At 44.0% G+C, this 72089-nt stretch overlaps 1 long non-coding RNA gene across 2 annotated transcripts; it reads left to right on the forward strand.

Annotated features, from left to right (window-relative positions):
* The first annotated feature begins 13652 nt into the window (after positions 1-13652).
* Positions 13653-50269, forward strand: LOC117364144. 2 transcript variants are annotated; one of them, XR_004540186.1, is made up of 5 exons: positions 13653-13774; positions 33926-34103; positions 35854-35925; positions 48718-48840; positions 50140-50269. It is a non-coding gene; the product is annotated as an uncharacterized LOC117364144 (long non-coding RNA). The 2 variants fall into 2 exon arrangements; XR_004540187.1 differs by lacking the exon at positions 33926-34103 and having other exon boundaries at positions 13658-13774.
* The last annotated feature ends 21820 nt before the right edge of the window (positions 50270-72089 follow it).

The raw sequence follows: 72089 nt of genomic DNA on the forward strand, positions 1-72089 counted from the left end.
ATAGTGTGCTCAGAGAGGAAGGATCGGATTTTGGTAATATTATAGAAGAAAAAGCGGCTGGTTTTAGTAATATGCTGTATGTGGCGGAGAACGAGAGGAGTCAAAGATAGCCCCAAGATTGCGAGCAGACAAAACAGGGAGGGTGAGAGTGTTGTCCCTAAAGACAGAGAATGGGGGGAATGGGGAGATGGGTTCAGGCAGAAAGATGATCAGCTCCGTTTTAGCCATATTCAGTTTTTGATGGTGGTGAGACATCCAGATGGCGATGTCAGACAGGCAGGCTGAGATTCGGGTCTAGGTTTCAGTAGAGATATCTAGTGCAGAGAAGTAGAATCTGGGAGTCCTCAGCATAGAGGGGATACTGGAAGTCATGGGAGGCCTTTATCTGTGAAATGTTTCTCTGTTTCTATAACCATAAAGCTCTCTGACCTCACAATGCAGGTGTAAAGAGCCTTAGCCTATAGGAAGAGGATATGCAAATGTTAAGAGCCTTAGCCAATAGGGAGAGGAGGAGATAATGGTTACTGCGGATGGGCAGACTGGATGGGCCATTTGGCCTTTATCTGCCATCATGTTTCTCTGTTTCTATAACCATAAAGCTCTCTGACCTCACAATGCAGATGTAAAGAGCCTTAGTCTATATGAAGAGGATATGCAAATGTTAAGAGCCTTAGCTAATAGGGAGAGGAGGAGATAATGGTTACTGCAGATGGGCAGACTGAATGGGCCATTTGGCCTTTATCTGCCATCATGTTTCTATGAGATCAGTGCTTCAAGTGATCATGTGTAGATTGAGAAAAGAAGTGGTCCCAGGACAGAGTCTTGAGGTACACCAATGGATAGTGGGATCGCTGTGGAGGAGGAACTACCACTGCATACTGTAAAGGTGAGACGGGAGAGAAAGGAAGAGAACCAGGAGAGAGCAGAACATTGGAATCCCAGCGAGGACAGCGTATCAAGGAGTAAGTGGAGATCAACAGTATCAAAGGCGGCAGATAGATCGAGAAGGATGAGGATAGAGTAGAGGCCTTTGGATCTGGCCAGGAACAGGTCATCGGAAACTTTAGTAAGGGCAGTTTCTGTGAGCGAAAGCCTGACTAAAGCAGATCAAGAACAGCATGGGAGGAGAGGAAGTCCATGCAATGGCGGTGAACAGCACATTCAAGGAACTTGGATAAGAAGGGGAGGAGGGAGATGGGGGTGATAGCTGGAGGGGCATGTGGTGTCCAGTGATGGTTTGTTAAGAAGGGGATATGACAGTGGCATGTTTGAAGGCATCGGGGACAGTTGCAGTGGAGAGCAATAGGTTGAGAATGTGACAGATAGAAAAGATGGCACTGAGTAGGTAGATGAGTGGGGGGTGGAGGTTGAGAGAATATGTGCAGTTTCCTCCTTGGTGATTACAGAGAAGGAGGAGAGTGTGGCAGGTGTTGAGGGGAGGTCAGCCGAAGGGACAGGCGGAGGCAGGGGAGGAGGAGGCAGCCTGGTGGAGAGCTCAAAGTGAATCTTCTGGATCTTAAAGAACTCTGCCATAGTCTGGGGAGAAACTGAAGGGGGATGCTTTGAGTAAGGAGCTTAGTGTGGTGAAGAGACGGTGAGGGTTGGAGCTAAGAGAGGTGGTTAAGTGGCTATAGAATTCTTGTTTTCCCAGTGAGAGGGCAGACTCGAGTGATGCCAGCATGAATGTGAAGGGTACGAAATCATCACGCGCTTGGGATGGTCAGCAGAACGGACACAGGAGCACAGGTAGCAGACGCGAGGGAGTCAGCCAGGGCTGGGATGTAGTATGCCTAACAGGGTGTGAAATTGGAGGAGCAAGGGTATCTAGAGCAGAGGAGAGAATGGCATTTTAGGAGAGGATGGCTTTGTTGATAGTCTTGTGTGATATAGTAGTGTCCGATAGGACTGTCCTATTTATGCAGCCAACCCAGTTCTAAATATCTGCATTGATCTGGCCAAGTGACGATTCTGCACCCAGAACAGCCCCCCAAATAGTTTTCGGTCAGAGCTAACCAGTCATTTTCAATAGGATTAATTGGTTAAACACAGCTGAAAATGAGTGGTTAACCCCAAACAGGAGATTTCATTGGATCAACCTGCTGTAGTGCAATTAGTTGATGTGGCAATCAGTAATTGATTCTTACATTTTTCTGTCTGAATTACTCTATTAAAAGGTGCTGCAAAGGTAAATCCTTGAAAAGTAACATTTTTATAACCATCATCAATAGCAGAATTACAAAAGCTTCCTTTTGCAAAACTGTGGTAGTGATTCCCAAGCAGCAAATTGCAATTCCTATGGTCTGCATCACATTTGATTCACAGAGGCTCGCCACTGGGTTTGTAAAAGGGACCCTAAATTAGCTCATGATTTTCTCGAAAAATTAAGTTAATAAAATCTATCAGAGAAGTGTTAATTGTTTTAATTTGGTCTAGATAAATATAAGAGTCGTCTATTTATGATCCTAACAGGTATAGCCATTCAATTGATTACAAGTAATTGGAAGAACCATGATAGAATAAATTATACTTTTTGGTGGGTGAATGTGTGTACCACATACAGATACGAACGAATTAACGCAGAATGTAGGGGTTCTAGTGAGGTATTTAATAAAATTTGGAGCCCATTGACTAAATTTGTAAAAACATAATACTGTATTTTCATCATATCTTTCCTTTGGTTTATTTATCTTTACACATCCGGAGGGGGGAGGGGGGTTGAAGGGAGAGGAGTAAATATTGATTGTGAATATTTGGGTAACTTTATTTTTCATTTGTATTACATATTAGGTTATATTGTGCTATTATTATTTGCAAGAAAATGAAATTATTGAATTATATTTATGTTACCTGTACAGATATTAGTGTAATATTTACTGTTCTTTTATTTGTTTGGCACTGTTTTTAGATTAAAAATCAATAAAGATTTTTTTTTTAAAAACCCAAACTGGTTAACAGATAGAAAACTGAAAGTACAGTTAAATAATCAATATTTTCAATGGAGAAGGGTAGATAGTGGGGTTCGCAAAAGGTCTGTGCTTTTTAACATGTTTATAAATGATCAGCTGCAGAGATGGGCCCTAGCTAGCAAGGTAATTTGCTGATGACACAAAGTTGTTCAAAGTTGTTAAATCACAAGAGGACTGTGAAAAATTGCAAGAGGACCTTACAAGACAGGGAGACGGAGCATCCAAATGGCAGGTGACATTTAATGTTAAGTGCCAAATGAAGCAGGTAGGCAAGGGGAGCCCAAACTAGGTCTCACATGGGGAGTTATCACACAGATAAAAGGATCTAGGTGTCATCGTTGATAATATGTTGAAACCCTCTGCTCAGTGTGCGGCAGTAGGCGGAAGAGCAATTGGGATGCAAGGAAAGAAATACAAACCAAAACTGAAGATATGCCTTTGTATCACTGCATGGTGAAACTGCACCTTGAATATTGTGGTTCATAGACAACCCCGCGAAAGACAAAGGCACGCGCCGACAACTGAGAGCAAGACGGAGGCGTGCGCTGAAGAAAATTACGGTTTTTAGGGGCTCCGACAGGGGTTTTTGTTGGGGAGCCCCCCCCCCAATTTACTTAATAGAGTTCGCGCCGGCGTTGTGGGGGGTTTGGGGGGTTGTAACCCTCCACATTTTCATGTAAACTTAACTTTTTTCCTAAAAACAGGGAAAAAGTGAAGTTTTCAGTAAAATGTGGGGGGTTACAACCCCCCACACCCCTCCACAACGCAGCGCGATCTCTATTAAGTAATGTGGGTGGGTTCCCCCAACCCCCCATGCCCCCCCACCCCCCAATGCCCCCCCGTCAGAGCCATAAAAACAGTAATTTTCTGCGGCGCGCACCTCTACACTGTGCTCAATTGTCTGCGCGCGCCTTTGTCCCGGCGCGCTTTTGACCTGACACCGAATATTGTGTGCAATTCAGGTCACTGATCTCCAAAAAAAAGATAGAAAAGGTACAGAGAAGTGTGATGAAAAAGGTAAAGGAGATGGGACAACTTCTGTATTAGGAAAGGTTAAAGAGGTCAGGGCTCTTCAGCTTAGAGGAGAGATGGCTGAGGGGAGATATGATAGACCTCTATAATAATAATAATAATAACTTAATTTTTCTATACCACCACAATCTTGCGACTTCTAGGCGGTTTACATTCAATAGAGCTGGACATTCAGCGAATTACAATATGCAGATAGTCAGAGGAAATACAGAGTACATCCACTTTAAGAATGCGAAAATATAAAATGTACAGTACGCTAAGACATTTCCGAGAGGACCTTTTAGGAAAAGGTCACGAATTACAAAAAAAACATCGAAAATTACAATATACAGTTTAAGAATTTTTCAGGGGGGGACATATTAGAAGACATGTCCCGAATTGCAAAATACGGTTTGATTAGGATTTCAGAGGGGGCATATTGGGAACGAGAAAAGAGAGAAGTGTTCGGTGAAGATTCTGTTTAGGTGATATATTTGTCGAATAAGGCAGTTTTTATGAGTTTTCTAAAAGCGTTGTAGATCAGTCTAGCTTTATTAATGTAGTTGTCTAGCCGGTGTCAGGTCAAAAGCGCGCCGGGACAAAGGCGCGCCCAGACAATTGAGCGCAGCGCGGAGGTGCGCGCCGCTCAAAATTAATGTTTATAGGGCTCCGACGGGGGGGCGTGGGGGGGAACCCCCCCACTTTACTTAATAGACATTGCGCCGCGTTGTGGGGGCGTTGTTGGGGATGTGGGGGGTTGTAACCCCCCACATTTTACTGAAAACTTCACTTTTTCCCTGTTTTTAGGGAAAAAGTTAAGTTTACAGTAAAATGTGGAGGGTTACAACCCCCCAAACCCCCCATAACGCCGGCGTGATGTCTATTAAGTAAAGTGGGGGGGTTCCCCAACAAACCCCCCCCCCGTCGGAGCCCCTAAAAACAGTAATTTTGAGCGGTGCGCGCCTCCGCGCTGCGCTCAATTGTCTGGGCACGCCTTTGTCTTTCGCGCCGTTGTCTATGAACCGTCTAGCCAGTGTTGTTGTTTGTTTGCTTGGTATGCGAAAGTTCTATCCAGAAAGATTTTGTATTTACAACTGGTAATGCTTGGGTGTGCGAAAAGATAGCGGTTTCTGGTTTGTCTTATAGGGCTGTAGAATGTGAAGTGAGATAGCAAGTACGTAGGAGCTAGTCCCCAAACTAGTTTGAAACATATGCAGGAGAACTTGAAAATTATTCGTGCCTCGACTGACAGCCAGTGCAGTAATTTGTAGTAGGGGGTGACATGGTCGCTCTTTTTTAATCCAAATATCAAGCGGACCGCTGTGTTCTGAATAATTCTGAGTTTCCTCAATGTTTTTTTTGGGTATAACCCATATAAACGATATTGCAATAGTCCAGAGTAGAAAGCACTAGTGATTGCACTAGTAATCTGAATGATAATGGGTCAAAGTATTTTTTGATGGTCTTTAATTTCCACAGTATCAGGAAGGAGTGGAAAGAGAAGACACAAATTGCTTGTTTATTCTTTCCAAAAATACAAGAACTAGGGGGTATGAAATGAAGCTACTAAGAAGCAAATCTAGGACAAAGGGCTAGATTCACTAACCCCGATTCCGTGTCCGATCCGTGCCCAATTGCATGCAGGCCAATGAATTCGCAAAAGGCCTGCATGCAAATGGAGACGATTGTTGACGCGCCCCCCCCTCCCCCCAACCCACCGCATGGATTGCTAGAGAGCGATCCCGACACATGCGCAGATCATGTAGATGATCTGTGCATGCGTCTAGAGCAGCAATATTTTTAAAAAACTTGCTGGCCCAGCGAGCCGGTGGTTATAACCCGCTTTAAACCCGTGTGTTAAAACCACGGGCTCGCAGTGCGGGGAAGGGCAAGAGATCAGGCTGAGACGGGGCAGAGAAGCAGGGTAGCAGAAGGCAGGGCAGTCGCAAAGGACCTGAGCTTCTTTATTTTTTAAAAAAATATAGTTTTATTAACAATGGCAAATGGTCCAGACATGGGAGCAGAGGCATCAAAAGAACAATACAGGAACAACAAAAATAACAAGGCAGTAACTAGCAGAGTCAAACGTCCCCAAATGGCGAGTCCAACAAGGGGACGTCCAGCAGAAATACAAACAGCAAACTAATCCAAAGCCCCACCATTCAGAACCAGCATAGACCAACAGCCATAGTGGTTATTATTAAAACCCTACAACCCCCAATCGAACCAGCAGTGGTCCAGACACCCCAATCCACACAACAGTCATACCTCATGCATACAACATCCAGCCCAAACACGCTATGCAAACAAACCCCTCCAAGGAGTGCCCCCCCCCCCGAGTACAGATAAGGAAATAACAGCGCCCCAAACGGGCACACCAGGAAAGCTAAGAACATAAGCATTGCCTCTGCCGGGTCAGACCAGGGGTACATCGTACCCAGCAGTCCGCTCCCGCGGTGGCCCCCCAGGTCCATGACCTGTAAGTGATCCTTTACCTAAATCGTGTATTCCCTATTCATTTAGTGTCTTGTATAGTTACCCTCTATCTGTATCCTTCAATCCCCTTCACCTTCAGGAAGTCATCCAATTCCTTTTTGAAACCCAATATTGTTCTCTGTCCTATCACCTCTTCTGGGAGCGCATTCCAGGTGTCCACCACTCTCTGAGTGAAGAAGAACTTCCTAGCATTCGTTTTGAAACTGTCTCCTTTCAATTTTTCTGAATGCCTTCTTGTTTTTGTTGTCCCTGCTAGTCTGAAGAATCTATCCTTCTCCACCTTCTCTATGCCTTTCATGATTTTATAAGTCTCTATCATTTCCCTCTAAGTCTCCGCTTTTCCAGGTTAAAGAGCCCCAGCTTCTCCAGCCTTTCAGCATACAAAAGGTTTTCCATGCCCTTTACCATCCTAGTCACTCTTCTCTGAACCCTCTCGAGTATCGCCATATCCTTCTTAAGGTATGGCGATCAGTATTGGACGCAGTACTCCAGATGTGGGTGCACCATCGCTCGATACAGTGGTAGGATAACTTCCTTCGTTCTGGTAGTGATACCCTTTTTGATAATGCCCAACATTCTGTTCGCCTTCTTTGAGGCCGCTGCACATTGCGCCGCCAGCTTCATTGTTTTGTCCACCAATACACCCAAGTCTTTTTCTAAGTTGCTTTTCCCCAGTACCCTCCCTCCCATCGTATAGCTGTACATCGGGTTCCCTTTCCCTATATGCAAGACTTTACATTTCTCAACATTGAAGCTCATCTGCCATCTTTCTGCCCACTTGCTCAGGTCTCTTTATAGATCTTTGCATTCCTCAACTGTTCTGATCCTACTGGAGAGTTTTGTGTAGTTCGCAAATTTTATAACTTCGCGCTTCATCCCTGTTTCCAGGTCATTTATGAATATATTGAACAGCAGCGGTCCCAACACTGGACCCCTGTGGGACACCACTTGTGACCCCTTTCCAGTCAGAGTAGTGTCCCTTTACTCCAACCCTCTGTTTTCTGTCCGCCAGCCAATTCCTGTTCCATCTGTGCACGTCCCCTACCACCCCATGGCTCCACAGTTTTCTTAGTAGGCGCTCATGAGGTACCTTGTCGAAGGCTTTTTGGAAATCCTGATATACGATGTCTATGGGGTCACCCTTGTCCAATTGTTCGCTTATCCCCTCAAAGAAATGAAGTAGGATCGTTTGGCATGATCTTCCTTTACAGAAACCATGCTGGCTTGTTCTCATCAGATTATTTCTTTCTAAATGCTCATTGATACTTTCCTTGATCAATGATTTGGCCATCTTCCCCGGAACTGAGGTTAAGCTCATCGGCCTGTAATTCCCTGGGTCGCCTCTCTATCCTTTTTTGAAGATAGGTGTAACATTCACTATCCTCCAGTCCTCCGGGATTACCCCTGTTCTCAAGGATAGGTTACAAATCTGCCGTAGCAACTCCGCTGTTTCGTCTCTGAGCTCTTTCAGTATTCTAGGGTGGATTCCGTCTGGGCCCGGAGATTTGTCAGTTTTTAATCTATCTATCTGCTTGAGTACGTCTTCGAAGCTTACCTCCATGCATGACAATTTTCCCTCTTGATCCCCCTTGAAGATTTTTTCCGGTTCCGGCACATTGGATGTGTCTTCTCTTATAAAGACCGACGAGAAGAACATGTTTAGTCTGTCAGCCACCTCTTTTTCCTCCTTCACCACCCCCTTCCTGTCTCCCTCATCCAGAGGTCCCACCTCCTCCCTCGCCGGCTGCTTTCCTTCCACATATTGGAAGAATGGTTTAAAATTTCATGCTTCCTTGGCTACTCTCTCTTCGTATTCTTTCTTTGCTTTTCTGACCACTTGGTGACATTCTTTTTGTTGCTTCCTGTGCTCTTTCCAATTTTCTTCGATTTTGTCCTTTTGCCACTTCCGAAATGATCTCTTCTTGTCTCCTATCACTTTTTTTACTTCATTGGTCATCCATGCTGGGTCTTTCGTTTGATTCTTTTTGCATCCTTTTCTAAATCTGGGTATAAATACAGGTTTTGTGCCTCGTTTACCGTGTCTTTGAATAAGGACCAGGCTTGCTCCACAGTCTATGTTTTCTTGGAGCTGTTTTTGAGGGGTTTTTTTCTCACCATTTGTCTCATGGCATCATAGTTCCCTTTCTTGAAGTTAAACGCTGTTGCATTTGTTCTCTTACCCTTTTGTAATCCTACTTCCACTTTGAACTGGATCATGTTGTGGTCACTGTTACCTAATGGTCCCACTACTTCCACTCCCTTTGCATGTCCCTTCAGCCCGTTGAGGATTAGATCCAGAATCGCTGACCCTCTCATTGATTCCTTGACAAGTTGTTCCATGAAACAGTCTCGTACAGCCTCCAGGAACTCCGTTTCCTTTGTACATTTTGAAATTCCAAGACTCCAATCTATCCCGGGATAGTTGAAATCTCCCACAACTATGGTGTTAGTGTTCTTGCATTCCCGCCTCAACTCGGCTTCCATTTCCATATCATTTGCTTCAGGCAGAGAGCAATCTTTTTGGATCAGCCAGCCCTGTCCGTGTTCCCTGAAAAGTTTTGTGAATCGAGTCCCTGCCTACTTTGCATGCCGTTTCCCCTCATTTGCATGCTGGATCGGAGTCAGATCGGAGTAGAGGTTAGTAAATCGGGTCAGGGTCACAAACCGATTGGTTTGCTTTGTGACTCGAGTCCAAAGTGATGAAAATATTTCTTCACTCAACATGTAGTTAAAGTCTAGAATTTGTTGACATAGAATGTGATAAAAACAGCTTAGCAGGGTTTTTAAAAGAGTATGGATAATTTCCTAAAAGAAACGTACATAAGCCATTATTAATATGGACTTGGGAAAATACACAGCTTTTTTCCTTAGATAATCAGGATACAATCTGTTGTACCTTTTGGGATCTTGCCAGATACTTGTGATCTGGATTTGCCATTGTTGGAAACAGGATACTGGGCTTGATGGACCTTCAGTTTGTCCCAGCATGGCAAGGCTAAAAAATAAAAGTAAAAATTCTATACCATATGGCTCACATTTTCAGAGACTCAGAGTCACAAGGGGGATGCTGGAGCTTTGTGGTTTTGTTGCAGCTAAAACCAATCACATGAGGGAAAAGGTACAAAAAAGAGAAAGAGGGAGACTGAGTGAATGCTAGGAAAATAACAGGGAGACTTGGTGGAGGCTGGGGGTAGTTCATAATAGAGACAGGGTGAAAACTGAGGCTACATAAGACAGACAGAGAGAAAGAGAAAGAGAGAGATAGAAAGAGGGAGAAAGAGAGAGAGAGAGAAAGAGAAAGAGGGAGAAAGAGAGAGAGAGAAAGAGAGCGGGAGAGAGAAAGAAAGAGGGAGAAAGAGAGAGAGAAAGAGGGAGAAAGAGAAAGAGGGAGAGAAAGAGAGCGAGAGAGAGAGAGAGAGAGAAAGAAAGAGAGAGAGATAGAGAGAGAGAAAGAGAGAGGGAAGAGAGAAAGAAAGAAAGAGGGAGAAAGAGAGAGAGAAAGAGGGAGAAAGAGAAAGAGGGAAAGAAAGAGAGAGAGAGAGAGAAAGAAAGAGAGAGAAAGAGAAAGAGAGAGATAGGGAGAAAGAGATAGAGAAAGAGAAAGAGGGAGAAGGAGAAGGAGAAGGAGAGAGAGAAAGAAAGAGAGAGAGAAAGAGGGAGAAAGAGAGAGAGAGAAAAAAAGAGAAAGAGAGAGAGAAAGAGAAAGAGGGAGAAGGAGAATGAGAGAGAGAAAGAAAGAGAGAGAGAGAAAGAGAGGGAGAAAGACAGAGAGAGAAAGAGAGAGAGAAAAAAAAAGAGAAAGAGAGGGAGAAAGAGAGAGAGAGAGAGAGAGAAAGAAAGAGAAAGAGAGAGAGAAAGAGAGAGAGAGAGAGAGAAAGAGAAAAAGAGAGACAGAAAGAGAGAGACTAGGTGAAGACTGGAGAAGGAACAATGCACAGTCATATTTTGCCACTATTTAACAAAACATGTTGCAAAATACAATGGTGTATATATATTTAGCCCTTTGAATGTTGCAAAATAACAAAATCTGGTCCCAATAGAAATAGGCTGGACAAGGCTGCTTTGTAAAATACTAGTGCAAATGTAGCAGCAATAGTGCCTGGAATGGAAGGAATTAAATATATGCAGTATTGGCTGCCAGCAAACAATTCTTCTTCAGTCTGGTTAGGGGTTCCTGTGGATTAGAAATGCACACAAGCAAACCCTCCCCCCCCCCCCCCCCCCGTTCAGTTCACTTTTGGTTTGCTTGGCTTAATTTCATGCTCTTCCAGTTTTTGGGTTTGTTTCACACATTTGTTTTAAGCACATTTTAAATGCATATTAGAACTTTTTAACACATACAAATGGATTGCACATGTATTAATTTGTAGGTTAACGAGTGTTAAATCAATTTTGTGCACTTTAATGGGCGCACTGATGAGCTGAACATGTGCTAACGAATGCAGTTCTTCCTGGGGATATGTTTCGGTTGGGGTGGAAAAAAAGCATGCATTGCGGACGGTATTTTCAAATCTTCACCACAAACTTCCACCTCCAGAAAAAAAAAATGCAGCTGCGACCTTGCAAGTCAACTCCCATTCTCCGTATCCCTGGCAATTTTCCAAGTGAAGGTCTGAATGACAGAACCCTAAACCCATCGGCTCAATGCGCGGCGGCAGCAAAGAAATCAAACAGGATGTTGGGCATGATTAAAAAGGGGATCACGAGTAGGTCGGAGGACGTCATAATGCCACTTTACAGAGTAATGGTTAGACCACACTTGGAATACTGTGTCCAACACTGGTCTCCATATCTCAAGAAGGATATAACTCTGCTGGAGAGGGTGCAGAGGCGAGCCACGAAACTAGTCAAAGGTATGGAGAATTTGAGCTACCAGGAACGCCTCAGAAAACTGGGACTGTTTACCCTAGAAAAGAGAAGATTGAGAGGGGATTTGATAGAGACTTTTAAAATATTAAAAGGATTTGACATAATAGACCAGGAAGAAGCATTACTGACATTTTCAGATGTGACACGGACAAGAGGTCATAGCCTGAAACTGTGTGGCAGCAGGTTCAGGACAAATGTCGGGAAGTTCTGCTTCACACAGCGAGTGGTGAGCGCTTGGAATGCTCTCTCAGAGGAGCTGGCGGCAGAGACTAGTGTTCAGGGTTTCAAGCGCAAGTTGGATGCACACCTTCTTGCAAATCATATCGGGGGATACGGGAAATCCGGGTCTCCAACAGGGAGCACCTAACTGGGCCTCCGCGTGTGCGGATCGCCGGACAAGATGGACCTAGGTCTGATCCGGTGAAGGCGTTTCTTATGTTCTTATGAATGTACTAACTAACACTGTCAGATCTTGTTTTTATAGGCTGCGCATGATCCGTTCAATTGCTAAATTTTTAGAACCAAAATCACTTAACATACTGATCCATTCGTTCATTATTTCGAAACTTGACTACTGTAACTCTCTATTAATAAATGTCACCCAAAAAGAAAAGAGGCGTTTTCAGATAGTTCAAAATACCGCCATCAAATTAATACACAACCGCAAAAAAATTTGATCACGTTGCTCCATTTCTGATCGAATCACACTGGCTTCCTGTCGCTCGCCGCATTACCTTTAAAACCCTACTTTTAGTCCTTAAAACTCTGTCCTCGAACGAACCCCAATTCATTAACAAACTACTTATTCCCCATAGCACATCACGTTCTTTAAGGTCCAATAATCAAAAATTCTTGACAGTCCCATCACTGAAAGTTATCGGAACTCGTCGTCATGATATCTTCTCTGTAATGGCCCCACAATTATGGAACACCTTACCTCGGCATTTAAGAGAAGAAAATGGCCTAAAACATTTTAAAGGCAATCTGAAGAGCTTCCTTTTTAAAGACGCCTTTAATTTATAATTATATCTAATGATTACTTTCTTTTTTATATTTTATTTCCCCTTCCTGTTGTTTTCACCACTCATGTCTTCCCTATGCTCTTTTAAATACGATTGTAGTTCTGACCTTTCTCCCTTATGTATCTGTTAGTTTGTATGTCAATCTGTCAAACTCATGTAATTTATTATAAATAAGCTTAATGTTTACACCTTTTGTTTTTTTAAATAATTTTTATTATTTTATTAAATTACAATAGTGTAATTCAGTAAATTGTCAACATGAAAATATTATAAGAAAACACTATTACAAGCAGAAAGTATAGAATCATAACTATAACCGCCCCCCTTCCATCTGTTATTGATATTAACAATATTAAACATCTTAATAAGAAGATTCAATATCTATGTTAATCAGTATCTATCCCTACCCAACCCTCCTTCCCATTCCAACCCAGATGTGTAATGAAAAAAAACCAAAAAACTTAGAAGGCAATAGATTATCTATTAATTTGCATTCGCAAATAATGCCAATGGATTCCAAATTTTGTTAAATAAAACACTACTTCCTGAACGTTCTGCGTTTACTCTTTCAAATCTATATGTAGTACATACATTAGTCCACCAAAATGTGTAATTTAACCTGTCATGGTTTTTCCAATTTCTTTGTGATCATTTGAACCCCAATACCAGTCAAAATCAAGAAAAGACGGCTTTTACATTTGTCAAAGGGAGGTTTAATATGTAAAATAGTACCACAAATTATTGCTTCATATGTTAATAAGATATGTGAATCTAAAACTAAATTTATTTGTCCCCAAATTGATTTCCAAAATCTAAATATCAGCGGACAAAAAAATAAAAGAAAAATAAATAAGCTTATGTGTACATCTTTTGTTTTAATTTGTAAATCGTTTAGCAAATTAAATAGGTGATTCAATAAGTTAAAAATGTTTCGACTTTATATTTTATTCTGTATGTCTTATGCTTATTGTTAAATCTTCAATAAAAATATTGACAAAAAAAAAATAAAATAAAATAAACTTGAAACTTGAATGTACTTTCACTTTGAAAACTGGTACAAAACGTGTGGATACAAAGTATCCAGGGGTATTCTCTATAAAGCACTGGTAGGGTTACCAGATTTTAGTTAAATAAAATCTGGACCCATAGCCCCGCCCCCAGTTCTGCCTCTTTCTAGCCACACCCCACCCCAGTTCCGCCCCCAACCCGCCCCCTCAACCTGTTCTCGTCGGCCGGGCGTCCATGCTGCGCAGATGCAACGCGATGATGTCAAGTGTGTGTGCGCACATGCGCGTGACATCATCCCGACACGGTCCCAAAGAAGAAGTTTTTAAAATCCTGATCAAGTGCCGGGTTTTGAAAAGCCATCCAGATGCCAGTATATGCCTTCTAAAAAGAGGACGTGTTTGGGTAAATTCAGACATTTGGTAACCCTAGGTTGCTCTCTGCCCTGCTCTCTGATGCCCCAAATTTTTCCTGCCTGCCGCCCCGATGTTCTTTCCCAGATCTCTCCTGCCTGCCGTCCTAAATCTCTCCTGCCTTTCCCCGCATAGTGAGCCCATGGTTTTAACCCGCAGGTTTAAAGCGAGTTAAAACCACGGGCTCACTGGGCTACAAGGTCGCTGGGCTACAAGGTCGCTGGGCTACAAAAGTCAATTCTGCCGGTACTGTGTTTGAGAAGGGACGCAGGGTTTCAAGGGCCGGCTTGAGAGCAGGAGAGTCGGAGCCCGAGGAAAAAATAAAAATAATTTTTAAAAAACGGACACAAAAAAGCATGCGCAGACCACCTGCAGGGAAAGCAGATGGTCTGCGTATGCTTCAGGATCGCACAGTAGCGACCCATGAGGGCAGAGGGGGGCGTTCCTCCCATCGCCCTCATTACAATATTGGGCTGTTGTGAATTGGTTGGGCCTGCTCGAATTGGCCCCGGATTGGACCCGGAAGTCAAGGTTAGTGAATCTAGCCCTTAGTATAACTGCTCCATTTCTCTAAGTAAACAAGCGATGAGTTCACTAGAAAATCAATAAAAGCATTCCCCCCCCCCCCCCCCAGAGTGGTGCAGTCAGATGATTACAAAACTTGATTTCTGCATTGCTTTTAGGCATTGTAAAATACAGAGTGAAAGCTCTGCAGGGTGTGCAAAAATACTACAGCACGATTGATTTCTGGGGTACCTAGATATGAGCACATTTCGCCAGTGTTAAAACAACTACACTGGTTACTGATGGGAGTTTAGGATTGACTATAAAGTTTTGACAATTGGGCATCAAACAATCTACAGCACAGCACCTTCATATTTAACACATGCGCTGAGGAAGTACCTGCCGACACATTCTCTAAGATCTGAAACAGCGACACGATTGTCCAACCGAACCTAGCCACGTCTTCTTCCGAAGAAAACTGTTCGACACCTAACCTCCTGTATCATCTCCTCCTTTCTCCCCTCTTACCTATCTACCTCCCTACTCTCTACTTTTCTTCCTTTCCCCTCTCTTTAAGTCACCTTGAGCCTGTATAGGTATGAGCGACGCACAAATAGAAGATTAGGGTGTGATGGGGCGGTCTGCCCCGGGCACCATGTTGGTGGGGTGCCACCATTCCTCCTCCTCTCTGCCACCCCCTGCCTCTTCCCATTCCTCCCCTCCATGTGCGCGGCCCCCCCTTCCCTTCCCCCACCCCTCTAGTTAAAGTTGTTGTTCGCAGAGGTCAACACTCTCTTTGCAACCCCATCGGCTCTCCCGCTGACGTCACTTCTGGGCGCCATGCATAGGAAGTGACAGAGGGAGAGCCGACGGGGTCTCGAAGAGCATGTGGTTGACCGCCGCGAGCAATTTCTTCAGCTAGACGTACAGGAGGAAGAGAAGGAGGTGTGTGTGCTTGCTGGGATCAGGGAAGTAGCGGGGGGGGGGGGGCAGACCTGAGGGTGGGGGAGGGGCACCCCCACGGGCACCTCTCACAGCCTAGGTTGTAAGCAGAAAAGAAATTTTTTAAATAAATGAATAACAGTGGTAGTGCAATAGCATAATATGACAGCACAATTAGGTCCTTTATTCGAGCTCCTATAATTAAACATGGGCATAAACATTCTCCAGAGCGAACAAGTAGGAATAATGATATGCGGACTTAAAAAAAAAGAAAAAAAAAAAAGAAATAGTCATCTATTGTTCTAGTTTACTAAATGTTCACACTCATTTTACACAAACGTAAAGTGCCATTTACGATGTCACCTTATTAAACCCAAACTGAATATGCATTATCCGCATTTTGCAGTGAACGAGAGCACATCTTTGATATCGCTGGGGCTGTTGATATTGGACAAGTTTCTTTGGGTTATGAGTGTCTGAGTCTTTACATCTTTAACCCTCCCCTTTTACAAAGTCTTGCTAACTGCCCGAAAGCCCTGAGATTTAAAGGGCTTCGGGGTTCTTTTGCCACGTGGCAGCTGCTAATGTGGCTTCGTAGAAAGTGGAGGGGGGGGTAAGTGGCCAGTGCAAAGTAATCATTATAAAAATTTAACTTACAGACAAGGCTGTTTCCAGCAGACAAGGAGGGTGCAATGATCTTTCCTTGCACAATAGGTTTGCAAGCTGATTTTTAATGGAGCCCCATGCCCCATGTCATCAACCCTGCAACCCATATTAAATTCTGACCCAAGTTGAACCTTTTTTGCACACACACACGCTTCCATGAATACTCAAGAATAAGAACATAGCACTTCCGAACTCATGCTACAGAAATATACCCCCCCTTTTACAAAACTGTGAAAGCGGTTTTTGTAGCGCAGGCTGGCGCACTGAATGCTCTGCGCTGTTCCTGACACTCAGAGTTCCTATGAGCTTTTGGGAGCAGCGCAGAGCAATTGTCGCGCCAGTCTGCGCTAAAAACCACGTCTGCAGTTCTCTAAAATGGGGGATAGTTAATAATGATGAGTGAGGTGATTAAATTTGTGAAGATCTGCAACGTGACATGATTAGGCTCGAGGAATGGGCATCGACATGGCAGATGAGGTTCAACGTGGATAAGTGTAAAGTGATGCATGTCAGTAAAAAAAAAATCTCATGCACGAATACAGGATGTCCGGGGCGGTACTTGGAGAGACCTCCCAGGAAAGGGACTTGGGAGTTCTGATCGACAAGTCGATGAAGCCATCCACACAATGTGTGGCAGCAGCGAAAAGGGAGAACAGAATGCTAGGAATGATAAAGAAGGGGATCACGAACAGTTCGAGAAGGTTATCATGCCGCTGTACCAGGCCATGGTGCGCCCTCACCTGGAGTACTGTGTACAGCACAGGTTGCCATACATGAAGAAGGACACGGTACTACTCGAAAGGGTCCAGAGAAGAGCGACTAAGATGGTTAAGGGGCTGGAGAAGCTGCCGTACAGCAAAAGATTAGAGAAACTGGGTCTCTTCTCCCTCGAACAGAGGAGATTGAGAGGGGACATGATCGAAACATTCAAGGTACTGAAGGGGATAGAATTATTAGATAAGGACAGGTTGTTCACCCTCTCCAAGCTAGGGAGAACAAGAGGGCACTCTCTAAAGTTGAAAGTGGATAGATTCCGGACAAACGTAAGGAAGTTCTTCTATACCCAGAGAAAACTGGGTAGAAAACTGGGTAGAAAACTGGGTAGAAAGCTGGAACGCTCTTCCAGAGGCTGTTATAGGGGAAAACACCCTCCAGGGATTCAAGACAAAGTTAGACAAGTTCCTGCTGAACAAGGATGTATGCTGGTAGGGCTAGTCTCATTAGGACGCTGGTCTTTGACCAAAGGTCTGCCTCGTGAGCGGACTGCTGGGCATGATGGACCACTGGTCTGACCCAGCAGTGGCAATTCTTATGTTCTCATGTTCTTATAAAAGCTGAGAATTTCTAAATTGTGGGTACAATCTTCCAAATTCTATATAGGTCATCTAAAGTTAGCCACCTGCACCGGCAGAAATACTTTTAAAACTAATTGGAGGAAATATTTTTTCACTCAGAGAATAGTTAAGCTCTGGAACGTGTTTGTCAGAGGTTGTGGTAAGAGCGGACAGCTTAGCTGGTTTTAAGAAAGGTTTGGACAAGTTCCTGGAAGAAAAGTCCATAGTCTGTTATTGAGAAAGACATAGGGGAAGCCACTGCTTGCCCTGGATCAGTAGCATGGAATGTTGATACTCTCTGGGATTCTAGAATCTTGCTAATCATTGGGGATTCTACATGGAATGTTGCTACTCTTTGGGATTCTAGAATCTTGCTACTCATTGGGGATTCTACATGGAATGTTGCTACTCTTTGGGATTCTAGAATCTTGCTACTCATTGGGGATTCTACATGGAATGTTGCTACTCTTTGGGATTCTAGAATCTTGCTACTCATTGGGGATTCTACATGGAATGTTGCTACTCTTTGGGATTCTAGAATCTTGCTACTCATTGGGGATTCTACATGGAATGTTGCTACTCTTTGGGATTCTAGAATCTTGCTACTCATTGGGGATTCTACATGGAATGTTGCTACTCTTTGGGATTCTAGAATCTTGCTACTTTTTGGGGATTCTGCATGGAATGTTGCTAGTATTTGGAGTTCTGGAATCTTGCTTACTCTGAGATGCTGGAATGTTGCTACTCCTTGGGTTTTGGCCAGGTACTAGGGACCTGGATTGGCCACCGTGAGAACGGGCTACTGGGCTTGATCCAGCAAGGCAATTCTTCTGTTCTTAGCCAATGTTGGTGCCCAACTTCATTGGTTAATAGGCTAAATCAGCACTGATAATTGATATATAATACCTCATAATTGCCGTTAATTAGACTTAATTGAAAGTTAGATGCCTAACTCAAAAAACGTGATTCTATACAAAGGTGCCTATTGCTTCTTAGTTAGCCAAACATCACCTAAAGTTGAATCAAGTAGGTTCCTACCTAAAAGTGGGCATGGTTAGGAGTGGATCATGGGTGTGTTTTTAAGTTAGGCACCTCTTTTTGAATTAGGTGGCGTTGGGTGCCTAACTTGGCGCAGGTATTTAGACAAAGAAAATCCTGCCAGAGGGATAGGACGCCTTGCGATCCCTAAGGCCACTTGGGTGGGGTTACCAGACGTCCGAATTTTCCCAGACATGTCCTCCTTTGGCGGACATGTCCTTGGGTCCGGCTGGCTTTTCAAACCCCCGGCACTTTGCCCAGGTTTTGAAAAGCTTCCCCCGAAACTGTGTCGGGCAAGAAGGGCATCCGTGCATGCGTGGATACCACGTGAAGATGACATCGTCGCACCGCATCCACACACGTGCAGATGCCCCCTTGTCCAACCAGAGCAAGCAGCGGAGGCGGGGCTAGGGTTGGATTAGGGGCAGGACTGGGGCGTAACAGGGAGGAGATGGGCGGGCCTGGGGGGCGGGTCTAGGGGGTCCAGATTTTAGGAATGTAAAATCTGGCAACCCTACGCTTAGGCAGTGTTAAGTATGATTCTATATAGTGCACCTCACTTTTATAGAATCACACTTAGTGCCACACTGGTTTGCGCTGATTTTTATAGGTGACCTATATGGAATCAAGCTCAATGATTTTCGTCCCTTTTCTTATTCGGTCCCTTTTTGGGGGTTCACAACAAGGGCCGTGGCTAGCTTGGGGGGGGGGGTTCTTTTTTTAACTAATCTGCACCAAGCACTAACCTGTGCTTACGACGACAAAAAAAAAAAAAGGCACGCAAAATGAAATATTTTTCTTAGCGCTGCGGGTAGATCTGGAGGCAGAACATGGCCATGCTCTGCACTCATCGGTTACAGAAGATGCATCGCCACAAGCTAACCAGCTAACACATGATTAGCGTGTGAGCCCTTGGGCCCAGATTCTGCAAACGGCGCCTAAGACAGCCAGCGTCTACAAAAAATGGCACAGGTTGAGCGCCAATTAGGCTTGGGTGCCATTAACAAAATCTCGGCTACTGGAGCCTAACCCTCTCTTTTATTAAGGTGCGCTAACCGGTTAACGCGCGCTAATCGATTTAGCGCACTCTAAACACTAACGCGTGCATATTAGCCTGCGGACGCGTTAGCGTTTAGCGTGTGCTAATTCAATTAGTGCGTGCTAATCGGTTAACGCAGCTTAGTAAAAGAGGGCCTATGAAGAAACGTAGGCACGTGTAATGTAGGCGAGGGCTTTAACCGCCTACATTTCTGGCACCTAGTTTTTACGGAGAATCACTCATAGCGTCACCTAAGGTCATCTCCGTTACCCCCTAACCACGCCTACTTTGATCTTAGGTGCTGTTAAGATGCCATGCCGTAAGCGCGATTCTGACATCCACTTTTTTTTTTTTTTTTTAAATTGGTTTTAAATAGCGTGATCAATTACCACGCTGATTAACACCAATTAAAGCAATTCAGTTCGTCATTTGTAAGTGCGATCAGAACCGGGCCTTGCTGCCTACAAAATAGCTTCCTTCTACCAGAAACTCCCCAACCCTGTCTGTGCGGTCTGTCTGCCCAAATTAGACAGTAAGCTCTTTTGAGAAGGGACCATCTATAGAATATAAAATGCACTGTACAGTGTTGCGTACACCTTTCAATGCTATGGAGATGATAAATAGTAGTAGTAGGTGGCAATAGGGACTCCTATACTAATGTCTGCGTGTTAATAGGAAAATTCAGGGGCAGCCATTAATTTAAATAAAGATAAAGCAGCCCTTTTGCCCATGTGAAAAAAAGTGCCCTTAGTGCATGGGAATGACTCCTGTAAACATACGCTAAGGCCCTTTTTTTTTGTGTGTTTTTAACCACAGTTTGGTAAAAGAGCCTCTTTATAGGGCTGGTACAGTCACACTAGAGTGCTAAACTTGTGCCCTGTCCATTGGCTTCCTTTGCTGGTTGGGCCACAGCACTGGGGGAGCGTACCACACAGGGACATGTTTCAAGCTTGCAATGCTCCTGGTTACCACAAGAAGCAGAATTTCTCTTGCCTTTTTCAAAGAGGGGTGATGTGGCAACTATAATTTTTATTGCTGTGTTTGGAATACAGTACTTTGAATCCTCTTGATTTCTTTTTGTGTAATTCCCTAGTAGAAAGAATTACAGTAGTCTAAGTTGGAAATGACCAATAAGTGAATGAGAATATTAAGAGATTTTAAATCCAGAAGCGATGAGAGAGAACGAATCATTGTAAGTTTGAAGAAACATTTCTGAACTACTGAACAAATCTGTGTGTTGAAGAAAAGTTTATTGTCCAGGACTATCCTTAAAAGTTTAATAGTGGATACTAACTGAATTAGTGTTGACGAAATGCATATTGGGAATATGATGATGTTTAGGGAAAGTAAATTCTTGGAAAGCCAGTTACTGGTAAGGTTCAGTTTTTGGTTTATTTCCTGAATCTCCAACAAATATTGCTGGTTTCTGTGGGCCATACAAAGGCATTGGTTGGCAGGTTGAGTTCCAAGGGCCATAGAGTAATCCAAAGCACAAACTCTTTACGTTAGATTGCTACAGTCTAGATTTAATGGGTAAGACAGGCAGGTAGGATTTCTGATAGTCTCTGCAACTTTATAAAGTCTTACCTCATGGCCCTGGATCCCTGAGAGATTCATTTTGGGCAGCTTTGCCCATTTTCATGTATTGTTAAAAAAGGGGGAAGGGGCATTTAGAGAAAGGCCTAAATCATTTGGTCCACAATTCAGAGTTTTCAGGCAATCAGAGTTTCAGATCATGAACACAAGATATCACCAGACCTAAGAAAAAGGACATCAACTTAGATCTGATTATGGCCATTCAAAGTGTTTCAACCTGAAAAGAAACTGCCCGCAAAGAAACTCTGCAAGGGGGGAGAACACATGAAGTGAAAATCTTGAGATAAAGTGAGAAGAAATATGTTGCACATTGAGAGAAGGAGGAAGATGGAAAGAAGGTAAAGCATGGAAGTTCTGGGAGATCCCTGTAAGTCCTGACATTATTAAACCAGGTGAAGCGGGATGGGAAAAAACCATAAGCTTACAGAAACTGTTCTCTCTGCAGAAAACCTTTCTCTCCCCCTACAACTAAGTATCTTATCTCTGCAGCTGATGAAAACAGTAGATTAGCTGTGAAAAGATATTTCATACCATTTACCAGAGAGTATGCAAAGATGGGGAAATTGCCCTATTTCTAAGTTCAGTTAACTACTGTATCAGTGAAACTAGAGAGAAAAAGCAACAGGTCCTGAGGCTGTGGGTTTGCTGTGGTTTTGCAGCAAGGCCCACCCAGCCAGATACCATGAAGAGATAAACACAGACCATGGTCCGAAGATAGAATTCTCAGAAGATAGAATTCTCAAGAAATATCATCTAATGGCAGGTGTCAGAAATATTTACAGTTGGGAGGGGGTTTGATGCTCGGAAATGCTTATATGGTATAGAAACAGGCATTTCGGGGAAAAGGTTAGGTCTTACGAAAAACAGGGCAAACATATAACATGACGTAGGTCAACCAGCCAATAAATGAATGTAGTTAGGCAATAGTGCATAGGAAAATAGCCAATAAGGATGTATCATGTGGTGTTGGTCACTAAGAAATGTATAAAAACCAGGCCTTTAGAAGGGAGAGGGCAGAACAGAACATCCGAGGATCTTCAGGCCTGGAGATCACCTTCTGTTACGCTATATGCTAAATGATTTATTCCTGTAAGCTGTTACTGATTGAATAAATAAATATATACTTATTGAAACCAGTATATAGCATGCGAGGTCTCATTACCGAGGTAGGCCTGGACAGCTGCCTACAACAATTCACCTTTTGCAATGCTGTTTTTCATGCCTTTTGTGTGTGTCTGTGTTTTGTCTATGGATGCTGTGTCACAGTGTAAGTATGTGTATTGTTTCACTGTGTGTGTATTATGTTACTTTGCATGTTTGTGAGTGTATGTTGTGTTGCTGAGTACATATGTGCGTGCATGCTGTATGTGTGCTGTGTATGTTAGTGTGTTGCGTCACTATTAGAACATAAGAACATAAGAAGTGGCCTCCGCTGGGTCAGACCAGGGGTCCATCGTGCCCAGCAGTCCGCTTCCGCAGCGGCCCATTTGTTGTTTTTTTTAAATAAATCTTTATTGATTTTTTAGACCAACAAAAGTGCATAACCGTATATTTACATTAATCAGCAAGTTAAACACTTATAATCATAATCAATAACACTGCATAAAGAATAAATCCCACCCTTTCCTTCCATAACATTTCATCAAGGATTAAGGCAAAGCAAAGAAAGAAAGAAACCCACCTCCGCCACCCTTTCACCCTTCCCTGGATTTGTGTGGAAATAAACAAAAATTAAAGACAACTGTGACATCTTTTATTACTTCATTATAGAGTTAGTTATCTTTAAGGCGAGTGAGTGAATACCCTACTACTGTTCTACTACTATGAATATAGTACTAGTTCAGTGGTCTCAAACCCGTGGCCCAGGGGCCACATGTGGCCCACCAGGTACTATTTTGAGGCCCTCAGCATGTTTATCATAATCACAAAAGTAAAATAAAACCTCCGTGAAGACGGGATAATCAACTAGATCGACCACTAGGCTGACCCAGTAAGGCTATTCTTATATTCTTATAATACCTGTAGTTGTGAATCCCTGGAGGTAAAATAATATAAAAAGAATGATCTGGCAAAAAATAATTAATCCAGTGAGAGACAACTCCCCTTGCCCAATTATGTGTGCTGCCTAAGGTCTTGATTTGTTTTTTGGTCCTTTTTTTCCTCTGGAACATTCTTTGTCATTTGACTTTTCACCTGCTTCTGCCCCACCTTGAAAATGCCAGTCCTGCAATGCAATGGCCAACTACAGTAGCAGCTGACGCCAAGAGAAGGTTTCTTATCGCTCTCTAGAATGCAAGATGAACTTGTCACACTGCTGAAAGGAATAATCTAAAAAGAAAATTAACATTTCTTCCTAACCAGTTCTTTGGAATAAAATGCATCATTCGGTGTAAACATTGTACGCAGCATCATTTATTGTAGATAAAAGTTATAGGTGAGGCAGGCGGGGGAATGAATAATGGTACGGGTTCAGGAGTACGGCATGTTTGGAAGTGTACAGTGTGAGCGGAGATGTGAAAGCAGCATGAGACTGTATGATCAACGAGGGCTAGACTGGTTATAAAGAATTTAAAGTCTAGCTAAGCACATGAATAAGGGTGAATGCTACGATCCCCTGCGGAGACAGCGGGTACCTTCACCTGGGAAATTCACAGAGCTTGGGATGTGGGTGAAGCTAACTAGATATCTTCAGTTAACCTAGGATAGATATTTGCTCCAACCGGACTTTATGCTGTCATTTCCGAGTGAGGGGCAGCGCTATCCCCCCAAATTCTTTTAAATGGCGCTCAAAGTTGTGTGCGCAAATTTGGGTGTGTGCACAATGTTATTGAACAGCCAACCAATTAGAACCAATAACTGACTGCTAATCAATTAGCTAGAAGGATGCTAGGGAGAGGTACGGCCAGAAGGAAAAAAGAGGTATTGATGCCCCCCTGTATAAGACGCTGGTGAGACCTCGTTTAGAATATTATGTACAATTCTGGAGGCCGCACCTTCAAAAAGGTATAAGAATTGCCGCTGTTGGGTCAGACCGGTGGTCCATCGTGCCCAGCAGTCTGCTCACGCAGCGGCCCTCTGGTCAAAGACCTGTGCCCTAACTGAGACTAGCCCTATCTGAGCACGTTCTGGTTCAGCAGGAACTTGTCTAACTTTGTCTTGAATCCCTGGAGGGTGTTTTCCCCTATGACAGCTTCCGGGAGAGCGTTCCAGTTTTCCACCACTCCACCTACTACGTCGCGACAGAGAGGGCAAGTTAGGGGGAGGGGTAGCACTATACACTAAGGATAACATCAAAACTACCAGAATTACGGATATTAGATACACTGGGGAATCCCTCTGGGTGAATCTGGCCAGAGGAAATGAAAAATGCCTATATCTTGGTGTGATATACAGACCTCCGAAACAACAAGAAGACAAAGACTTAGAACTGATAGAGGACATAGAGAACATCACTCTACGGGGAGACACAGTGTTGTTAGGGGACTTCAACATGCCCGATGCAGATTGGAACACACTCTCCGCGACTACGAGTGGCAGTAAAAGAATTCTGAACTCCATAAAGGGTGCACGACTCAAGCAAATGGTGTTGGAGCCCACCAGGGACCAAACGATACTGGACCTGGTACTCACCAACGGAGATAGCGTCTCAGATGTCTCAGTTGGAGACACACTGGCCTCCAGCGACCATAATATGGTATGGCTTAACCTTAAGAAAGGTTTCTCAAGGTCAAACACAGCAACGAGGGTTCTCAACTTTAGAGGCACAGACTTCGACCGCATGGGAATTTTTGTCGATCAGGAGATGCAAAAACAAGCACAACCTAACAATGTAGAGGATATGTGGTTGACTCTGAAGTCCACCCTACACGAAGCAACAAACCGCTACATAAGAACAGTAAGTAAGCGCAGGAGGAACAAAAGACCCCAATGGTTCAGCGCAGAAATTTCGGACCTCGTTAAAAAGAAAAAAGAAGCATTTATCACCTACAAACATTTAGGAAAACAAGAGGCGGAAAAAGACTATCTGGACAGGTCAAAAGCTGTCAAAATAGCAGTCAGGGAGGCCAAACTCAAAATGGAAGAAGATCTAGCACGGAACATTAAGAAAGGGGATAAATCCTTCTTCAGCTATATTAGTCACAGGAAAAGAAACAAAGATGGGATAGAACGCCTGAAGAAATCGGACGGTAACCTTGTAGAATCAGATTCTGCCAAGGCAGAATTACTAAACGAATACTTCTGCTCAGTCTTCACCTGTGAAGCGCCGGGAGCTGGTCCACAGCTTCAGATGGGAGACAGCCAGAATGACCCGTTTCTGGACTTCGAGTTTACGCCCAGTAGCGTCTACTACGAACTATCAAGACTCAAGGTGAACAAAGCCATGGGACCGGACAACCTACATCCCAGAGTGCTCAGGGAATTGAGAGAAGTCCTGGCAGAACCACTATCTGTTCTTTTCAATCTTTCCCTACGCACAGGAAGAGTCCCCTTGGACTGGAAAACCGCCAACGTTATCCCACTCCACAAGAAGGGCTGCAGAACAGAGACGGCAAACTACAGACCGGTGAGTCTCACATCTATAGTGTGCAAGCTCATGGAAACACTGATTAAACAAAATATTGATACAATCCTAGACGAGGAAAACCTACGTGATCCCCACCAGCACGGATTCACCCAGGGCAGATCCTGCCAATCTAACCTAATCAGCTTTTTTCGACTGGGTTACTAGACAATTGGATGCCGGAGAGTCATTGGATGTGGTATATCTAGACTTCAGTAAAGCTTTTGATAGCGTCCCACACAGAAGGTTATTGAACAAGCTGAAGTCGATAGGATTAGGGGACACTCTAACTACATGGATTGAGGATTGGCTGAGTGGTAGACTTCAGAGGGTGGTGGTAAACGGTACCCCGTCCAAAATGTCAGGCGTGATCAGTGGAGTGCCGCAGGGGTCGGTCTTGGGCCCGATTCTATTCAACCTATTCATAAGAGATATGACCCAAGGACTTAGAGGAAGGGTATCACTGTTCGCCGACGACGCCAAACTTTGCAACATAGTAGGTAAAAACACCATGCCTGATAATATGACACAGGATCTACTGCTGCTGGAACGGTGGTCAGCAACATGGCAGCTAGGCTTCAATGCTAAAAAGTGTAAGGTAATGCACCTGGGAAAGAAAAACCCGCACAGAACTTACATACTAAATGGTGAGACCTTGGCCAGGACCACGACGGAACGAGATCTAGGGGTGATCATTAGTGATAACATGAAGGTTGCAAATCAAGTGGAGAAAGCTACCTCCAAGGCAAGGCAAATGATGGGTTGTATTCGTAGAGGTTTTGTCAGCAGGAGACCTGAAGTTATGATGCCGCTGTACAGGACCATGGTGAGGCCTCACTTGGAGTACTGCGTTCAATTCTGGAGACCTCACTACCGGAAGGATGTGCAGAGAATCGAGTCAGTTCAGCGAATGGCCACAAAGATGGTCTGGGGGCTCAAAGATCTCACGTATGAAGAAAGACTGAATAAACTGAGGCTGTACTCACTTGAGGAACGAAGAGAGAGGGGTGATATGATTGAAACGTTTAAGTACATCACGGGCCGTATCGAGTCGGAAGAAGATATCTTCTACCTCATGGGACCCTCGAACACCAGGGGGCATCCGCTAAAAATCAGGGGAGGGAAGTTCCATAGCGACTCCAGAAAATACTTCTTCACTGAAAGAGTGGTGGATCATTGGAACAAACTCCCACTGCAGGTGATTGAGGCCAACAGCGTGTCGGACTTTAAGAGAAGGTGGGATATTCACAGGGGATCCCTAGGGGAGTGAAATCAGAGGGCGGGTATTTGGAGTGGGCAGACTTGGTGGGCTATAGCCCTTTTCTGCCGTCTTTTTCTATGTTTCTATGTTTCTATGAACTTCCATACTTTCGTACAGAATCTATCCCCTTTCAATTTTAGAGAGTGGCCTCTCGTTCTCCCTACCTTGGAGAGGGTGAACAACTTGTCCTTATCTACTAAGTCTATTCCCTTCAGTACCTTGAATGATGGAATTGGTCGAGGAAGGTTGCTAAAATGGTGTGTGGTCTTCGTCATAAGGCATATGGGGACAGACTTATTGATCTCAAAATGTATACATTGGACGAAATGCGGGAGAGGGGAGATATGATAGAGACATTTAAATACCTACGTGGCGTAAATGCACATGAGGTGACTCTCTTTCATTTGAAATGAAGCTCTGGAATGAGAGGGCATAGGATGAAATTAAGAGGTGACAGGCTCAGAAGTAATCTAAGGAAATACTTTTTACAGAAAGGGTGGTAGATACATGGAATAGTCTCACAGTAGAGGTGGTAGAGACAAAGGTTGTGTCTGAATTCAAGAAAGCATGGGACAGGGACATGAGATCTCTTAGGGAGAGAAGGAGATAGAGGATGCTGCAGATGGGCAGACTGGATGGGCCATTTGGTCTTTATCTGCCATCATGTTACAATGTTTCTATAATCATAAAGTTCTATGACATCACAATGCAGGTGTAAAGAGCCTTAGCCTATAGGAAGAGAAGATGCAAATGTTGAGCCTTAGCCAATAGGGAGAGGAGGAGATAGTGGATGTTGCAGATGGGCTGACTGGATGGGCCATTTGGCCTTTATCTGCCATCATATTTCTATAACCATAAAGCTCTATGCAGTGGCGTAGTAAGAGGGGGCGGACTATCCTATGCACAGTCTTCTAGAGGTCTGCACGGGAATGGGGATCGAAGGAATCCCACGGTTCCTGCGGGGGTCTCGCGGGAATCCCCCCCAACCCACGGGACTCCCACGGGGAACCCCTCTAGCCAACGGGACTCCCACGGGGATGGAAGGCTTTGGAAGCAGGGTTCGTCCATATAATATAATGGGCACGTCAATATTAGTAAAAGAGGGGGTTTATAAGTGAATTACCTGAACAGAAAACAAAAAAAGGGTTCCACCAAAGAGATTCCACAAGGAAAACAGCAGCGCAAACACAAAAGAAACTGTGGAATTGATGATCCTGTCAGAAGTAATTGCTGCTTTTTATGGGGACGGGCGGAGATGGAGGTAATTCCTTGCAGGGATGGGTGGGGACGGAGAGGATCCTGACGGGGATGGGTGGGGACGGAGAGGATCCTGGCGGGGACTGGCGGGCATGGCCGGGATTTCTATCCCCGCGCAACTCTCTATAGTCTTCCTCAGGGCACTAGCACCCCTTCTCTCCACCTCCCCCCTCCCCACTGCTCTCCATTCTGCGTTTGCATCCTTTCCCTTCCCCCTGTACCTTTTAAACTTTGGTGCGAGCAGCCACAAACTTGCTACAATGTCGGCTGTGGTGCTCTCTCTGACGTCACCTTAGCCGTACTGGGTCAGACCAATAGTCCATCTAGCCCAATATCCTGTTTCCATGGTGGCCAATCCAGGTCACAAATACCTGGCAAAAACCCAAATAGAAGCAACATTCCATACTACCAATTGGTTTCTCCCATGTCTGTCTCAATAGCAGACTATGGACTTTTCCTCCAGGAACTTGTACAAACCTTTTTTAAACCTATATTTTTTATTCTTTATTTAATATCATTTTCATTAAGGAGTCATCAAGAGAATAGGAATAACACAATCAACAAAAATGCAAACTTGAAAAGTACAAAAAAGCAATCAGCAGAATCCAGAATACAAAGCATAGAGAGCCACTCTGCACCTCCAGTCTAAGGCTAGCCCTTCGCCTAGAGCCACCCCGGACCATGAGAACACTGGCAAAACCCATCTATGTTAACCACTGTTACCACATCCTCTGGCAATGAGTTCCAGAGCTTAACTATTCTCTGATTAAAAGTATTTCCCTATAACTTCATTGAGCGTCCCCTAATATTTCTAATTTGTGATGGAGCAAATCAGTTCACTTGTACCCGTTCCATACCACTCAGGATTTTGTAGACATCAATCATATTTCCCCTCAGATGTTTCTTTCTCAAGTTGAAAAGCCCTAACCTTTATCGTCTTTCCTCATACGAGAAGAGATCATCCCCTTTGTCATCTTGGTTGCTCTTCTTTGAACCTTTTTTTTTAATTCCGCTACATCTTTTTGGGAGATATGGCGACCAGAACTGAATGCAATACTCAAGGTGGAGCATGGAGTGAAACAGAGGCATTATATAATTCTTACCCCATCTTTTACTAAGGTGTGCTAACTGATTTAGCGCGCTAAATGCTAACAAGCCCATTATATTCTATGGATAGAAATATAGAAACATAGAAGATGACGGCAGATAAGGGCCATAGCCCATCAAGTCTGCTCACTCTACTGACCCACCCCCAAGTCTACTATCCTAGGGATCCCACTCCTGGTGACAGGTTCCCTTGGCTTAACCCTCTAAGGGATCCCACATGGGCATCCCATTTGCTCTTAAATTCTTGCACGCTGTTTGCCTCGGTCACCTGCACCGGGAGCTCGTTCCAAGGATCAACCACTCTCTCGGTGAAGAAATATTTCCTGGTGGCGCCATGAAATTTCCCGCCCCTGAGTTTGAGCGGATGCCCTCTTGTGGCTGAGGGTCCTTGGAGAAAGAGAATCTCTTCTTCCATCTCGATACGGCCGGTAATATACTTAAACGTCTCGATCATGTCTCCTCTCTCCCTACGTTCCTCGAGTGAGTACAGCCGCAAATTTATCAGCCTTTCCTCGTACGATAGATCCTTGAGCCCCGAGACCATCCTGGTGGCTATCCGTTGCATCGACTCTACTCTCAGCACATCTTTTCGGTAGTGTGGCCTCCAGAATTGCACACTGTATTCCAAATGAGGTCTCACCATGGTTCTTTATAATGGCATTATGACTTCAGGCTTCCGGCTGACGAAACTCCTGCGGATGCAACCTAACAACTGTCTTGCCTTAGATGAAGCCTTCTCCACATGATCAGCAGTTTTCATGTCTGCGCTGATGATCACTCCCAAGTCTCGTTCTGTTGAAGTTCTAGCTAAGGTCTCGCCATTCAAGGTGTAAGTTCTACACGGATTTCTGCTGCCGAGGTGCATGATCTTGCATTTCTTAGCGTTGAAGCCCAGCTGCCAGGTCGAGGACCAAAGCTCCAACAAATGTAGGTCCTGCGTCATACTATCGGGTGAATTGCCATCTCTCACTATATTGCATAGTTTGGCGTCGTCAGTGAATAATGTTACGTTACCTTACGCACTAAATCGGTTTGCACGCCTTAGTAAAAGGACCCCTTAATCTTATTAACCATCCTTTTTTGTAATATATTTTTGCACCCTGGCTAACATTTTTTTCCACCCATGAATATCTCCCAAGTAGACCCAAAACTCTTACCCTTTGGACAAAATCCATATCTGCCAACATATGTAACCCGTCTGGATTGCTAAATGAACCAATTCCTACATTCTTATTGAAAATATCAGTATTTGCATATCCACAGAGGGCGAATCTCAGTATGAACGAACAGTGAAGCAGCCCTTGCAGCTCAGTGACTCTGCACAGCCATGTCTTTCTGGATGAAAGCAACAATATCAATATGAAAGCCTCTGTTTAAATTCCTAATCACCACACCAAATTGACTATGCATGCCTATTTCTCTGGGGTGTCAAGCTATAAAGATTAATGCTAGACAATATTATTTAATTACCGCTTGTTTACTTAATAAGAATTTCAACATTTTCAGTGTTTCACCATTATGCCTCGGTACGAAAATTGGTTAGGATTAGCAATATAGCAATCTACAGCAGTTATAAGAATAGCTATCTAGCCATATTGGTTTTGATTACACAGTCCTTATTTCAAAGAAATCGATTCAATTTTTAATTACCTCATGCTAAAATAATCCTTGCCGATATGCAAGCATGCATCACTGTGAAGGAAAAAAACAATACGTTCTGGGATATTGTGGGCATTATTCTTTCTTAAGAAATGATACATTGGGCCATATTTATCAAGTCTTGTTAGCATCGACATAGAAGGATGAGGAGAAAAACTTTGATAAATCAGACTCAGTCTTTCTTATTGCTCGCATGCCATAATCATTTCTCACTGATAATAGTATGAACTCTGCCACAATATGTGCACTTGCAGAACCTATCGTAGTAAAAGGATCTCGAAATGCAACACATCAGAAAGAAATAGCCAATTCTTGCCCCCAAATGTTTGCTCTACGCATTTTGGATGCAGTTCTTTATATTAGCACCTACAGGTACGTGTCACGTATGTGCATGATGTGCCGAGTAAACAGGCAGGAACGCTCCTTTTACGAATCCGCACTTGCGATTCTGGAAGAGCGTATGTGACGAAGTCCATAGGAACTGAATGGCCTTCATATCATTTGCCGCACTGGTACTGCAAGCACAATTTTGTAAAAGGATCCCTAATTAAACTTGTATGCAGTGGCTTAGCGAGGTGAGGGGTGTCTCTCCCCTGCCCTCATCTACGCCCTCTCCCGCTCACCCCTGCCACAAGCGTGCCTCCTTCCCTTTCCCCGTACCTCGAGTTGTTCACCGCCACAAGAAACAAGAACTTCAACATGCTCCTTGCAACTCCATCAGCTCTTCCTTTCATGTCACTTCCTATGCGCGGTACCCGGAAGTCACATCAGTGGGAGAGATGACGCATTCGTTAGGAGCACATTAAAGTTGTTGCTAATGGCGGTGAACAATCAGAGCTATTATACTTTAGTCTTCAAAATGATCAAAACAATAGCTGTCAGAGAGAACTACAAGAATATTTTCACCCAAGATAAAATTCAAGGGGCAGCATACAATATACTTTAGCAATACAAACCAAAAACAATACTTCCTGAAGCAACAGAGAAAATCCCCCAAACCATGACCAGATACTAATTTGCATAGAAACATGATGGCAGATAAAGACCAAATGGCCCATCCAGTCTGCCCATCCGCAGTAACCATCATCTCTTCCTCTATCTAAGGGATCCCACATGCCTATCCCATGCCTTCTTAAATTCAGACAGTCTCTGTCTCCACCACCTCTTCCGGGAGACTATTCCACACCTCTACCACCCTTTCCGTAAAAAAGTATTAGATTACTCTTGAGCAATCAGCTCTTAACTTCATCCTATGCCCTCTCATTCCACAGCTTCCTTTCAAATGAAAGAGACTCGACTCATGCCCATTTACATCACGTAGGTGTTTAAACGTCTCTTATCATATCTCCCCTGCCTTTCCTCCAAAGTATACAGATTGAGATCTTTAAGTCTGTCCCGATATGCCTTATGACGAAGATCACGCACCATTTTAGTAGCCTTCTTCTGAACCGACTCCATCCTTTTTATATCTTTTTGAAGGTGCGGCCTCCAGAATTGTACACAATATTCTAAATGAGGTCTCACCAGCATCTTATACAGGGGCATCAATGCCTCCTTTTTCATACGGGCCATACCTCTCCCTACCTAGCATCCTTCTAGCTTTCACCGTCACCTTTTCAACCTGTTTGGCCATCATAAGACCATCATATACAATTTCACCCAAGTATCGCTCTTCTATCGTGCATATAAGTTCTTCACCCCACTGATATCATGTAGAAAAGTATCCCTTGTTGTCAGGTCCTTGCAAATGCCCCATGAGGCTCATATTATATGTTAGGTGCCATCAACTCATGTTCGAGTCCTAGTGACTTGATGAACATCATCAGGTTTTTGTGGCAGAATCCAGAAGTAGATTGCAGGGCCTGCTGCATAGTATAAATTCATTGTTGTCACCGTTGTCGCATCAAACGCGATCCTCTACCTCCAACACTACCCATCTGCTGCTGCCCAGATGGCATCGTTAGTCTTTCTTCACTGAAATTTCTTCACCTTGGGAGGCCCTGCTGATAGTGAAACTACCAATGGCATAGCCTTCAGCTTCCCAGATGCGCACAAGCCCCAGTGACACGACAAGCCCGTGTATCATGACTGGGGATGTGACCCATAGATAGTAATAATTTTTTTGCACTACAGACATGGCCAATGACAGCTACTGCAAGAAGCTACATTTGCCATATTGTTAACTTCTTAGAATCCATAGCATCCATAACTAACCCTCTCAGCCACTTTATCCTCAGAAATCTACAATATCATCTCAACAGAATCCAACTCAGCTCTGAAGAAAGACAAGGGTAGACAGATCCTCACCATTCTGTATGCTTTGAACCAGCTTATAACAATCAGGTGCCTCTACAACTATATCCTTCTCCAAAGACTCATCAGAATAGGGAATAGTCATAGTCAGAGCTACCTAGCCACACTGCTTTAGATCTGAAGCTAACTACCACTCAAATAGGAAAAACACCTAATTATCAAAGCAAGCACTGATAACTCAAATTCCTTCACTCCTCTTTGTTTGAAGGACCAAGTTGTGCATTCCTGGTCCCTCAGATTTCCAACAAACCCTTAACAATGACCTTCTTATTCCAACCCCCTGGACCCCAAAACAGAGAGGGGGGGGTACTACTTCCGGCAATCCTCAATGCCAATAACTTCTCCTAAAGCTACCACCCATGAAAAACATATGTTTCTGGATTAGACTGAACAAAGGGAACTTGCAAAACTCATGTCCCGGCATATCACACCCATCACCTGAATGCTGGGCCTTAATTCCAGCCCTTAGATCACTCCCCCAGGAATAGGAACTAAAATCAGAGAAAGGAACATCGTTTGATTGCCACAAAGTTCATATCCCCTCCTAAGCTGGTAACGGCTCAACACTCCCACAGTAATGCTAATGCTAATGGTATCTTATATACCGCTATATCTCCTACTGAATTCAAACCGGTTTATTAAAAAAAATTACAAAGGGTGATTAAGAACAAAAATACAAAAAATTGTAAATAATATTGCTAAACATTATGGTTTGAGTGAAGTTCATTATTCAATGAGATAGGTTTTCAGTAATTTACAAAATATGCAGTAGGTAGGTATAGTTCTAATTACCATGGGAAGATCATTCCAGATTTTAGAACCCAGGTATTGAAAGGTGCGTTCATATTGTCTTTTATATTTGACAGATTTTAATGATGGGTATAGTACGACTTTGCTCTTGTGAAGTCTCATGGTGCCTATTGTTGAACCTCTCTGGATGTTTTTCTCGCATGATATGGAATCTGTGTGCAATGGAAGCATCCACTCCAATCGAAAAATAATTATTGATGATACTATAAGGCACTGGATCTCCTTTCTCATCAGGTATTACTTCTATCTTCCATCTGTCCAACTTAACCTCTGTACAGTTCTCAATATCCTTAAGGATCTTCATCAAATTCTTACCATCATACCCTCCTCCCCATCTCAAACATCTTGCCAAATCATTGCCGGTCCCAAGAGGAAGGATAACAACTGCAGGATGCTGTGGCAAATTTGCTTTGACTATACAGTCCAAAATCCAACACACAGTTCCATCTCCTCCACATGCAAGAGCTATGAAATCTGCATCTTGGAAAAAATTCAGCCCTGGCATTGGTCCAATCCCAGCAAGACCATAAACTTGACGTGGGTTTAAAAGATACTGAAATTTTCTGTATATTCTTTCTCCTTATTTCCCACCACTTTTAGGGTTATAATAATAATAATAGAGTTAATAATCAAAGGAAAGGAACTAGGTCCTACCTGCCAATTTTCTCAATCAAAGAAATACCCATATCATTACAACTAGGCCTAGCAGAGAAGATCCCATCATCTGCCTGCCCCCTGCTAACAACCCAGTGTGACACCCAAGGGTGTAAGCGTGATTTTGCATCAATCTTTCCCCCTAGTGGTAAGAGCACTGGGATTTCTTCTGGTGAACAGAAGCACTATAGACGTGCCCTGCTCACCTGATGAAATCACAAGCTCTCCAGTGCCACCTCTCAGCGTCACTTTGACCCAACCCTGGTGATGTGACTGAGAGCACATCAAGACAACTGTACAAGCAACTTCTGTTTCAGAACAGAATTATCTCCTGCCCCGGTGATCGTGGGACCCCTGTCACTGAATCCCTGATGCTCGATGCCTCTCCCATCACAACCTCAGTTACCTGGGCTTCCGCACACCTTGCAGACGCCGTCATCGCTTCCCAATTGGCCGGTGTGAACGATTGCTTCTAAAGTTGGCAGTTGTGTGTGTAAGCGATTGTATTCTAGAATTTACACACCCCTGACCCACCTACGTGCGTGCCCCCGCCGTAGCATTTAAGGGCAGATTCTGTAATGGACGCCTAACAATATAGATGTCTCTAAATCCGCTGAGCACCGATGAGCACGATTCTCCGTTGTGCGCCTATGCTTTATAGAATCACGCTGAGAGTTGCACTGCTGGATGTCTAAATGACGCCTAACCTTCAGACGTCCCTTACAGAATTTGCCCCTTAGTGTTCAATTAATAGAATAGCTCCTCAATGCAAATATGAGGGTAACTACAAATTATTGCTAATTAGCATGACCTAATGCCATTTGAGGTCCATTATTGGTACCTAAGCCCAGTTGGAGCCTAATTTAACAATTTCATGAGGGCACCGCTGGCACCATTCTATAACTTGCATGCCCAAATGTGCATGCCAGCTGGAAACGTGGATGCACAACTTCAGTGTATCTGAGGGTTAGCCAGTACTTTGACATGCTCAGTGTCGACAGTTACCACGAGAGAAAATGTGCTTGAAAGAGCCCCCTCGGCTCTCTGTCACTGTCCAAGGTGCTTGCATATCTAACGAACCTTCAGCTCACCCTCCCAGGAGAGCATCAAGACACCACAGTTAGCCTGGTGGTCCTCTTCCCTGTATTATCAAATGTATTTTCTGTAACACAGCCTTAGCTCTTAGAGACATTTCTCTGGAAATTGATTTAATGAGTGCAGCATTACATTTTTCAGTAGAGACTTAACGCTGCAGGGGTAATGTGAGGTAAGTGTACATAAGTTGTGTTTATGTTACCTTAACGTGCATTTCCACTTTTGCATTTTGCAGGAAAATTATAGAGTAGCTGAAACTTTGTGCGTCACAGAGAAACACTCCAGAAGTGTGCATGTAATCTCTCTGGTAAGATTAACTCTCCTCTACAGTTTAAAATGATTGTTTCTTTTCTTGTAACCTTCTGGTTTAATTTCCCTATTTATTTCTTCTTTTTTCCTGTTACTGTTTTGTTATGTCACGCTCCATTTCTCCACCTGCTTTCTTACCTTGGAGTCACTTGTGAGGGTTTGAAGGCAATTCTGTGTGCAAAATGTTGTATTTATGTGTTCAAATGGTATACATGTGTAAAGAACAATAATTGGTGACAATCCACCAAGCCAATAGATAAGGGGAGCAAGACTCAGGCAACTGGTGTTGGAACCAACAAGTGATCAGGCAATACTGGACCTGCTACTTACCAATGGAGAAAGAGTCACAGAGGTCTCGGTGGGCGACACATTGGCCTCCAGTGACCACAACATGGTATGGTTCAATCTCAGGAAAGGTTTCACTAAATCTACCACACTGACCAAGGTCCTCAAATTCAAGGGCACAAACTTCAAAGAAATGGGAGACTTCGTTCACCAGGCGCTACAAAGCCAAGCAGAAACCGATAACGTGGAAGAAATGTGGTCGACTTTGAAAGCCACCATACAGGAAGCAACAAACCGCTATGTTAAAACACTAAGTAAACGGCGAAGGAACAATAAGCCACAGTGGTTCTCTGCGGAGATTTCGGACCTCATCAAGGAGAAGAAAAGAGCATTCATCTCTTACAAACAATCAGGGAATCAGGACTCTAGAGAAGTCTATCTGGCCAAATCAAAAGCCATCAAAACAGCAGTTAGGGAGGCCAAATTCCACTTGGAGGAGTCACTAGCGAAGAACATAGAAACATAGAAAGATGACGGCAGATAAGGACTACAGCCCATCAAGTCTGCCCATACCATTGACCCCCTTTTAAGTCTACTGGCCCCCTTAACTCTACTGACCTGCTCTATTAAGACTATATCCTAGCGACCCTATTCATTGGTATGACTCTCGCAGTGATCCCACATAGGTATCCCATTTATTCTTGAAGTCTGGGATACTGCGGGCCTCGATCACCTTTACTGGAAGCTTGTTCCAATGCTCTATCACTCGTTCCGTGAAGAAGTACTTCCTGACGTCTCCACGAAACTTCCCTCCCCTGAGTTTGAGCGGATGTCCTCTTGTGTTCGAGGGTCCTCTGAGAAGAAAGATATCATCTTCCACCTCGACCCGTCCCGTGATGTACTTAAATGTCTCAATCATGTCTCCCCTCTCCCTACACTCCTCGAGAGTATAGAGCTGCAATTTATTCAGTCTTTCTTCGTATGAGAGACCCTTTAGCCACGAGACCATCCTGGTGGCCATCTGCTGAACTGACTCAATTCTGAGCACATCTTTACGGTAATGTGGCCTCCAAAATTGCACACAGTATTCTAGATGAGGTCTCACCATGGCTCTGTATAATGGCATCATGACCTCAGGCTTCCTGTTGACGAAACTTCTCTTGATACAACTCATCATCTGCCGTGCCTTAGATGAAGCCTTCTCCACTTGAGTAGCAGTCTTCATGTCTGCACTAATGATCACTCCCAAGTCTCGTTCTGCCGTAGTCTTGGTTAAAGTTTCTCCATTCAAGGTGTAAGTTCTGCATGGATTTCCATTTCCGAGATGCATGACCTTACATTTCTTGGCGTTGAAGCCCAGCTGCCAGACAGAGGACCAACTTTCTAAAGTACGGAGGTCCTGTTCCATAGTATCCTGCAGATTGTAGCCGTTTATGATATTGCATAGTTTGGCGTCATCAGCGAATAAGGTTACCTTACCTTGAAGCCCTTGAGTCAAATCCCTAATGAATATGTTGAAGAGGAGTGGACCCAGGACTGAGCCCTGCGGCACTCCGCTGGTCACTTCCGACGTTTTGGAAAGGGTACCGTTAACCATCACCCTCTGAAGTCTGCCACTTAGCCAATCTTTAACCCATGCAGTTAGTGTTACTCCTAACCCCATCGATTCCATCTTGTTCAGCAGTCTGCGGTGCGGGACGCTGTCAAAAGCCTTGCTGAAGTCAAGGTATACGACGTCTAAGGACTCTCCCGAGTCCAGCCTTCTTGTTACCCAGTCAAAGAAGCTGATAAGATTGGACTGGCAGGACCTACCCTTGGTGAATCCATGTTGACTGGGGTTCCGGAGATTCCCCTCTTTCAAGACCGTATCTAATTTATGCTTAATTAGTGTTTCCATGAGTTTACACACTATTGAAGTGAGACTCACCGGTCTATAGTTCGCAGCCTTAGCCTTGCAACCCTTTTTATGCAGAGGAATGACGTTGGCTGTTTTCCAGTCCAACGGAACTTTCCCCGTGCTTAGTGAGAGATTGAAGAGCACGGCCAACGGTTCCGCCAGAACATCTCTCAATTCTCTAAGCACTCTTGGGTGTAAATTGTCCGGTCCCATGGCCTTGTTCTCCTTGAGCCTTGTCAGTTCACTGTAGAACATCCAGAAAGGAGATAAAGCCTTCTTCAGGTATATCAGTGACAGAAATAAGAACTCAGGCGGGATAGTACGTCTTAGGAAACTAGACGGGGACTATGTAGAAACGGACTCGGAAAAAGCCCAACTGTTAAATGAATACTTCTGCTCAGTCTTCACCCGCGAGGTGCCGGGACTCGGCCCTCAGCTACAGACAAGGGTTGACGCAGTTGACCCGTTTAGTAATTTTGAGTTTACACCCAGCGGTGTCTACTGCGAGCTGTCAAAGCTTAAGGTTAACAAGGCAATGGGGCCTGACAACCTACACCCCAGGGTGCTCAGGGAGTTGTGTGATGTCTTGGCGGAACCGCTATACGCACTCTTCAATCTTTCCCTTAGTACGGGTAACGTCCCGTTGGACTGGAAGATGGCTAATGCCATTCCACTCCACAAGAAAGGCTCCAAGATGGAGACAGCAAACTACAGACCGGTGAGTCTCACATCAACAGTGAGCAAACTAATGGAAACTCTAATCAAACGCCAATTGGATACGATCCTGAACGAAGAGAATCTACGGGATCCCCGTCAACATGGATTTACAAAGGGGAGATCCTGCCAATCCAACCTGATCAGCTTCTTTGACTGGGTGACAAGGAAGTTGGATGCTGGGGAGTCCCTGGATATTGTATACCTGGACTTCAGTAAAGCATTCGATAGCGTACCACACCGCAGGTTGCTGAGCAAGATGAGTTCTATAGGATTGGGCAACACATTGACAAAATGGGTTGGGAACTGGCTTGGAGGTAGGCTTCAGAGGGTGGTGGTGAACGACACCCCCTCCAAAATGACGGAGGTAATCAGTGGAGTGCCGCAGGGCTCGGTCCTGGGCCCGATCCTATTCAACATCTTTATAAGAGACTTGGCAGAAGGGCTGCGAGGTAAAATAACATTATTCGCCGATGACACCAAACTAAGCAATGTAGTGAGCAAAAGCACAACAGACATAAATTCTATGCCCGACAACATGATGCACGACCTACTCCTACTGGAGCGCTGGTCTAGGTCCTGGCAACTCAACTTCAATGTCAAAAAATGCAAAGTCATGCACCTGGGCAGCCAAAAGCCATGCAAGACTTACAACCTTAATGGTGAGATCCTAACAAGAACTGTAGCAGAACGAGACTTAGGGGTGATCGTTAGTGAGAACATGAAGACTGCCAATCAAGTGGAGCAAGCTTCATCCAAGGCAAGGCAAATCATAGGTTGCCATAGCAAGAGCTTCATCAGATGTAAGCCTGAAGTCATTATGTCATTGTATAGATCCATGGTGAGATCCCACCTGGAATACTGTGTGCAATTCTGGAGACCGCATTACCGTAAGGATGTGCTGAAACTGGAGTCGGTCCAGAGAATGGTCACCCGGATGGTCTCGGGACTCAAGGATCTCCCGTACGAGGAACGGCTGGATAAATTACAGCTATACTCACTCGAGGAATGCAGAGAGAGGGGTGACATGATCGAGATATTCAAGTATCTCACGGGCCGCATTGAGGTGGAAGAAGATATCTTCCTTTTCAAGGGTCCTACGGCAACAAGGGGGCATCCGTGGAAAATCAGGGGCGGGAAACTGCACGGGGACACCAGGAAATTCTTTTTCACTGAAAGGGTGGTTGATCGCTGGAATAGTCTTCCACTTCAGGTTATTGAGGCCAGCAGCGTGCCTGATTTTAAGGCCAAATGGAATAGATACGTGGGATCTATTCACATAAAAAGGTAGGGGAGATGATTAGGTGGGCAGACTAGATGGGCCGTAGCCCTTATCTGCCGTCTATTTCAATGTTTCTATGTTTCTATATTTAATTGCAAAGGTAAAAATAGTCAAAATACAATTCTGGCATCAAAAGGATATCAAAACTAAACTAAACTAAACTAAACTAAACCTTAAGTTTATATACCGCATCCTCTCCATAAAGATAGAGCTCAGCACGGTTTACAGGAAATTTAATATAAGGAAGGAAAAACAAATAAGAATTAATGATTATAAAGAGGGTAGCGAGATTTACCTTTTTGAGAATAGCCAAGTTTTCAGATGCTTTCGGAATACTTGGAAGGAGCCCAGATCAAAAACTGGAAATAGCTGCAATATAATGTATGGGTCGGATTCTGTAAATGGCGCCCAAGTTGGCGGCCACCATAAAAGTGGTCGCTGATCGCCTGTCAATCATTCAAGGGCACCAGTTACAAAATTGCGCCTATTCAGTCAAGATAGGCAGCTAACATGTAGGTCCGGAAAACCCTGGCCTACATTTCAACCACTTATTTTTACTGCTAGAACGCAGCAGGCGATCGCGGCTGGGGAATTCCCCCCGTCCCCATCAGCTGAGCGGCAGGGACTCCCCAAAGCTGCGATTCTGTAACTGGCCCCTTGAATAATTGACAGGCAATCCAACTTGGGTACCGGTTACAGAATCACAGCTTTGGGGAGTCCCTGCCGCTCAACTGATGGGGGAGGGGGAGAATTCCCCTGCCGCGATCGGCTGCTGCAGTCTAGCGGCAAAGATAGGCGGCTGAAATGTCGGCCAGGGTATTCCAGGCCCGCATTGCAGCTGCCTATCTTGGCATGAATCGTGGCTGGGTACCTGCTCTAGCCCAATGGGACTTCCGGCGTTGGCCATGCCTACTTTGGTGTTCCAGAGCCTACAGCAGCTACTTATCCATGATTGCAGCGGCCATTTTAGCCACCTTTTATTTAGTAGACAATAGGCGCTTCAACACTGCTGTTCCTGACTGCATTTTTCAATTACCTAGGCATTGGCAGGGCGCTTACTGACGCCTAAGTTTAGGCTCTAGTTATAGAATTTCCCCCTAGATGTGCATCCTTTTGGATCATTCTAAAGTCTTACACGTTGCAAGAAAAATGTTAACCTTCCTGGGATATGAGGAATCTTTTTTTTTTTTTTCTTCAGTTTTATCTTCTATTATTTATGTTTGTCTGACGCTTATATTTTCAGTTTTGCAGATTTGGTTTCAGCAGACCTGATTTTATGCCACTGGCTTTTGGGCTATCACCAGTTATCTCTGATTTTTATATATGGTTTTCTTATTCTTGTTTGTTTTACCTTTGATATAAACTTCCCCTTTATCCCATCACTTCTCCTTTATTGCTATATTTATCTGCAGTGGGTGTGCATTTTTTTGTGTGTTTTCAATATACCTGTAAATGCTAATTTTACAGTGTAAATATGCAATGTATGGGTAAGGTGATCATATGTCTCACTTTGAGATCCTCTGTCCCGTTGTCCTCTCGCACAGCTTTGGGACGCCGAAATGTCCCGTTTTCAGAGACGGCGTCCCGAAGCTGTGTGTGGGGACAACGGGACAGGTGACTGCGGGAGAATGGGCTCTGACCCTGCTTCCCCTCCCGCTGCCGCAATCCAACCGCAGGAAAGGCATGTCTAGGCGCCGGCCCAGAAACCTTTTCCCCAACGTCAATTCTTACATCAGAGAAGAAGTTCCAGGCCCGGGCTTCTGGGCCAGCGCCTGGACATGCTTTTCCTGTGGTTGTTGCGGTGGCAGGTGGGAAGCAGCATCGGGTGGCGGCGGCAGTGGACCGGGTAGGGGGAGCAGAAGAATCGGCGGTAGGCCAGGCTTCAAAGGGAGGGAGGCAGACAGGCTGGCTGGCTTCGCTGCAGCAGGGAGGCAAGGAGGTAGGCTGGCTGGATGGCTTTGGGGGATGGGGTGGGAGAAAGGCTGGACGGCAGTGAGAGGGACATAGGAAGGAGGGAGGAAGGAAGGAAGGAGAGAAAGGGGCAGAGTTCATGTCAGAGAAAGGCTTGTGGGTAAGCCACGTGCAGCATTTCGAAGCTGCTTGGGCCGGGCTGTCCAGGAGTGCTGTGCTATGCAGGAGTGCTGGAGCAAGGAGCAAGGTCGGAGCAGTTCAAAGAGTCCATAAGAAGAGAGGGGATGCAAGGTGGGGATTGGACAAGTGCTGGAGGCAGGGAGGGGGAGAAGGCTGAGATGAGTTTTCATAAGGTGGTGGAGAGGGAAAAAAGGGGATGCAGTGTGGGGGATATTGGACACAGTAATGCAAGAAGTGCTGCTGGGGACAAAGGAGCAGTTCAACAAGGGGACGAATGCGGGAAGGCAGTAAGGGGAAGGGGGCACAAACTCGGGGCATAGGAAGGAGGGAGGGAATAGAAGGGGACAATTGTTGGGGGCCTGAGTGAAGAAAGAAAGAAAGAAAGAAATATTGGATGCACAGTCAGAAGTTCAACCAGAGACTCATGAAATCACCAGACAAAGGTAAGAAAAATGATTTTATTTTCAATTTAGTGATCAAAATGTGTCAGTTTTGAGAATTTATATCTGCTGCCTATATTTTGCGCTATATTTGTCTATTTTTCTATAGTTGTTACTGAGGTGACATTGCATATTTTAAAGTCATCTGCCTTGATCTCTTTGAAAAATAAAACAAATATAAATGATAATTAACATTTTCTCTGCATACAGTGTGCTTTGTGTTTTTTTTTTTTAATTTTATGGTTACCATTATGAATTAATAAGATATTGTGTGTATGTGAAAAATGAATGGAAGAAATTGGGGGTGGGGTTAGGGTGGGATTGGGGGTGGGGTTAGGGCAGGGTTAGGGCTGGATTAGGGGCGGAGCTGAAAATTAGTAGATGTCCCCTTTTGAGGAAAAAAAATAAATGGTCACGTTATGTCTAGAACTCATAATAATAATAATAAAAGTCTACAAAGTGGCTTAAATGGGTACTTGGACAATCAAAAAGCCTGATAGTCCAAGTACCCATAACCAAAGCTGGTTTTAGACGTATCTAAAACCAGCTTAGGCCTTTACCTTGCCTCTAAACGCATAGAGTGAAAAGAGGCATTTTTAGAGAAGGGAAAAGGGCGGGAGTGGGCCAACCTATACATAGGCGTACAGTAAGGATAACCAAAAGTTTAGGCAGGTTGCCTTGTCAGCACTTATACGTTTTGACTTAGACCAAGTCAAAACAGGTATAAGTGCCGAAAAAGGGGCCGCTGAGCTGATCGCGGCTACAGCGATGAGCTCAGTGGCCCCGAAAACCTGCCCACCCCCCACCACAACCATCGCAGCAGGAGAAATGGCTCATCTCCCCTGCCGCGATAACGATCCTGAAGTGCCATCAACTGCAGCACTTGGGATCGCTATTGCGGCAGGAGAGATAGCCAATCTCTCCTGCCGCAATTCACCCCACCCTCCGACAAGATTGGGTAGGAGGGAGCCCAACCCCTCCTGGCATGGTGACCCCCCTACCCCCTACCCCCACTAAGATAAGGGCAAGAGGGATCCCAGGCCCTCCTGCCCCAATGCAGCCCCCAACGACCACCCCCAAACCCCCAATCGTCCCCCTGAACACCCCTCCACCCATCGACCCTGTGACACCCCATCCCCACCAGCGACATCTCACCTTTACCTTATAAAAGTTGGACGGACGGACGGGTCCCAAGCCCATCCGTCTGGCAGGTCCTCCATCCACAGAATGGCGGACCTTCGGGCCTGATTGGCCTAGGCACCTCAAGCCCCACCCACAGGAGGGGCCTTAGGCACCTGGGCCAACCAGAATTGGCCCAGTTGCCTTAGGCCCCCCTCTGTGGGCGGGGCCTTAGGCACAAGGGCTTAGGCATTGTATCCTTGTTGGTTTTGAAGCTCATAACACATTCGCTAGCTCTTTAGAACTTCACTGCATAGAAATGGGGCGTGGCTTAATCACAGACGTCATTAGCGGTCTCCGAATGCGCCTACTGCAAAGCATTGTTGTCGCAAAAAAGGTAATATAAGGAAGTCTTCTTACCAACCGTTATTTTTCTGAAGTACTGTTGCAAGCTGTACAAGCCGTGACCGTAGCTTTTTGAAAATTTTTAGCATCGGAGGTTTGTGAGTGAGCTGTTGAATTCTTTGAGTTTGTCCTTTTTTAATGGATCTCATTTCTCTAGCTGTAGCCTCATTTTCCTCGGCATACTAGTGTTCCGAAAGAAGCAGATAGTGTAGCCGACGAGCGCCGTCCATTTCTCTCTGGAAAAGTACTAAGTTGCTAGAAGGCACAACAGTTAACAGCTGTTGAATGCGCTGGGATCACGCGCTGTTATATACAGCCTACGAATCCCAGGAGGCTGTGCGGCTCTCTCGGCCGTGAAGCACGTAGCAACCACTAGCGACACCCTGACGTCACATGCACGTGACAATCCAGCTGGAAGGAAGGGGGGAGGGTAGCTGGCTCATAAAAGTTTTATTTGATTTTGGATTTTTTTTTTTTGTTATTTGCCATTGATATTTGAAATCTAAGAAGTGTCCCTAGGTTTTTTTTTTTTTTTTTTTTTTTTAATATACCGCCTATCAAGGTTATCTAAGTGGTTTAACAATCAGGTACTCAAGCATTTTCCCTATCTGTCCTGGTGGGCTCAAAATGTATCTAATGTACAATGTACAATGCGCCAGGAGAGCACGGGGTTAATCCGCAATTTTCTCGCCATGCGCATTACAAATCTGAGATTCACTCCCACACTCGCTATGCGCATTCCAAAAAAAGAAAAAAATATATTTCTAACGCTTATGTACATAAAAGTTCACATATATTTAAAAGTTTAGATATATTTTGGATTTTTGTAGGGGAAGATATATATTTTTAATGGGGTTCTTAACATGCAAGCGTCAGTTGCTAGGCAGAAATAGCCGGCGAGGATGTAAACGACTGGTCCTCAGCAGTCGTAACTTTTTGGACAGGAAAGGCCAGTCGGTTTGGACGAACTGGTTTCATGAATCGACGCGTTAAAGAAATTGACATGCCTTTTTACTCCTTTGCATGCGCAGACCGGATCGAGTGCGGATTGGGGTCTGGAGGAAGGTTAGTGAATCGAACCGGAGTCGGAAAGTGAGCTCAAACCGAGCGGTGCACGATCGGTTTGCTTAGTGAACCTAACCCTTAATCCTCCACTGCCCCAGGTACATTAGATAGATTGTGAGCCCACCAGGACAGATAGGGAAAATGCTTGAGTGTGGTTTGGAAAACTACAAAAAGGTGGTATTTAAATCCCTTTCATTTCAGCCATGGCTAGAACAGAGTGATTGAGGGACTACATTGCTTCTTCCTCTGGTAATTTTTATCATCTATAAAATGTAAAAAAAAAATGCCTTTACGAGGTTTACGTTTCAATCAGCAACTCTTATACGGGTACTGATATTTGCAAATGACAAAAATCAGCCTGAACATGTATAAGCATGGTGCTTGGATGAAGAAGCTGCTGATTTCTGTCAATTTTTGTTAGTTTGTGGTTTTATAGAATAGTTTCTTCCCTCTGCATACGTGGGGAAACGCACAGATATTGCCTTTGACACCATGGTGCTTATTATCAATACAGAAAAGCATTTTTTTTAAATGACACAAAGCAGCAGGTGGACTTTTATTTTTTTTTTAAACATCTAAATTGCTAGTTTCAAGACTTGTTTTATTATGGTTTTTTTCTTGCAGTTTGTCTAAATCTCAAAGGGCGTGTTAGAGGTGTGATTTAGATGGGACTATGGTGGACTTATGATTTGGATATTATTCTGCAGTAATGTATATTGTAGCCGGCAAGCTCCAGACCTGGGATCACTGGCCACAATTAAACTCTTGTGAGTCGCTGCGGACTTCACAAGGATATGTTCTTTCAGCGTTCAGTGAAAGGGATACCATCCAAAACTATAGGTTCGGTGTCAAAGAAAGGATTATATTTTAATTGTTCAAACAAAAGAAAAGCAGTAACTTGTTTGTCAGGATTGAAATGGCAAAGCCAACGGGCTTCCCATACAAGGTAAACACAATGTTCAATAAACAGTCTCTGGTTGAGAAACCAAAAAGAGTCCAAACTTAAACAAAACTCTCTTCCTCTGAGATAAGTTCTCATTTAAATCATAGTCCAGGTGGAGTTCATTACCAAAAGAAAGGAAAAACTTTTCTACCAAAACAAAGCTACAAGTCAGTGCAAAAATACTGGCTTCTTCAGTGACTGAAGGCTGGAAAGACAGTGTGCACCATGTGGTCTTGAATCGCCAGAAATTAGGCCCGCTATCCCACCACTTAACACAGGGCTAACCCCATTGTCTTAGCATACCATAGTACTCAAAAGGGAACTCAAAAGGGAAAGCGCAATTAAGCTTCCAAAACTGGAAAAACAAAACTTCAAAATAAAAGTCCTTGCTTAATTCAGCATAGTGAAAATCCACTCTTTAACATGAGTTAGAATTATTCAGTCTGAGAAAAGTTAGTCAAAACAAACTTGACCTCAACTTCAGCAACATTCAAATACTTGCTTTTATGAGGCAAACCTCCACAGGAGCATTCTCGGGAGTCAGCCCAACACTAGCTTCAGGGCTTGTTTCCAACTCCATATCACATGGTTCCTCATTCAGACTGGAAGGTGATTCTTCTCCAGCTTCTACAAACTCCATGGCCTCAGGAGCTTGACTGCTATCAGGAGCTCCCAGCCCTGAGCCTTGTGACCTTCTCTTGCTGTTCCTCACTCTTCTGATTTTCTAGAAGCTAGTCTTCAGGGAGATCAGCTTGCAGCCCCGCCCCCAACCTTCAGATGGAAAGGATTTCCGGTGATTCACCTTGTGACCTGGAGGGGGATGAGAACCTAGCACTGCTGCTCTTTTACTCCCTCTACAGGCCCTAGAAGGAAATTCGGTCTGAGAGGCAGAAAATGGGGAATGACAGATTATGGGCAGGGTCTGGATTTGCACTGGGACCTGTACTAGGGACACTCCTAGCAGGCATAGTCTGCTTATCACAATATCCAGGGCACAAAAAATAAATAGAATGTTTTTTGGACAGACCTATGAATGTTTGTGGTACTGAGGCCGTGATTCTGTAAGCAGTGCCTGCCAAGTATCATTCACTGACAGGTACCGCTTCCAGAATCGTGGCTCCCAAGGCACCAGAAAACCAGAAATGTAGGCCAGTGTTTCGCAGGCCTACATATCCGGTGCCTGGGGTCCTTCCTAGGGTTACCATATTAAAAAAAAATGAAAACCATGGACACATGACCCCGCCTCATTCCGCCTCCAGCCCCGCCCCATTCTGCTCCAGCCCTGCCCCCAGAAAGCCTTCTCTCTTTGCGATGAGCGCTGACCGCGTCTAGAGGGCGTGGAGCATGCGCAAATGCGTGTGACATCATCCGCGCATGCTCAGAGGCCCTCCAGATGCGGCCGGAGTTTATAGGGGCTATCCAAAACCCGGACAAACACCGGGTTTTGGAAAGTCCATACGGAAGCCCAGACATATCCAGGTTTTCTCTAGATGTCTGGTAACCCTAGTCCTTCCTGAATCATGGCAAACGGAGCATAGTGATGCCGAAGTCTAGCAATGGCCCTTACCACACCCATGTACAGGCTTCAGCATCACTATGCACCACTAGCTGCCAGGGACCTAGGCGCTGGTCCCAAAGGCCTCTTTTTTCTTTTTTTACAAGGGTTTAATTGGGTTTTAATAGGTGTGATCCTTATCGTGCCACTTAAACCCAATTAAGTTAGGTGGAAATAGGGCGGCTACTTTCAAAATACTGAAAGGAATCGACAAAATAGAGCAGGAAAAAAAATTATTTACAATGTCCAATGTGACACGGACAAGAGGACATGGACAAGTTCAGGACAAATATCAGGAAGTTCTGCTTCACGCAATGAGTGGTGGATACCTGGAATGCTCTCCCAGAAGACGTAATTGCGGAATCCACCGTTCTAGGATTTAAGGGTAAGCTAGATGTACATCTCCTTATGAGTGGCATAAAGTGACATAGGTAAGGGTAAGCTAGATGCACATCTCCTTATGAAAAGCTTAGAGTGATATGGGGACTAAAACTATGCCAGGGTACACCTGGCGGGGCCTCCGTGTGTGCGGATCGCCGGACTTGATGGACCTAGGGTCTGTTCCGGAGATGGCACTTCTTATGTTATGTTTATGTTCTAACTTTCGGTGACTTTTATAGAATCTTGCCCTAAATGTGTTTTTGGTTTATTTACCTCCTTCAAGCCTGAAGGCTATTGACGAGATGTACATTTTTCTGTCTCTGGAGGACTCACAATTTAAGAAGAAAAAAAAAAAAAAAAATCACAAAAAGTGGTGGGATTTGAACTAGAATCCCGAAGTCTCATTGTTCGCAACCCATTGCTCTAACCATCAGACTACTTCTCTACTCTGTGTGTGCTTTGTTGGCATTTTATATCACAGATGTTCCTATGCTGTCACAATGACATCCATGTCCCTTGTTTTCCCTGTTCAAAGTTTGAATATTTTAGCTTGCATAATGGATGCTCAGGCTGTGTAAAGGTCACAAGGTTTCCCATTTCTCTTGTATTTTAGAACAAGCTGTACGGCCCGGATTTTAAAAGCAACAATTGCCAGGTGCCTGAAAAAAACAAACGACACTGGTTGCATGTCATGCAGATTTCGGCGCCGTTTTCAGAATCGCAACCTGTGTCAAAGGTAGGTGCTGGAAATATTAACAATATCAGTCCTGCCCGTAACCAATGACCAATGACTCTTTTGATATTCAGCACCGTTAGACATCTGTGTAGACGCGATTCCGGCGCCATGTTTTCTAGGCGCCTCGTATGTGCAAATCCATCTCATACATAGTCATTGTGGATATCCTGGAAGTCTGATCTGCCTGTGGCTCTCGAGGACCGGAATTGCGTACCCCGAGCTAGTGCATTGTACTTAATGTGAGCTAATTGGTTAATGCACAGTTAATATGGAAGCACTAAGTGTATCTTAAACCGGAGGCAGTAAATGTTCCTGTGTTAATTCCATGCAGGTGCTCATGTACTCATAGTAAAGAAAACATTAGAATGTGATCTGCCAAGAATTATATATAAAACCAATGACCAGATCACAAACAAAGCAAACGGAGTGGTAGTGAATATTTCTAATAAAAACCTGTCTCATACGGAAATATCAGTCCTTTCTAAGGGTCTCTCCTTCGCCCCTACTAAGTCTTTTGATGATTTTCAATTTAAAATTGATTTGGAAAAATTCATTAGAAAACTACATTTGAGAACATTCTTTTTCAGTAACGAAGATCAAGTAGATCGTACTATTTTAAATCCGAAATCTAAATGGTATCCTCCTACTCCATTAGATGAAAATATCGAGATTGTCAAAGAATGCGTTGTTAAAGAAATAGAGAAGAATAAAAACAAGAACTTACAGAGATATCAGAACTTGAAGAAAGATCAGCTATAAGAAACTTAAGTTATGATCCGGAGATCATCATACGGAGAGCAGATAAAGGAGGAGCAGTAGTAGTTCAAATTACAATAGATTATCATAAAGAAATTGAAAATCAGTGGACAGATAAGAATGTTTATCATAAAACAAATTTAGATCCAACATTTGCGAGAATATTACGAGAAGCTGGACTTAGTAGGTGGTAAAATCTAATCTAATCCTTTATTTTATATACCGGGTCATTCCCATAAGGGACTCGAACTGGTTAACAAAGTTTAAAATAGAATACATTAATAGAGCGGAAATAAAATAATTCTATCCTTAAATATAAAATACTTAAAAGTTTTCCCTTTCAACGATCAGTTAAAAATTTCTGAAACAAATATGTTTTCAGAGTTTTTCTATAAAATGTCAGAGAAAACGATGTTTTGATAATTGAAGGAAGGTCATTCCATATTTTTACCATAGAAAAAGCCAGAGAATGAGAAAACATACCTAAAGTTTTAATCCCTCTTACAGAAGGTAAGATTAATTTAAATTTATGTGTGTTCCTAGTGGACCGGAAATGACGAGAATTGAAAGAAAAAGAGGGCAGTGGAGAGAAAATTCCATGTAAACTCTTGAAGACAACATTGGCACACTTAAATTGAACTCTCCAAGTATATGGGGAGCCAATGGAGCACCCTCAACAATGGGGTAACATGATTGTATTTATTTTTTTCTAAAAATCAATTTTCCAGCCGTATTCTGAATAAGCTGTAGTCTTTTCAGATTGTATTTACTCAACCCTATGTAAAGAGAGTTGGCAGAATCTAAATGTGCTAAAATTATAGCCTGAACCAGAATAAGGAAGTGGTGTTGATGAGAGAAAGAGCACATTAAGCCCAGATGCAAGCGCAGCTAAGAAAAAGGGCCTCAAAATGTTGTGCGGGTTTTTTGGGGGTTTTTTTGCTCATTTTCATTTGTTAACAACAGCCCATACCCACAGTGTTGTATATTAGTATCTATTGCAGATACTTCCCCTCCCTATTCGCGGTTTCGATGTTTGCGGTTTTGATTATCCGTGTTTTTTTTCCCCAGGCCCCCCTCCCCGAGAATCCCTTATTGGCATCGAAAAATAAAAATGGCCCCGGGACTTGGAGGGAGGCGATCGGAGACGGAGGGAGGCAATCAGAGGCGGCGGGGGGCGATCGGAGGCGGAGGGGGGTGATCGGAAATGGCGTGGGGGCGATCGTAGCATGGACCTTACCTGGTGGTCTAGCGGTGACGCGGGGCAGGAGCAATTTTCCTACACTCCTGCCCTGTGCAGAGCCGTGCTGTGAGTTCCCGTGGTCTCACGAGACTACAACAGGGAGTTCCTGTTGTAGTCTCGTGAGACCACGGGAACTCAGCAGCACAGCTCTGCATGGGGCAGGAGGGTAGGAAGATCGCTCCTGCCCCGCGTCACCGCTAGACCACCAGGTAAGGTCCGGGGGTGGGATAGAGCCAAAAGTTATTCGCAATTTTTCCCTATTCGCGGGCCGGCTCTGCCCCTAACCCCCGCGAATAGGGAGGGAGAAGTGTACCACCTTTCTGTAAGTATAACCGGAATGGATGGATTGATTGCTGCAGTGGCCGTGAAAACTGGGGAAACTAGGTTTGATCCCCACGGCCGCTCCTTGTGCTTTTCTGGATAAGGCCCAGATTCTCTTAACCTTGTTGGAGGTACTGAACCCCACCAGTTTCATATGCGTGTTCACCGAACCCTTCTTTATTGGAAAAATAAAATATGATTTTTACAAATTCAAAACATAGGTATACAGTGAGAGAAAAAATAATATCAATTTTGAAAACAAAAAGTTCTCCTATATTTCGAATGATAATAACATAATAATGAAATTTATTGCAAATCAGTGTGACTTCTGCTGTTAATTGATAGATCAAGAAACCGAGTACACAATCAATCTTGATCAAAATCACTGAATAACTGATAGATGATTGAACGTGACCGAAGCGCTATATGAGTCGGAGGTGTGTTTTGACCTCCGCCGAACCCGCAAGACTGACTCACCGAACCCCTGGGGTTCGGTCGAACCCAGGTTAAGAACCACTGCTCTAACTGATGCTGTTGTCGGTGGCTGCCTTATAAGCGACTGCCGATCTTGTGTCCATCGCCCGACGGCACCAGTTAGAGAAGGGCACCTCCGGCAAAGTTTGGTGCCGGAAATGCAGGCCAGGGTTTTCCAGGCCTACATTTCCCGTGCCTGCCTTCGATGTGAACAGAGGGCAGAGGGACCGTAGAGTTATGAGTTGAAGGCCATCTCAAAAAGGTGGATTTTCAGCCTTCATTGAATAAGGGAAGGGGCCTGGTGAATGGACTGAGGCACTTTATTCCAGGAATACAGGGCAGTGAGCCAAAAGGAACAAAGTCTGGAGTTGGAAGTGGAGGAGAAGCAAATTTGTCTGAGGAATGGAGTTCTCGGGGAGGTGTATAAGGAGAGAGAAGAGAGGAGAGATACTGAGGGTCTGCAGAATGAACGCACTTGTAGGTCAATAATAGGAGTTTGAACTAAACTATACTGCAACTTAGGTTTATACACCAGGTCATCAACCAATTTGGAGCTTGACTCGGTTAACATTAAGAATAGAGTAATGCAAAAGAACAGAACAAAAGAAATCTAATTGGGAAAAAGGTAGAATAATTAACTTCCAAAATGTTTAGCGAACAAGACTGTCTTCAGAGCCTTCCTGAAAGATAAGAAGGGGCCTAAGCTTCTTACCGAGAACTGTGTGTGAATCGTGCCACCATAGGTTCTTTACGGCGCCTAATGCCGCTTCCAGCATTAGCCACGCCTACAGCGACGTTAGGCGCTGTAAAGCACCTGTAGAGGTGCATATTTTTTTTTATAGGCCCTTTAAAAATCTGTAGAAAAAAACTTGATTTAAATGGCATTTTTCACTGAGCTTGGGTGGATATTTTCTGAGGTTACTTCTGAATCTATTCCCTTTCGCCTTCATCCTATGCCCCTCATTCCAGAGCTTCCTTTCAACTGAAAGGGACTTGCCTCATGCGCATTTATGCCACATAGGTATTCAAACATCTCCATCAGATCTCCCCTCTCCCGCCTTTTCTCCAAAGTATACATATTGAGATCTTTGCCTATCCCCGGGCGCATTATGACAAAAGACCTCTGACCATTCTAGTAGCCTTCCTCTGGACTGACTCCATCTTGTTTACATCTTTTTGAAGGTAGTTGAGAGATACATCGTTGTTTTAGTGATTTAGGGCCTCTTCTATCAAACTGCGCTAGCTTTTTTTTTAGTGCGGTGAGTCACGGTGAATGGCCCGCGCCGCTCCTGATGCTCATAGAGTTCCTATGAGCATTGGGAGCAGCGCGGGCCATTCAACGCGGCTCCCTGCGCTAAAAACTGCTAGCGCATTTTGATAGAAGAGGCCCTTAGTGCTGTGATATATCCAAAAGCTGTACATCAAATTCACGGAGGGGAAAAAAAACCCTAAATGAGCCTAAATTATGTGAATATGAATTCATGTAGAAACTGTGTGATTTGTAAATACAGAGTGAGGTGCGACAAATGACTGTGACTGTGAGAGAGCTGAATTTTTAAAACCAAGGCTTAAAATAGAGGTACTATGAATGTTGCATTAGCTCATGAGTGCTCAGTCTAGAAAATTCACTTATAGAGATGAAATATGCTTGCATTTACCCAGTTTCTCTGATCTGGAGAAAATATTTTATTTATATACCACTTATAGTCTAAGTGGTTTTACATTCAGGTACTCAAGCATATTTCCCTATCTGTCCTGGTGGTATCACACTCTATTTAATGTACCTGGGGCAATGGGTGGATTAAGTGACTTGCCCAGGGTCACAAAGAGCAGCATGGGATTTGAACCCACAACCTCAGAGTGCTGAGGCTTTAGCTCTAACCACTGTACCACACACTCCCACGGAATTTGCTGCTAGAGGGTGTGGTAAAAGTGGTTAATGTAGCTGTTTTTTTTAAAGTTTGGACAAGTTCCTAGAGGAAAAGTCCATAATCTGCTGTTGAGACAGACATGGAGAAGTCACTGCTTGCCCTGGATCCGTGGCATGGAATGTCAATACTATTTGGGTTTTGCCAGGTACTTGTGACTTGGATTGGCCTCCATAAAGACTGGGTACTGGGCTAGATTGGCCATTGGTCTGACCCCGTAAGGCTATTCTTATGTTCTTATATCTATAATAATAAAATGCTAAACGCGCATGCGCACTCTCACCACGTGTTCCCTGAGATCTGATCTGGCGGGATGTGCTGGCAAGAGTGCGCATGCACGCTTACTACGTATCTGAAGGTGCGCTAGAGACGTGACAGGCGCGTTCGGCGGCGGGACATTTAGAGGCAGCCACAGAGGGGGAAAATAAAAGTGTACCATAGTCGTCAGAGGGCGCGGGGCAGCGGTCCGGGAGTGACAGAAAAGGAGAAGAGAGAGTTGGTGTCACTCGGAGATGGCCGCCGCAGCCCCTGTCACCACTTAGGCCTCCCGGCTACTCACATGCACCCTCCGAAGGGCTGGCGCACAAAGAGCGCCTCCTGCCCCCCCCACCACCCCCTTCCTCCCCAGGACGAACCGAGAAACGGAGCCGGCCCGGCCTCCGCAACAGACCCGAGGAGCCCAGCAACTTTCTGCCCCGGCTCTTGTGCTGACCCTGCCGCCTGGGACCCGAATCCTTTGCCGCCCCCCCCCTTCCCTTCCCTTCCTGCGGTCCCAACTATGAACCTGCCAATTTCAGCAGCGTGTGCAGCAGTCTTCACACGCTGCTTCGGGCCCTTCTACTGCCCTGATTTGCTCTGCCGGGTCTCTGATGATGTCATCATGGACGTGCCAGAGTAAATCAGGGCAGTAGAAGGGCCCGAAGCAGCGTGTGAAGACTGCTGCACACGCTGCTGGAATCGCCAGGCTCGTAGTCAGGACCGTGGGAAGGGAAGGGGGGGGCGGTAAGGGACTAAGGGAGCCGGACAGACCGCGGGAAGGGAAAGGAGGATAGAGGAAACGCTACTGCTGCTGCACAGGGAAGTGGTGTGGGGGAGGGAAATGGAGGGGGAGAGAATGCTGCTTTGGCTGCTGCACAGGGAAGTGGTGGGAGAGAAATGCTGTTGCACAGGAGGCAGGGAGAGAGACAGATAGATAGAAAGACAGACAGACAGACAGCGGGAGGAAGGGAGACAGAAAGAAAAGAAGAAAGACACAGGGGCAGGGAGATACACAGAAAGACAGACAGACAAAGGGGGCCAGGGACAAAGACAGACAGAAAGAAAGACAGCGGGAGGGAGAGAGAGACAGAAATAAAGACAGACAGACATATATTCTAGCACCCATTAATGTAACGGGCTAAAATACTAGCTATAGTATAGTAGGACAAAGATGGTGAAAAGTATGACTGAGTGTGGAGGAACATGGTGTGTCAGACATAGCATGAAGCACAAAGCATTTGAGACTCAAGACATGGGGGTCGGAGCATTTTGTCAGAAGGTTTGGGGAATGTGAATAGGCACACTCTCATAGAGGGTCAGTGGAAGAGTTGGGTTTTCATTGCCTTCCTGAAGTTCAGTAGACCTTCTAATGATCTTATGTGGGCAGATAGTTTGCTCCAGAGGCGTGGTGGGTAGTGCGAGTAATATCTTTTGGGGGCATTCTGAAGGCGGAAGGTGCATCCCGAGGGCAAGCATAGTCGCTATTCTTCTTGCAAGTGAAGCGGTCGATTTGGGGTGTAGGGCAGCATTTTGGAGTGCCATGTTGTTGGTAAAGTTGTAAGACATTACTAGGCCTCTGAATATGCATCTGTATATGTGTGTTTATGTTCTGACAAGCAACTTGCTTTAATTTAAAACAGAATTCATCTTCTAGGACTTGCATAACAAGCGCAGTTTCTTTCAAAACAAATCTGTATACAGTATATTTCTCTAGGTAATATTGTACACCACTAATGAGTTGTCCTACTCTTCATGTTAAATCTATAAGCATCAATCTGTACTTAGCACGTGCTGCCGAGATTTTAATATTTGTTTATGACAACAGTGAATGAGCAAATACTTAGAAATAAGACAATGTTGTATTAGAGAGGCTTATGCAGAAAAGGCATACGATAAAAATATTTATTCACAGATATCAGACGTCAGTACAAATTCGTGAAAAATGTGGCATAACAATGGGGAAATCTGATTATTTTCAAGAGACGGCTGCTTATCTTGAGATACTGAGGGGAAATATTTTCTATTTTAATTTCTCTTCTCTAACATCACATGGGGGGTCATCTGAATCTTGCCCTCTTTTTTTTTTTCTTCTAAAAGTTATGAGTCGTATGAATCGGTGGCAACTTAAGTAGATCTAGGCCCTTTTTTTACAAAGGCGCGCTAAGCATTTTAGCAAGAATTTAGTCGCATGCTAAATCAACACATATGCTAACCGCTAACGCGTCCATAGGATAACATGCACGCATTAGCGTTTAGCGTGCACTAAAAAAAGCTTAGCGCGCCTTTGTAAAAGAGGGGGCAAATTTAAACCGTCTTGTTGCTTGTAAGTAAATCATCACTCTGCTGGTTTGTGTCCTTGTCATTCCTTGCATGCGCTCTCTTTTATTTCCATAACGTTGGCATAATCTAGTCTTTCAAGAATTACAAACATCAGTGTCTCTGGGAGGCTGCCTCGTGATTTCTTATCAAAGATACTGGAGCTGCGCTCAAATACAAAATGGGATTTTTTTTTTTTTCTGTACAGAGATAATAATATACAACGCATTTGAATGGATAAAAAAAGTGCAACATAACAAAATAATTTGAAAAAAATGAGCTCGCATTTCAGTTCAGAGGCAATTAAAATAGCGACCTAGTAACCCATGTAATACTCATAAACAGGCAAATTCTATTTGGTCAACCAAAGGTTAGGTGCCTGCATTGGCACACCTAGCCAATGTAGGTGCATAACTTCCCCCCCCCCCCCCTCAACTCCTTTTATGAAGCTGCATTAGAGGGGTTTTTTTTATCATTGGCCGCTGTGGTTAAAGTTCCAACACTCAAGGAATTCCTAAGCACGTCAGAGCTTTTCCGCCACAGCCTGCGTTAAAAAATTCTAATGTGGCTTCATAAAAGGGGGAGGGGGCTGTTAATTGTTGGTAATATCTCTCGCTCCTTTTCGTATATGTTTACAGCAATTTGTTATGAAATTCCTAGAATTCTTTTCTCTCTCCAGATTTTTCGTAAACCGATGAAAATGATGCTATTCCAACAGTTTTTGGGGAAACGGTACGAACTGTCTTTTGTTTAGTAAGTTAGTATGTTAGAGGATAAGCTGTCCCCCTGATTAAGGGGGAAGCGGCGACAAATGGGCAGAGGACCGACAGCAAAGGAGTCAGGGGGAAGAGGGGGGGAAAGGGAGGGAGAAGGCTAGGGCGGGAAGGGTAGGCTAATCAGGGAGGAGGCAGGGGGATTAGGCACCCGGAGGAAGGCGGGGAGAGGAAGTAAGAGTAGCACTGGGGGAAGGCGAAGCAGTACAGCGCTACGGCCAGCCAGAATTTTTCCCTCCCGCCACTCCCTTATAGACATGTCGCAGTTATAGAAGCGGAATCACAAAGGGGGGGGGGCAGAGACATAGTTCCCGGATAGGAGAAGACACAGGGATACGGGGGGAGGGGGGGAGGAGTACTAGAAAAGCTTTAACATGCAGCATCACTGTGGAAGAGCTTGGAACAGCGAAAGAGGCATATCTCCCTGCTTGCACGGCGGGGAGGCCTTGGCACATCTACGTCAGAAAATGGACCCCTATCCTTAAATGGGAGGGAGGGGAAGGGGGGAACGCTTGAACAGCACCCTCGGACATGCGGTGGAAATTAGGCGTTGATTTAAATGTTGAATTAAATGCTGCAAGAGAATGGTCAATGTTCAAGTATATGGAGTTGGAAAGGGGAAGCGATTATTGTACTGATTGAACAATATTGGTTTGTAATGTTGTTTATGTTTGCAAGTTATGATGTAGGGCAGGGCTGCCCAAGTCCGGTCCTCGAGATCTACTGGCAGGCCAGGTTTTCAGGATATCCAAAATGAATATGCATGAGGGAGATTTGCATACCAAGAAGGCAGTGCATGCAAATCTCTCTCATGCATATTCATTGTGGATATCCTGAAAACCTGGCCTGCCAGTAGATCTCGAGGACCGGACTTGGGCAGCCCTGATGTAGGGCATCTACGGCTGCGGCCACTAATAAATCCAATCTTGTCGAAACAGCGGTGAGTTGGTTATTTCACAGGAAGGAGGCCAGACCAAGCAGGAAGTGTTGAGTGTCCAATTTGTTGAACTGATTCCCTGTTTATTGAAGTCCTGTGTAAACCGAGTTGACACAGTATATAAATCTAAGGCTTAGATTAGATTAAATTTAATAGATTTAATTGGTGCCATTCATTGACAATTAGCGCCTCGTAATTTACATAAATTGCACTTAATTGGGATGTTAGATGCCTAACTTGGTAGGATCTACCACTTTGAGGTAAGCACCTAGTCCAAGGAGCCTATCACAAAGCAGACATGGTTAGGTGGCAGAGTGTGGTTGTGTTTTACATGTAGGCGCCTGTTTTGGACTTAGGCGTTGGTAGGCGCCTAACCTAGGTGGACACATTTAGGCCAATAAAATCCTGACATAAATAGGGTGCACCTAAAACTAGGATGCCTAGCAATGCCTAAACTAAACTAAACTAAACCTCATCTCTACATTCGCAAAGCTCGACACGGTTAACAAGGGTTAGGGTAGAAAGGAACTCCAGTGAAGGGAAAAGATAAAATGAAGAGAAAATTTAGGACAGAGTAACCAGAGAGAGGAGGAGTTACATTTTTGAAAATAACCAGGTTTTCAGATGTTTACGGAAGAGTTGGAGGGAGCTCAGATTCCTAAGAGGGGAGGTAAGGTTGTTCCAGAGCTCAGTGATTCTAAAAGGGAGGGAGGAACCTAGTTTTCCTACAAGGGAGACGCCTTTTAGAGAAGGAAAGGAGAGTTTCAGTTTTTGGGTGGATCTGGTGGAATTGGGGTTAGAGGAATTCCAAGAAAGAGGAATAAAGGGGGGGGGGGAGGATGCCGTGTAGGATCTTGAAAGTAAGGCAGGCACATTTGAAGTGGACTCTGGAGATTATCGGAAGCCAGTGGAGCTTGGACAAAAGTGGTGAGACGTGGTCGAATTTGCTTTTTTTGCGAAGATAAGCTTAGCAGCGGCATTTTGAATGCCTAAGCACGATTTTATAAAGTGCGCCTAACTTTTATAGACTTGAGTTTAGTGTAGCTCTAGACAGCGCCTAATTTTTAGGTGCCATATATAGAATCGAGTCCAAAGTGCACGTCAGTGAACAAGGTTTACTTCCTCCTTAACATAGGCAAAAGCTCTTATAAATGCTTCAATTTATATAATGCTGATTGGGGTATGTATGCCACTTAGCATGCATATATCTGCATGTTTTCCATATTAAAGGGTAAGGAACCAGGCGAAGAGGGCGACCTGCAATCAGATGGCTGGACACGTTGAAAACAACCGTGGGGATGACGCTGGAGGACCTTTCAGAGCTTACTTCGATGTCCCATCATTTCGAATTCTGGTACAATCCCTTATACTGAGTCAACTCGATTATTGTAACATCGCCTACTTGGCACTCCCCTGGAAGTATATGCGGCGATTGCAACTAGTTCAAAATGCAGCGGTTAGACTACTTTGTGGACTGAAGAGGTTTGATCACGTGACACCTTCCTATCGACTTTTACATTGGCTACCGATGGAGGCACGTGTCAAATTCAAGTCTGGTTGTTTTTGCTTCAAGGTACTCTATGGCTTAGCCCCTAGATACATAACAGACCTTTTCTCTTTCACAACCAACAGACACAAGCGAAGCTCACACCCGAACTTCGTTTCTCCACCGGTTAGAGGTTGTAAATTTAAAAGTCATCACCAACATCTTCTCACACATCAAGCAGCATTATGGGGTAAAGACCTGGAACAATTGCTCGTGCCTACTACCTATGGGGAATTCAGGAAACGCCTAAAAACACATCTGTTCCTGAAATACTTGGGAAACCAACCTATACAATCTTAGTCCTCAACAAACGATCGCTAGAACTATCAATCACTAAGTCTGTACTTTGTTTATTCCGTTCAATCTGTAACATTTCTAATCATTGTAAACCGCATAGAACTTCACGGTCCTGCGGTATATAAACTGTTATTATTATTTATTATTATTATTATTTCTGGACCAGCACAAAACCAATTTCTCTTTCGATGCGCAATTCATCAAGTCGCTAGGTCTCGAGCGCGAGTCCACGGCACCTAACAACGTTTACTAAGCTATGCTATGAAACAGGGTCTTTAAGCTCACATCTAGCGTGCTTAGTGAAAAGGGAAATTTGATCTTTCTCTATTCTTTTTTGGGCTATGTGCTGATAGCATTAGCCTGTGGCCATTTACAAGTTTATCATGGGAGCATTTCCCAACTCTTATGTAGGAGGAGCTAAGGGATCCCGCATCATGCATGGCCTATCCATTTAAGCCTTCTTTTACTCAGGAGCGCTACGCGTTTTAGCGCGCCCTAAATCAATGCATGCGCTAACCGCTAATGCGTCCATAGGATAACATGCATGCGTTAGCGTTTAGTGCGTGTTTAGCGCTCACTAAATATTTATCACACGCCAAAAAAGCATAGCGCACCTTAGTAAAAGAGAGGGTTAGTGTTACAATTGCCAAATACAGATCCTCAACATATATAACGTTATAACACGGTAAGCATGTAAGCAAAACAGCTCATGGATATTTAACCACAATATTAGAACAAATTTTGTAATAGTATGTGTACCATCAGTGTGTAGTTGTAAGCTAAATGAGCCCACAACGGTTACAGCTCGACTGCTTTCTAAACACTTACCTCCCATCTTTTACAAAGGTGCGCTATGCTTTTTAGCGCGTGGTAAATATTAGCGTGTTCTAAACACACGCTAAACTCTATGGACGCTATGGATGCATTAGCGGTTTCTACACGCTAAATGCACGCTAAAACGCTAAAACGCTTAGCGCACCTTTGTAAAAGAGGGCCTTAGATTTTGCCAGGGATTAGTTCAGCCTAGTGGCACACACCATCATAGACACAGTGGAATAGTAATGGGGAGGAGGGCGGGTGGGGGAAGTCCACCCCGGGCACCATCATGGAGCGGGCGCCGGCACCCATCCATCTCTCTGCCCCTCTGCCTCTTCCTACTCCTCCCCCTGCCACGAACACGCCCCCCCCCTTTCCCTGTACCTTGAGTTGTTCACCGCTGAGAACAACAACTTGAATGCGCTCTATGCGACCGTGCAGGCTCTCACGGACATCACTTCCGGGGGCCGCACATAGGAAGTGACGTCGGAGGGAGAGCCGACGCGGTCGCGAGGAACATGCTGAAGTTGTTGCTTGCAGGGTGAACAACTAGAGGTACGGGGGAAGGAGCAGGAGCGCCTCTCACCCTCGCTACGCCACTGCTTAGGCGCACACTGTGAAAATAATCAATTAGTGAAAACAAATCAAAACAATGCTAATAATTGACGGGTGCTTGCCATGGAATAACATGAAAACATATTACATACAGTTCTTTTGCTGTCTAAATAGCACTTATCTCCTACATTATTCATTCGTCGTGCGGCTAAGTCGGTTCTGAAATGGGCTTGCTGTCCATTACTGCTGCTAGATGCCAATCTCCATTACAGCCCCATTTAGCATGGCAGTAATATCAACACGCTAACTGATTCTCACATCCATGCCCACTCTCTGCCCCTGACATGCCACCTCAAAAAAAACCTACATAAATTAAATACCAATAAGTTAAACATGCACAGATTATTCTTTATAGCGTAATTCTTTTTTATCTGCTTTTATCCAGCGCAGATACAATTTGACATGCATCCCTAGTATTCTATAACCGTGCACAAATGATCCGCCCGTATCCCTCCCAGGGCCACACCTTCTTTTGGATTACATGCTATGGGATTTGGGCGCCCAGTGTTTTAGAGCAGCATGCATACAGATGCACACACAGAAACTTATTGGTGCCAAGTAACATCAATAACTGATTGTTGGCATCCAATGATTGCTCGTTAATGGCTCATTGACCAATCAAGTTGGGTGCACCTCTCAGGATTGCACTCAGATTTGAGCAATGCTTATAGAACCCAAGGGTAAGCACATCCGTATTAATTGGGCGAAGGGATTGGGCAAGTTCCTAGAGGAAAGGTCCTTCGTCTGCTATTGAGACAGACATGAGGGAAGCCACTGTTGGCACTGGGATCGGTAGCACTGGAATGTTGCTACTCTTTGGGATTCCGGAATCTTGCTATTCTTTGGGATTCTGTATGGAATGTTGCTACTATTTGGGTTTCTGCCAGGTACTTGTGACCTGGATTGGCCACTGTGTAAACAGGATACTGGGCTAGATGGGCCATTGGTCTGACCCAGTATGGCTGCTCTTATGTTCTTATGTGAGCCAAGTACAGGAAAATCAAGCCATTGTGACATCACTGATGAGTTTGGCTCTAAGCCATTGGTGGAATGAGGCATTATGACATCACAGTCTAAGCTCTGGAATGTTGCTACTACTTGAGTTTCAGGTACTTGTGACCTGGATTGACCACTGTGGAAACAGATGCTCAAAACCAAGCATGGGAACTAATTGTGATTGGCACCGACAATGGCATAGTAAAGGAGGGGTGGGGAGGCGGGCCGCCCAATGTGTCATCTTAGAGGGGGCACTGGCACCCATTCTCCTCTCCACCCTCTGCTATGCACGCCTTTACTTCACCCCACTGTACCACTAGCTCTTCATCGGCATGAGCAGCAGCTCCAACCTGCTGCTCATGCCAGCGTCGGGTCTTCCTCTGACATCACTTCCAGGTCCCCGCTTAGGAAGTGGCATCAGAGGAGAGCCAACGCTGACGCGGGCAGCAAGTTTGTGATTCTGCTCGCACCAGGAAAGTTAGAGGTACGAGGGGAAGTGAAGGGGCGTGTGTGCACGGCAGGGGTCGGGGAAGGAGAGGGGGAGGAGAAGAGGACAAGGGAGGGGTGCTACCACCCCCGGACACCCCTCTCCCTCGCTATGCCACTGGGCACCCCCTTCCACCCATCCCATTTCCAAATATTACTAATAAATAGTGCTTCACTTTCTGATTACAAATGTAATGAGTTCACTACAAAACTGCGTGCTCTGGCTGATGATTGCTGTATATAAGGTTCCCAGGTCATCCAAAATTTACTGTTTTTTTATAAGATGGGGAGGTCGCCCTAGCTTCCGTAATCATAAGAGCATGGCTTGCTGCCCTCCAATGCCAAAACGAGGGTGGACTTTCTTCCAACCAATGTTGTAAAATACATTTTTGACCTATGATAAAGGATTTACGAAATAATTCCCTAACCCCTTTCTTAAAAATCCTGTCCAATTGAAGAAATAATGCCATCTGGGGGGAAGGAACCACAATTCTAGAAATAATTGATCCAAGAAAAACACAAACAGCATTCCAAAATTTCTGAATTTTGGGACATAACCAAAAAGCAGGACCCAATGTATTATCTATTTTTTTTACATTTTAGGCATATTCTTGTCTCAACACAGTCAAAATGTAAAGCCTGAACTTGAGAAACATAAGCTCTCATAGCTCTTCCGGAGACTGTTAAAGGGGGAAACACTCTCCATGGATTCAATACAAATTTAGACAAGTTCCTGCTGAACTGGAACATATGCAGGTAAGACTGGTCTCAGGGCACTGGTCTTTGACCTGGGGGCCGCCGCGGAAGCGGACTTCTGGGCACGATGGACCACTGGTCTGACCCAGCAGTGGCAACTTCTTATGTTCTTAACATATGCCCTATCCAGTCTACCCATCCATGCCACCTGCTATCCCTTACTCTCCCACAGAGATCCAAGGCACCTGTCCCAAGCTTTCTTGAGTTCAAAAAACATAACATAAATTCATTTATATACCACAGTAACCTCTCAGTTCAACGCGATTAACAACAAGCAAGAGACCATACAAACACAGTATATTATAATCCCATTCAGAAGAATTTGTCAAATAAGTAGGTCTTTAGCATTTTTATAATTCTTTATTTATATATTTTAACATTTTGACAGACAAAAAGAAATAAAGCAATAGCAATATATCACAAATCTTCACAATTTTAACAAAGAAAAAAGTAGAAAAGATAAAATTCTATGGAAAAATCTTTTGTATATGCAACATTTTACAACAGGAAATGTAAATGGTCTAAAATTCTGAGAAAAACATTTTCTGTCAGTAAATTTAAAGCAATCAATAATATAATCAGGTAAAGGCCAAATAACAGGTACAACCTAACTTGACTAATACTCTTGCCTCCAACTGGGAGCCAATGTAGTTTCCAATAGAATTTAGTCACATGATCAATTTTTTTTTTCAAGTTGAAAATCAACCGAACAGCCATGCTCTGAATACAGTTTTCATCTCTACCACCTCCACCGGAAGGCTGTTCCATGCATTCGCCACCCTTTCCATGAAAAAGCATTTTCTAAGGTTTCTTCTGAGTCTATCGATCCCCTTTCACTTTCATCCTATGCCCTCTCATTGCAGAGTTTCCTTTAAATTGAATGAGACTCGCCTCCTGTGCATTTATGCCACACGGGCATTTAAAGTTTTAAACATCTCTATCATAAAATCCCCCTCTCCCGCCTTTCCTCCAAAGTATACTCTCCGCCGCAGACATGTCCCCTCCACGGAACATTTTAAAGTATTTTTTAGCATGCAGTTTGCTTGGGCAGATTAGGAATTTTATGGCAGGATACCTGAGCACATCCATGGTAAGCCCTTTTAAGCTGCACTAAGCAAATGCTAGCACTTATTACAGCTCGGTAAAAGGACTCCCTAATTAAACAGAGGCCACAATCTTACTGCACTTTCTATTATTAAGGGGAAAACATAACGAGGGATTAAGACCTCCCTTAATCTCTCCTATAAAGAGCTGCCCAAATCAAACACTTTCATAAACCTTATGCATGCCAGGACGAGCTATAAATCCAGACATCTATAGCGCACCCAACTCTTGGCATCTGAATGTGGAGATGGTATTATTTTAATTTTAATTTTTAATTTTAATTTTTTTTTTTTAAAGCAAAACAATAAAAGTGGGGCAGGGACACCGCACATCAACATCAAGGACAATCAATTTACTATTTGCCTATTAAAGGTGGGAATCAGCAACAGATTAAAACGACCGATCAAGCTTCATTAAATGTATCAGATATTTTTTGGAAACATCAGATAGAGCTATAGCAATACCATCTACAATGATAATAACAGTAGCTCTCTCAATTGATAAAATGTGGTTATTGAGGCTTTTCTTTAAAAATAAACTGAAAGAATTTCTTGGGTGTAAAATTCAAATGTTTCCTGATCTTTCGAGGGAAACTCTAAAGCGACGTTGAGAATTTCTTCTCCTGCGTAGAGAATGACACGGTGACAAAATTCATCACCGTTCCCGTCCCCGCGGATAACCGCGGGAAATAATCCCATGCCATTTTCTAGTGTCTATTTCAACCTCAGTCCTTCTACACCAGCATTCTTCAAAGCAAAGCTTGCGGATCAGTGGTTGTGGCCATTCATACTCTGATTCTTCCCTCTCTCTTTAAAGAATGACATGAAGATGGTTTCCCGCGGTTATCCGCGGGGACGGGAACGGTGATGAATTTTGTCACCGTGTCATTCTCTACCAGGAGTCACTTCACTGGGGGCAACATTTTATTTGAGACATCCTTGCAAGTGTATAATTTGCCACCAGTCGGTCAAATATGTTTTCTTTGAACCTCAACAATTAAGTGCTTTTTTGGCAATGTCCCGCTTGGATGAAGGAAAACCAAGTGCTCAATAATTTTAGAAGCTCCTTTTCCCCAGCGCATTCCGTATCAGATCTTGCTAAATTGTTGAACAATTTTCTTTAATTTTCGTCTATATGTAATCTTGGACTCCTAGATTGAGGACTTGAGAGAATTAGTCAAAGTTTTCTTAAATTTTTTTCCCCTCTTTCTTGTAAATTGTATTGAGATATGATTTACACTTTATGGAATTGTATTCAAACTAATTCACTTTCTGTACAAGTATTTTTCTTTTGGTATGTTATAATGAAAACTTATAAATAAAAAAAACAACAACCTCAAGGACAATTTGTTGAAAACATATAAATAGTAAAAACATAAGGCAACTTTATGGAGAGTCTTTAATCTTTTTTGTACTGGACCTAAACACGGTCCGTGTTTCGGCTTAAGAAGCCTTCCTCAGGGCTGTATTGATGAAATCTAGTAGATGGCGCCAATGTGCTTGTAAAACAACCCAAAAAGGAACGCTCTCAGTCCGTGAATAAGAGCTTGCAAAACAACGTGTGGCTCAGGCCAAAAGAACGCTGTGAGCTTTCAAATCGCGTCGCCTTCTTTTTTTGTTGTGAGATTATTGTATAATAATGTGTGCAATTTTTTGGAATGCCTCTGCCACACACCCCTTTTGAGATGCACGCTAGTGGATTTGAGCACCCAGGCCCTGATTCTGTAAAGTCTGCCTAAATATAGGCAGCTCTATCGGCCGCCTAGTCAACATAGGCATCTAAATTAATTGCTTAATAGCCATAATTGGCGCCAATTATTGACAGCTCCTCAGAGTTGCACTTAATTGGATTCTAGGTGACTAACGTGGTAGGTGTCTATTACTTTGAGATAGACGCGTAGTCCACGACAACTACCTCAAAGTAGGTGTGGTTAGGGGGTGGATTGTGGGTGTGTTTTAGAGGTAGGTTCCTGTTTTGGGCTTAGGCGCCAGTAGAAATAAATTATTATTATTATTATTTAGGCCAGGGGTAGGCAATTCCGGTCCTCGAGAGCCGGAGCCAGGTCAGGTTTTCAGGATATCCACAATAAATATGCATGAGATAGATTTGCATCTTAAGGAGGCAGTGCATGCAAATCCATCTCATACATATTCACGGTAGATATCCTGAAAACCTGACCTGGCTCCGGCTCTCAAGGACCGGAATTGCCTACCCTTGATTTAGGCCAAGAACACTCTGGCACAAATGGGGTGTGCGTACAGTTAGGATACCTAGTTACACCTAAACCCCCTTAGGTAGCACTAAGAGTGATTCTATAAAGTGCGCCTAACTTTTTTTAGAGTCGTGCTTAGCACAGCACTAGTCGGCGCCTAATTTTTAGGCCAGGGCTGCCCAAGTCCGGTCTTCGAGATCTACTGGCAGGCCAGGTTTTCTGGATATCCACAATGAACATGCATGAGAGAGATTTGCATTCCAAGAAGGCAGTGCAGGCAAATCTCTGTCATGCATATTCATTGGGGATATCCAGAAAACCTGGCCCGCCAGTAGATCTCGAGGACTGGACTTGGGCAGCCCTGTTTTAGGCACTATTTATAGAACCAGCCTGCCTATGTTTAGAATAATGAGCAGGAAGGTATGCATGCAAAGGCCAATTACTGCAAATTAACTGCATTAATTGATAGCATTAATTTATTGTAAGTTAGGAGAAAAAGAATTGGGACTTGTATTCCGCTTTTTGTTTTTTGTAGTTTTGCAACCACACCCAAAGCGGTTTACACACAGGTAGAAACATAGAAACATAGAAAGATGACAGCAGAAAAGGGCTACAGCCCATCAAGTCTGCCCACTCTTCTGACCCACCCCATCAAGTCTGAGTGCTAATGACCCAGATCCTTAGCTCGACCCCCATAGGGATCCCACGTGGATGTCCCATTTATTCTTAAAGTCTAGCACGCTGGTGGCCTTGACCACCTGCACTGGAAGTTTGTTCCAGTGATCTACAACCTCAAGTCTTTTCCCTATCTGTCCTGCGGTGCTGAAATGAGTAGGCTGGATAGGACGGGTGAGTCCGTTGTATTCCGATTAATCCTGCAGCACATGCTTTAAATAGTTTCATTCAACGGAATGCCGCCATAAATGTTAGTGCATCCTTAATGACTCTGACGGGAAGTAAGAAAACTCAAGAAAGTGAAGCCAGCGAACGGTTAGCGGACTGAAAGTATTTCACCAAGCAAAGGTAATCAGCTTGCTGCTTCCAAGTTCCATTCTAATTTAATGAACTCTGAAATAAGGAAGATACTTTTCTTGCATGGCTCCTGATTTTAGGTTTTAACTGATAAAACACCAAGACAACATCCCTAGTGCAAAGAAACAAATTAATTCATTAAAAATAATACCACACCAAAAAAAAAAAAAAAGGTATTTACCAAGTTCCAAGTTTGTTATGTACTTGATATATCGTCTATCAACTTGCATCAAGATAGTTTACAATATTAAAAATTTTAAAGAGAATAAAAAATAAGTTCAATAGAGAAGACATAAATGAACAGACACAGAAAGATTAGGGGTTAGGTAAGAGTAAAATAAATAAAAAGAGTGGCAATATTTTTCCAAGGGTCTTGTATCCACCACTCAGGTTTTTGTGGCCTTTTTGTGCTGACGACTCCTAAGTGTAGGAAAGGTAAAGGAGAGAGGGGTGGTCTAGGGCAGTGGTTCCCAACCCTGTCCTGGAGGAACACCAGGCCAATTGGGTTTTCAGGCTAGCCCTAATGAATATGCATGAAGCAAATTTGCATGCCTATCACTTCCATCATATGCAAATCTCTCTCATGCATATTCATTAGGGCAGTGGTTCCCAACCCTGTCCTGGAGGAACACCAGGCCCATCGGGTTTTCAGGCTAGCCCTAATGAATATGCATGAAGCAAATTTGCATGCCTATCACTCCCATCATATGCAAATCTCTCTCATGCATATTCATTAGGGCTAGCCTGAAAACCCGATGGGCCTGGTGGTCCTCCAGGACAGGGTTGGGAACCGCTGGTCTAGGGGTCAGAGCTGTGGCCTTAGCATCCTGAGGCTGTGGGTAGAGAATGACACAGGGCCCAAATTTTTTCCCCAACCCCGCAGGGACTCGATTTCTCCGTCCCGTCCCTGCGAGTTTTGTCCCTGTCCCATTCCCATAAGCTCAGCCTTATCCGAACAAACTTCAAACACTTATGATTTTAGTGTTTGAGCTTGTTCAGATGAGAACCGAGCTAGCAAGAATGGGGCAGGGACTGGAAAAGAACTCGCCAGGACGGGACAGGAAAATGAGTTCCAAGAGCTGGCATTGTGACATCATAATGCCTCATTCCACCAATGACTACGAGGCAACCTCATCAGTGATGTCACAATGGCTGGATTGTCCTTTACTTGGTTCACTTTTACTACATTTTGATTCTAGAATGGTGCAGTGTAGAGAATGACACGGGGACACATTTTCCCCTGTCCCCACAGGAACTCAATTTCCCTGTCCCGTCCCTGCGAGTTTTGTCCCTGTCCCATTCCCATAAGCTCAGCCTTATCCGAACAAACTTCAAACACTTATGATTTTGAAGTGTTTGAGGCTTGTGCAGATAAGGATGGGAAAATGAGCTCCCGCAGGGAAACATTTGTCCCTGTGTCATTCTCTAGTTGTGGGTTCAAGGCAAGCACTGTTCCCTTTGACCCTGGGCAAGTCACCCAATCCTCCATTGCCCCAGGTATGTTAAGTAGATTGTGAGATCACCAGGACAGAGAGGGGAAAATGCTTAAGTACCTCAATACAAAAACCACTCAGACAATCTCCTTGATAGGTGACATATAAATAACAAATAAATGTAATGAGATAGTCCTTTGTGAACAGCTTATGAAGTCTGCCATATGCAAGAGAGTTTGCCATTGCTATTCCCTGGCAAAGGCAGGATACTCGTTTACAAAGTGAATGAACGACCGAGGAGACAATCCTCAACATCCTGCCACCGGAATAGCACACATATTAGAGGGCTTTAGTACAGAAACAATATGTGCACTACATATGGTTGCAAATTGTATTTAGATGTGGTCCAATGGGTGTTAATGAGGTCATTTGCTACAAAGGGCTTTCAATAATTTATCTACCTCAGGAGGAAGAAAAGAGTTTTCAAAGATTTTTTTGTTTTATTTTTCAATATAGTTCCCTGGAATCTCCATACAATTCATCCACTTTTCCTGCAGACCTTAACTCCTTTGAAAAGAATTCTGCTGGACCTTCGTACCAGGACATCACAGCTTGCTTGACATCTTCATCACTTGAATACCGCTGTCCATGGAGAGATTTCTTCAAAACTCGGAATAGGAAATAATTCAAGGGAGCCAGGTTAGGACTGTAGGGTGGATGGTTCAGCTGCTGAAACCCACATTCTCGGATGGCAGCCTGTGATTTTGGTGACGCGCACCAGCGCATTGTCATGAAGAAGCAGCACACCTGCTGAGAGTTTTCCTCATGTTTTCTCCTCGATTGACTCCCACAAAGCGATCGTTACTTTGGCGTAACTCTCCCCGGTTATGGTTGTCTTGTGTGGCACGAACTCCCGAAGCAAAAGTCCTTCATCATCCCAGAAGACAGTCGCCGTGACTTCGCTGGCAGATTTTTCTGTCTTGAACTTTTTTAGGGTGGGTGACGATTTGTGCTTCTACCGCATTGACTCCATTTTGGACTCAGGATCTCTGTGAAAGGCCCAAGTCTCATCTCCGGTCACCAAACGATGAAAGAAATTCACTTGGTCTTCATGGAACATCTCCAAGTTCTCCTGACGGCGCTGGAGCCCCATAGCCTTCTGACATGGCGTCAGCATTTTTGGAACCCATCTTGCACTAACTTTGGACATGCCCAACTTTTCATGCTCATAACTGAAGCCAATATACTAATTAAATAAGGTGCCTAGTCGACACCTATCTTTTAAGCATCTTTTATTGAAGTCCCTTCTTAATGCACACTAATTCATTAACACAGCTCAGTAGAAGTAACCTCTAAATGATTCCACCAGAAAAGACACTCAAAAATAGTATCTCTGTCAAAAAAACACCAATAAATACCAATATTTTTTACCCTCCAAGATCCACTAATTACCTGGGAAATTAGAAGCCTACAATTAGAAGCTCTAATTGTGTAGTAGTGGAACGAGCTGATAAAATCACCTCTTTCCATCCTGTTGTAGGTGTTGGTGTTGTTTCCTGGTTATATTTATCATAAAATCATTGAATGAGAAGCCTGTGCTAAGGATGTGCATAGGTTTGAAACTGTGTGCCATCTGGCTTTCTTTTCTATTGCACTCTCTCCCTTTGGAACTCTCTCCCTTTCTTTGGTTCCGGAGCCTTGTGAAGGCTCACTTGTTTTCCCAAGCGTTTCCTGGGAATGTCTGAGTTTTATTAGTTTGATTTTATTCATTTCGTTCTCTGTCCTTTTCGTCCCAAAGAGCTCAGAATGGGTTACAGGTTAACATACATAATATACAGTTAACAGGTTACAATTTGCCATAGTTACAATACAAGGTTTGTTTGTTTTTTTTATACAAGTTTTTATCCTAACTCGACACCTACTAGGGATGTAATACAGTAGACTCTCTGTTAACCAGAACTCAAGCAACCAGAAAAATAAAAATAAAGAAATACAGTAATACTTTAAATAGAAAAGAATTTCTGGTGGAAATTTAAGTGTAAACTTGGCATGCCACATCTAAGTACGCCCACATTTTGTCCACATGTCCAGTAGTTTGGCTGGAACAGTTTATGGTATGGCATAGTATGGGGTATAGCATTAGTGAGGCCTATTTTTAATAGTAACTCTCAAGCAACCAGAAACTACATTTATCCTGCTTCTACCAATCCCCATGGATGCCGGTTAACTGAGAGTCTACTGTACCAATATACATAATATACAGTTTACAGGTTAAGTTTGGGTCGTTCCAGCAGCCGTAAAGCTCTGTGTTTTGGGGTTGGGGGAAGGTTGTCCTCTTGTTTTCACTATCCTTCTGCTGTTCTATTTTGTAGTTCCTTTCTACTTTGATTTTATTGTGCATTTAAAAAAAAAAAATTATTTTGAGAAGCAGTATATAAGCATTTTATTAAACAAACAAAAAATGACAGGAAAAAATGGAATGTGGGGGGGCTTTTTTCCTGTGCCCTAAAGAGTGTGCACTCATCCCAAAAGCGTGAACACTAATACTAAAGTCATTCCCAAAATGGAAAAAAATAGAAAAAAGGTAAAATCCAGAACGCAACGAAAATTCCTGTAAACAAAAAGGAAAACTAAAGAAAAAATAAAAATAAAAAATTTGGGCTGCACACCCCTACAAACATGAAGGTTTCCATACAATTTTCTAAGGGCTATGGGAGACAGGTGGAGCGCAAGGGTGGAGGGAAATATTTTGTTGCTTTGCGTGCCCTTTTATATCCCGCCTCACTCTGCAGAGCCCCACGACTGGGATGGTGAAAAAACACCGAAGTCGGCTGTGACAGGAGGTTTTTAACAAGCCCTGGCAGACCTAATCGTCGATGAATTTGATCTCCCTGCGATGGCTTGATGTTAAGAGAGGATCTGCTTTTCATTTTACGGATGCCTTCAAACTGTA

This window comes from Geotrypetes seraphini, chromosome 7 (assembly GCF_902459505.1).
Source record: "Geotrypetes seraphini chromosome 7, aGeoSer1.1, whole genome shotgun sequence".
NCBI classification, from domain to species: Eukaryota; Metazoa; Chordata; class Amphibia; order Gymnophiona; family Dermophiidae; genus Geotrypetes; species Geotrypetes seraphini.